The sequence below is a fragment of the Malus domestica genome, chromosome 06, assembly GCF_042453785.1.
Source record: "Malus domestica chromosome 06, GDT2T_hap1".
Lineage (NCBI taxonomy): Eukaryota > Viridiplantae > Streptophyta > Magnoliopsida > Rosales > Rosaceae > Malus > Malus domestica.
Genome location: NC_091666.1, coordinates 105,389 through 175,719, shown reverse-complemented (window position 1 = coordinate 175,719; position 70,331 = coordinate 105,389). Strand labels below are relative to the sequence as shown.

The 70,331-nt window shown below is 38.5% G+C and overlaps 6 protein-coding genes across 19 annotated transcripts; 5 read left to right on the top strand and 1 right to left on the bottom strand.

Moving 5' to 3' along the window:
• The first annotated feature begins 7,744 nt into the window (after positions 1-7,744).
• LOC103442099 (uncharacterized) lies at positions 7,745-12,152 on the top strand. Of its 7 annotated transcripts, none has more exons than XM_029104318.2 (12): positions 7,880-8,099; positions 8,292-8,370; positions 8,489-8,578; positions 8,700-8,748; positions 9,124-9,240; positions 9,440-9,715; positions 9,875-10,254; positions 10,440-10,539; positions 10,851-10,904; positions 10,997-11,083; positions 11,510-11,638; positions 11,722-12,152. In XM_029104318.2, exons 3-12 carry the CDS (start codon positions 8,571-8,573, stop codon positions 12,022-12,024), a joined length of 1,503 nt encoding a protein of 500 aa, XP_028960151.2. In that variant the 5' UTR covers positions 7,880-8,099; positions 8,292-8,370; positions 8,489-8,570; the 3' UTR covers positions 12,025-12,152. The 7 variants fall into 7 exon arrangements, with proteins under 7 accessions (XP_028960149.2, XP_028960153.2, XP_028960154.2 ...); XM_029104319.2 differs by having other exon boundaries at positions 8,025-8,099; positions 8,492-8,578; XM_029104316.2 differs by having other exon boundaries at positions 7,745-8,370.
• A 550-nt stretch (positions 12,153-12,702) lies between these two features.
• Positions 12,703-14,699, top strand: LOC103442100 (AP-1 complex subunit sigma-1-like). 4 transcript variants are annotated; one of them, XM_029104324.2, is made up of 7 exons: positions 12,703-12,822; positions 13,100-13,186; positions 13,369-13,460; positions 13,550-13,658; positions 13,741-13,776; positions 13,905-13,991; positions 14,382-14,699. In XM_029104324.2, exons 3-7 carry the CDS (start codon positions 13,372-13,374, stop codon positions 14,451-14,453), a joined length of 393 nt encoding a protein of 130 aa, XP_028960157.1. In that variant the 5' UTR covers positions 12,703-12,822; positions 13,100-13,186; positions 13,369-13,371; the 3' UTR covers positions 14,454-14,699. The 4 variants fall into 4 exon arrangements, with proteins under 4 accessions (XP_028960157.1, XP_028960156.1, XP_028960155.1 ...); XM_029104323.2 differs by having other exon boundaries at positions 12,800-12,945; positions 13,905-14,014; XM_029104322.2 differs by having other exon boundaries at positions 12,805-12,945.
• Positions 14,700-20,664: 5,965 nt separating this feature from the next.
• Positions 20,665-21,009, top strand: LOC139197164 (uncharacterized). Its single transcript, XM_070823916.1, has one exon. It carries the CDS (start codon positions 20,665-20,667, stop codon positions 21,007-21,009), a length of 345 nt encoding a protein of 114 aa, XP_070680017.1.
• A 16,067-nt stretch (positions 21,010-37,076) lies between these two features.
• Positions 37,077-46,036, top strand: LOC114825579 (tetratricopeptide repeat protein SKI3). 2 transcript variants are annotated; one of them, XM_029104315.2, is made up of 21 exons: positions 37,119-37,423; positions 37,508-37,591; positions 37,764-38,183; positions 38,290-38,340; positions 38,651-38,743; positions 39,152-39,292; positions 39,368-39,448; positions 39,647-39,894; positions 39,972-40,143; positions 40,518-40,633; positions 40,740-40,797; positions 41,085-41,150; positions 41,294-41,506; positions 41,779-41,830; positions 42,091-42,464; positions 42,563-42,657; positions 42,976-43,215; positions 43,578-43,912; positions 44,042-44,221; positions 44,565-44,768; positions 45,504-46,036. In XM_029104315.2, the coding sequence occupies exons 1-21, from the start codon at positions 37,412-37,414 to the stop codon at positions 45,680-45,682; spliced, it is 3,414 nt and encodes a 1,137-aa protein (XP_028960148.2). In that variant the 5' UTR covers positions 37,119-37,411; the 3' UTR covers positions 45,683-46,036. The 2 variants fall into 2 exon arrangements, with proteins under 2 accessions (XP_028960147.2, XP_028960148.2); XM_029104314.2 differs by having other exon boundaries at positions 37,077-37,423; positions 43,578-44,221.
• Positions 46,037-56,281: 10,245 nt separating this feature from the next.
• Positions 56,282-57,749, top strand: LOC114825559 (probable pectate lyase 4). Its single transcript, XM_029104295.2, has 3 exons — positions 56,282-57,197; positions 57,295-57,430; positions 57,516-57,749. The coding sequence occupies exons 1-3, from the start codon at positions 56,365-56,367 to the stop codon at positions 57,747-57,749; spliced, it is 1,203 nt and encodes a 400-aa protein (XP_028960128.2). The 5' UTR covers positions 56,282-56,364.
• Positions 57,750-57,775: 26 nt separating this feature from the next.
• On the bottom strand, positions 57,776-60,848 carry LOC114825578 (uncharacterized). 4 transcript variants are annotated; one of them, XM_029104311.2, is made up of 6 exons: positions 60,498-60,848; positions 60,311-60,381; positions 59,568-59,616; positions 59,251-59,357; positions 58,352-58,434; positions 57,776-58,260 (listed from the first exon to the last, which is right to left on the bottom strand). In XM_029104311.2, the coding sequence occupies exons 1-6, from the start codon at positions 60,544-60,546 to the stop codon at positions 58,002-58,004; spliced, it is 618 nt and encodes a 205-aa protein (XP_028960144.2). In that variant the 5' UTR covers positions 60,547-60,848; the 3' UTR covers positions 57,776-58,001. The 4 variants fall into 4 exon arrangements, with proteins under 4 accessions (XP_028960144.2, XP_028960145.2, XP_070679429.1 ...); XM_029104312.2 differs by having other exon boundaries at positions 59,568-59,655; positions 60,498-60,791; XM_070823328.1 differs by having other exon boundaries at positions 59,251-59,616; positions 60,498-60,800.
• Between the last annotated feature and the right edge of the window lie 9,483 nt (positions 60,849-70,331).

Genomic DNA, 70,331 nt, shown 5'->3' with positions numbered 1-70,331 from the left:
CAAAGTTCTTTTAATAAGATTAAAATGTTTTTGATGTAGCCCAACACTACTCCCTCAACAAAACGAATATTAAGTTGATAAGCGAGAGATGTTTTGAACATCTCTTCGTAGGCCTTCCACCGTGGTGGGCTCCAATCGTTTGTGACTCATGCACCAGCTTCACCCTATCATGGGGAAGTTCAAAGTATGTGCTTACATCCAAGAGGAGTCCATAAACATATGATGAAGTGAGTGTAGGCAACGAGGATGGCCGACATCGTATCATCGTGAGGCTATTCTTGAACCCCTTCACGAACCAAGCATGGTGGGAATAACTTGACTAAGTGCAATGGTGCCGACATCGTATCATCGTGAGGCAACATTCTCTAGAGGCCAAACTAGATGGGTAATTACAAAAGTTGTAAATAAATAAAGCGTTATTTTCTCATCATTATTTTTGCTAACCAACATCGTATCATCGTGAGGTGGGCTTGGTAATGGTGAGTCTCCCATACCCCGCTAAGAGTTCAATATAACTCTCGAATTCCATTGAGGGATGTGGAATTTGCCAAAAATAGTGGGTGGTACTATTTGATTTAAGACCCAATCAAGTAGTTTTGAAACAAACAATCTAATACGATTTCTGTTATGTTATGTAGTTAACGACATGCCTAAAATAATACCCACCATTATACTTGACAAAAGGGGCCTTAGGGGCCAACGTTTCCTTGCTTGGTATCGCCACATTGAGAATGTCTCAAAGGTGAAAGACATATTGTATGTGCTTAAGCAATTCCCTCCTCATGTACCTCATACAAAACTAGCTTCAAAGGAGGAGTGTCAAAATTATGTTAGACACTATGAGGATGACTTACAAGCCAAATGCTTAATCCTCACTTCACTTAGTGAGGAGCTTATGAAGCTACATAAGCACATGGACACTTCTTGTGCCATGGTTGAAAGTTTGCATAAGATGCATGACAATGAGACTAGTAATGTACGATTCTCAAATGTTTGTAATCTAATGAATGCCAAAATGGCAAAGGGGACATCGGTCTATAAACATGGACAAAAGATGGAAAGGATCTTTCAAGATCTTCAAAGTTTAGGAACTTCCATCGATGGGAAAATGGCCCAAGACTTTTTCCTTGAATCTCTCTCGGATGATTTCACCAAGTTTATTGTAAACTTTAAAGCGAATAGATTCGATCATTCTTTAAACGACATGATTGACATGTGCTGTAAATTTGAAAAAGGTTTCAAAAAGGACAGTGGGAGTGAGAATGCAAACACAAGGAAAAGGTTGCATAAGAAGAAGGCAAAGAAATCCAAAGGAACATGCTTTCATTGTGGAAAGGATGAACGTTGGAAGAAGAAATACAGGGTGCGCATTGCGAGCCTTATGACACGAACTTTTGAAGAGACTATTTCTGTCATAGAGAGTTCTTTTACAGTGAGCTCTAGTTTCTGGATATTTGATTCAGGCGTTAGTCAACATATCTGTAATACGATGCAGGGACTAGCGGGGAGCAAGTCACTGCGCAATGAGAAGATGGTTGTGCGAGTTGGGAACGGCACTAAAATCTCTGCAAAAGCAATAGGCACCTACATGCTTAAACTACCCTCTGGGGAAGTCCTGGAACTTAAAAATTGTTTATATTTTCCTTCATGTATAAAGAATTTGATTTCCATCTCTAAGCTTTTACGAGATGGGCACTCAGTATTGTTTGACAAAATGAGTTGCACTTTATACTTAAACGGTCGTATTATCTCTCATGGTAATATGATAGAGGGACTTTTTCACCTAGAGACGAATAGTGGGATGCACTTTATTGAAAGCGGGAATACCTCAAAACCCAAAAGGGCTAGAGAAGAAGTTAACCAAGAAAAGATGTGGCATCTTAAACTTGGACATGTGAACCTTGATAAGATTCACAAGATGTCGAAAGACGGATATTTCTGCCCATTAGGTAATGACCAGATGGGTACTTATGAATGTTGCTTGAAAGGGAAGATGACCAAATCTCCATTTACTGGAAAAGGAGAGCGTGCCACTGAAATTCTAGGGTTAATCCACACTGACGTATGTGGACCTATGTCTACTACGTCGAGAGGAGGCTTCTCCTACTATATCACATTCACCGACGATCACTCTCGGTTTGGCTATGTGTATCTTATGAAGTACAAGTCAGAATCCTTTGAAAGGTTCAAAGAATTCAAGAATGAAGTTGAGAAGCAAACTGGGAAACAGATAAAGATCCTAAGATCGGATCGATGGGGTGAATATATGAGTAATGAGTTCCTAGATTATCTCAAAGAGTGTGGAATAATATCACAGTGGACTCCACCGGGAACTCCACAACTTAATGGAGTTTCTGAAAGGAGAAATTGAACCTTGATGAACATGGTTCGTTCTATGATGAGTTCCACTGATCTACCAATAACATTCTGGGGATACGCTCTATATACATCAGCTTACTTGCTTAATAGAGTACCTTCCAAGTCAGTTTCACAAACGCCCTATGAGATATGGCATGGAAGAAAGCCAAGTCTTAATCACATTAAGATTTGGGGTTGTGAAGCATATGTCAAAAAGCTTGAAGCTACTAAGCTTGAAGTGAGATCAGTAAGATGCTATTTTGTGGGATATCCTAGAGAAACTATGGGATATGAGTTCTACCATCCTGACGACTAGAAAGTCTTTGTCGCCAGAACTGCTAAGTTTCTAGATGACGAATTTGTTCTCAAAGGAACTATAAGCAAAGAGATGGAAATTAATGAGATTAATGATGAACCACAAACAAGCACTCGACAAGTTGACAACCCTGTTCCTGAACCCCTAGCTCCACGTAGATCTGAACGGGTTAGTAAGCCACCTAAGAGGTATGGCTTAAATAATGACTTTGCGGAATTGCACCTTCTAGGTGGCAATGACACAAAGGAGGACCCTAGGGACTACACTGAAGCAATGTCCGACATTGATTCAAAGAGATGGCAAGAGGCCATGAATTCCGAGATGGATTCCATGTATCAAAATCAGGTCTGGACTCTTGTAGACCCTCCAGAAGGTATAGTACCTGTTGGAAACAAATGGGTCTTCAAAAGGAAGATAGGCGTTGATGGGAACGTGAAGACTTATAAGGCTAGACTCGTAGCCAAGGGTTACAGGCAACGAGAAGGGATTGACTATGAAGAAACCTTCTCTCTTGTAGCCATGATTAAGTCCATTCGGATTTTGCTTGCTATAGCTGCGTACCATGATCATGAGATATGGCAAATGGACGTGAAGACGTCCTTTCTGAACGGCTACCTAGAGGAAGAGCTTTATATGACTCAACCCGAAGGTTTCGTGTCCAAGTCTGAAAAGACTAAGGTATGCAAGCTTCAAAGGTCCATTTATGGACTTAAGCAAGCCTCCAGGAGCTGGAACATTCGTTTCGACACTGAAATCAAAACGTTTGGTTTTACTCAAAACGAAGACGACAATTGTGTTTGTCAAAAGGTCGTTGGGGATGCAGTAATATTCCTAGTGTTATATGTAGATGACATATTACTATTCGGGAATGACACTGCAGTACTTTCTTCTGTAAAAGTGTGGTTGTCCAAAACCTTCCACATGAAAGATTTGGGAGATGCATCTTATGTACTTGGGATAAAGCTCTATCGTGATGGATCCAGAAAATTAATCGGATTATCCCAATCTATGTACATAGATAAGGTGCTAAGTAGGTTCCAGATGGAACAATCTAAGAAAGGTTTTCTTCTTGTAAGACATGGAATTCACCTTTCTAAGTCCATGGAACCTAAAACTCCTGAAGAGATGCGGCAAATGAGTGCTATTCCTTATGCTTCCGCTATAGGAAGTCTCATGTATGCCATGATATGCACAAGGCCTGATATCGCATATGCTGTGAGCATTACTAGTCGATATCAATCTAACCCAGGATCAGAACACTGGACAGCTATCAAGACGGTCCTTAAGTACTTAAGAAGAACTAAGGACATGTTCCTCGTTTATGGAGGAGCGACAGAGTTACGAATGGAAGCCTATACAGACGCAGATTTCCAATCTGACGTCGATGATAGAAGTTCCAACTTCGGATATGTATTCACTCTAAATGGTGGGGCTGTCAGTTGGAAAAGCAAGAAACAAAGTGTAATTGCTGATTCCACGACAGAGGCTGAATATGTCGCTGCAGCTGAAGCTGGCAAAGAAGCGTTCTGGATGAAGAAGTTCATTACTGAACTTGGAGTGGTTCCAACCATTACATCACCAGTAACTTTATACTGTGATAATAGTGGGGCGATAGCTCAAGCCAAGGAACCCAGGGCACATCAAAAGAACAAACATTTTGACAGGCGCTTTAATATCATTAGAAGATATGCGGCCGAGGGGAAAGTCAACATCCTCAAAGTTGCCTCAGCCGATAACGTAGCAGATCCACTAACGAAGCCAATGTCTCAAATCCAACTTGACCGCCATATGGAAAAGATGGGTATTAGATACATGGGAGGATGTCTCTGAGTGCAAGTGGGAGATTGTTGGAAGTATGCCCACAAAGCCACTCATTTGATGTAATAGCTTTTGGAATACTTATTGTATTAAACTTTTATATGTTTAATGAAAGGCAAAGCTTATTGTTAATCACTATTTATTGTATCATGTGCTTAAGCAATAAGGGAATCCAAGGGATGTATTTGATCTAAGAGACAAGTGATTTAAGTAAGTTAGATTATCGAGACCTTTCTCTTATGTTCATTCCTAAAACGTTCCTAGCCATAGGATTGCCAATTGGGCATTGACAATCCGCTAAGGTTAGTATGTGTTATGTCAACTCAAGCGTGAGTATGACTAGTCTCAAGTCATTTGGTGTTGGACACTAAGACAAACACATATGTGCTCGAAAGAGTAATCGAGTACACTGAATCACGATCAAAAGAGAGTTCGAACATACATGTCATGTAAGAACTCGATAGTTGCAATATGCAAAGTAGTCCTTTGACCTGAGGCATCATAGATGTCTAATGGTTAGGTCATTGACCTTTGATCATGTCAAAGGCATTCCGTCGGAGTGTCCACGGCATTGTTGGGGTCAAGCTATCTAGTCATGTAGGCATATGAATGCACAACAAGGGATCTCTAACCTTCCATGGTGGAAGGAGAATACTTTAAGATGTGATTCCAGAGTCTTTGGCCAAAGCATATGAATATGACTTAGGAAGTTTGTTCCAAATCTTATTCAAAAGAATCATATGGATATGTATCACATTGGATAGTAGACATGAAACAAACTATCACTTAAACAATGTGATTAAGAGTATTGTATTAGAGAATGACCATATTGCGTTGTAGTTGTAATTGGATAGGTTCTCCAACCAATTCTACTTAGCTTGGGTAACCATGACATGCTGCTAGGTGTCACTCATGGTTTGTGGAAGCCCTGATGATTAGCAAACACTAATTTTAAGGGAGAATTGAAATGTGGTTTCAATTCACAATCGATCGTTAAGAGTAACAATCGCCCACTACCTCGCTAAATGGAACCTAATGGATCGTACACCGAGTAAGGATGAAAGTGAAGAAATTAAATGAAATAAATATGCAATTAAATGGTTTAATTGAAGAATGGTCAAGATTAATTAATTAGTTAATTAATTTTACGAAAGGTTCGTATTGGGCTTTTAAGTTGGTTTTGGGTTTCGGGGCCCAAAAGTGTTTTGGTCCACAAGGCCCATTATGTTTAAGTTGTATGACAACTAAAACAAAATGGGCAATAAGCCCAATCACAACAAATAGGCCGGCCATGGTGAGGAGAGGGTGAAGGTTTGCTTAATTGCAAGTTTGCCACTCACCTAAGAAAAGTGTTATAAAAGCAACTTTATAGCTATTTTTCTCATTAGGGTTTTTCTTGTAGAAAAGAGGTGAAACCTATTCTCTCTTTTTAAACAAGGAGGCCAGCCATTTAGAGGAGATTTATCTAGCAATCTTTTCTTCTCTAAGTCATCCATTTCATCTTCACACCTCACCCTTGGTGTGGAGACTTAGAGACACCAAACCTTTGGTGTTTTGGAGATCCTTTCCTCACATCCTCAAGGACCAAAGGAGCACAAAAGGAGAAGGAAATCACAAGCAAGATCCAAGGAGCTTGGAGGTGACTTGAAGGCCCTCCACTTGGGTGAATCCCTTGTGTAAACAAGGATGAGCTTCAAGGGTAAAGAATCTTTAAATTCTTCATTCTCTTTAATGTTGTTAAAGAGTCTTTTGGTTCACCATTCACTAGGCTTTGAAAGTCATGGGTTTTATGAATTGTTTTTTAATGCATGCCTACTTTAATGTGTTAATAGTTTGCATATGTATTCAAATGTTCTTACTTGTTCTTAGCTAGGACAAATTTTTTCCTTCAGGAGGGCCAGCGTGTGATGTTGTGCGCTTCAGTGAGGGTGGTGAGGAGTGTGAGCGTGAGGGGGATTCTGGTTGGGGGTGTGCTCGGGTGGGGAGAAGGGGTGGGGAAGACGAACGGGGGGTTTTTTTCTTTTTTTTTTAATTAATTAATTTTTAGTTTTTAATTTTTTATTAAGTGTTTAGTTACTAGGCACAAATGTGTCAGTCACGTCATCACTTAACAGTTTACTTAACAGATTTTCTAACGAATGTATAAAATTGAAATAAAATAGTAGTTGAGGTATGAAAGTAAAATATTTAAAGATGTTGTAAAGAATTGAAATCGAGTTCAAATCTGAAGGGATAAAATGTAATTTACCCAATTTTCATTCATTGAATAAGTGCAATTACAAAAATATATTGGGCCGTCTCTGAAATATCAACTTAAAATTAGCCTCCACTTTGACTTGGTCTGAGAGTAGCCCAAGTTAAAACCAGGCCCATACAGCTTTAGCCCGTAAACTCTACTCTAGGTCGCATCGCATACTCCAAACTTTGAGCATTTTCCATTACTGTCCTTCAATATCTCAATCTCTCTATTCAATTGAAGATGGCAATCAACTCTCATGAGGTCTTGCAATTCGAAGTAATCATATTGAGACCTAAAATGGTAGGCTTTGATTTTGAATTCGTGACATAAAGAATTAGGCTTAATAGACCTATCTAGAATTGTGGCTTTACTTTAAAAGGCATCAACAAAATTTTAAGAAAAGCTAACTATCACTTTTGTTATACTTCCTCATAGACAATCATTTACATTTTTCCTCATATATGAGGTTGTATACATTTTTGTATTCTCCTTCATTTTATGAGGTCGTTGTTTTTTTTTTTGAGTATGTGAGAGATTTTGTACAAGATCATTTTTAATTTTGTTATGAAAAAAAATCTTTAATTGGCCAAAAAAGTCATTTTTTTTTCTTCTCCAATAGGGCGACAATTCTATATGATCACAGTTGCTAAGATGAATAATGTTCCTTTAAGAAATGGTAAGAAGGATGTCATCTGATTTATATAATAATTAAGGTGGTTTGACTCGAAATTAGAATGCATTTGATAGAAATAGGATTGGAACAATTGGTGAAGTAATGTGATGAGAAATGATCATGCGAACTGCGAGAGTTTAATAAGAACAACATACGAAGATGAACTGATGCTTCACCTAAATCAATCATCATAACTAGTAATTAATTGTGTCGGTCTTATTTTCACCTTTATTTTCTGTTTTGTTTTGTTAATAGCATAATTAATTAGTGTTAATCATTATCTTTTTAGAGAGTTGATCGTGAATCATGATATTGGTGTGTGAGACCAAGAAAAGGAATCATGATTCATTATTGTCTGCTGTTTTGGAATGCCCTCCTCCTCCGGTCTCTCTCAAATGCCTGCCTGCGTGGGCTGTCCAGGGTCCCACGTCTCATTTCATATTAATTAATTAGTTATTAATGGATTTGTTTACTTGACTGCCTTATGAGTTAGATCCCAACCCCCGCCATCTCTTGTGGTGGATCATCTGCTTTCATTTCATTGCATCATCTATTTCTAATTAATTAATTAATAAGTTAATTGACTCATTATTTTATAATCAATTTTATTCTCACCCCGTGGAGGAGTTGAAGGTTTAGTTGTCTACTCTTCTCCGCTCCTCTCTACGCATCTCATGATTCATCTCTCGTGCAATGTCAGCTTATTGACCCCTTTTTTCGTTTCTTCTTCTTCTTCTTCTTCATCTCTCCTTATTGACCCCCTTTTTCGTTTCTTCTTCTTCTTCTTCTTCTTCTCTCTCTCTCTCTCTCTCTCTCTCTCTCTCTATATATATATATATATATGTACACACACACACATATGAATACATATATTTCTGGAAATACAGGTGCTTGCTTACTTTCTTGAGTTTGAAGTGTCCAGCACTTGGCAGACAGACAAAAGCCGACTAGACTATACTATACTTGGTAAATGAACCATTCTACATTTAATTAATTAATTAATTGTTTCGCTCCTTAATTTGTTGTTTTTTTGTTTGTTTCTCAAATGCTAATTAACCCTCTGATATTGTTACTGTGGTGGTAGTAGGAGGAGGAGGAGAGGAGTGTGATAGTGTATCTGCGTAAGAGAGGGAGACAGAGAACTTGTTCCTCCCCTCCCATATGATATGAAGAGGTAAATTTAATTAAATTTAAATTAATTTAATTTTGCAAGATTGGATTGAGATTAATGAGCAACTCGTTCTTTTCTTTTCTGATATTAATGAATGATGAATGTTGGTCTGGTTAAATTGCAGCGCTACTTCTGACGAGATTGATGGACTCCTCTCCTTGTTTAACCCTGTTGTAAGTCTTACATTACAAATCTTAATTTGTTAATTCCCAATAGTTTTTCTGTCTCATTTTATTTCACCTGATGCATCAGCATTGCTCCTGATTCACCATCCATTATTCATTCATTTGTTCGTTCATTCTAAATTTGTTTCAATTTCGGACAATAAATTTTGAATTTACCACTTTATTTCATGAGTTGAAGCTTTCTCTCTCGATTTCATCGTTGAATTCTATGGATTCAGCATAACATGTTGAGGATATTGAAGAGACTTGAAGATTGTATATATCGCTCAATATACACACTAGCTAACTAGGTATTCATGGTTGATCTCGTCCTCTAGTCTAGACCAATATTCACACATGCTCTGTATCTATCCTTTGACACAGACTGCACAGTTGGATAGGATTTCCCTTGATCGGGCTTCCCTTTGCTGGGATTCTGACAAGGCGCTGGGTTCTAGTTCCGTCAACTCTTTTGCTTCCCTTGCCACTCCAACACCAAAGGTTTGTTTCTTGTATTCTACTATTCACTTTAGTAGTTTCACTGTAGTTATTCTTACCATCCCCCCATTCCCAAAAACTCTTCCACACACCTTTTAGATTTTCTTACATTCGGTAATACTTCACTTTTTTTTTTAATTATTGAAAAAAACATTGCTTAGTTTGTTTCAATTTTTAATTTGGCATTTGGGCTCTATAACAGTCTTGTACAGAGCTGAAGGAGGAGATTGACACACTTGAGCTTGAAATTATGCATTTAGAGCGTCATCTTCTTTCACTGTATCGAACAGCTTTTCAAGGATGCTCTTTGCCAGGTACTCCAGAAAGCCATTTACAATTTAAAACAGGACGTTCCAAATTGGAGCTGCAAATGCACAGAGATGAATTGACCTATCATGATCAAACTTCCCCCGCGTATCTCCAGGCTAGCTCAGATAATCGAAGTAGTGCGACTGGCATAAAAGTACCATCTGAAAAGGTGAATAGCTAAATGAACTTGTTTATTAAAATTAAAATCTCTCTTTGCAGGGCTAAAGGGGTTTTTACAATACTGTGCCGACTTCTATTTTCTGCTCAGTTTCTAGAGAAAGTAATTCGCGCTATGATTTGTCTATAACTACAGTTTATGCATTTGTAGGACCGCAAAATTGCTAATTCTTGTCATCGCAGCCTAGCGGATCATCTTGGTGATTCTCTCAATGATAGTACCCTTAATACTCCGGATAGACTTTCTGAAGATATCGTGAGATGCATCTCTTCTATATACTGCAAACTCGCCAATCCCCAAAACTATGCACGCCTGTCAGCTTCTCCTACTTCATCCTTATCCTCCTCAAGTATATTTTCTTCTAAGAATCCTTGTGATAGTTGGAGTCCACATTGCAATAAGGAAGCTACAATGCATCCACAAGGGTTGAAAGAAAAAAGTGGACCTTGTGCTACAATGACCGAAGTTTCAAAGATATGTTTAGATGAAGACAGCTTCAACTGTGCGGTTATGATGCTGCAAAATTTCAGGTTATGCACATTGAATCTCAATCTGATAAATATAAGTTTAGATTTTATTTTCCCCTCTGGTAAAACTAGATCTGTTAACTACATGATTATATCATGTGTCTTACCCTTTTTCTGGTTGATATTTCAAAAATTCCGTAGATATGTGAGATTTTTTTGAGTTTGACATGCTTGAATGCTCTATATAGGTCATTGGTCCAAAGTCTAGAGAAGGTTGACTTCCTGAAGATGAAACGTGAGCAGAAGCTTGTGTTCTGGATTAACATTCACAATGCCTTGGTGATGCATGTATGGCTTCTAAACCATAATTTTTAATCCTTTACGATCTTTCTTTCTCTTCACAGTAAAACTTTAGGTTCATAGTCAAAACTTCACTCTGAAAGTTACTTGTTCTATATGCTTATGATTATGGAAAAATGGGATGTTCCAGTAACAGTATGATTACTATTCTAAGACATTGATGTATATAATACGTTAAGAAAATCATTTGTATTTTCTTAACTCATTCAGAGAAATTGCAAACGGATGAATATTGCCAGAAGATATTTGCCACAAGAGTAAATGCATGTCTAATGGGGTTTATGACATAATCTTTGCAGGCATACCTGGCATATGGAACTCATAATCGTGCGAAAAGTAGTTCAATTTTAAATGTACGTAAAAGTGCATCCTATAGACTATTGTTTAAATGTTATTTGGGACTCACCCATATGGACACTTATGTCCTTTACAATCCTATTTTCAGGCAGCGTATAATATAGGTGGACATAGCATAAATGCGTATATCATTCAGACCTCCATCTTAGGAATCCAAGCACACCGCTCAGCACCGGTATTTGTACTTTTCTCTGATACCTTACTAAACCTTGTATGGTCTGAGTGTTTTAGGACTCTCTACATATCCTGCAAGCCAACCATGTAATTTTGTGACAAGATTAGGCGTATGAGCTATAGGAATATCAGGCGTTCTTCTGCAATGCCATTGTGAACAACGGCCCAAGAAACTCAGCTGTGCTGCGTATTCTGCATCATTTGACTCTAATTTGATGCCTAGAAACTCAGAATATGTGGACTAACCATCATAGTGTTAATCTAAACCTCAGAGTATGTGAAAAATGGCTCATAGTATGCTGAGCAACCATCATTTGAAGCTAATTTGATGCATATCCAGCGTTCACAATGTTCATTGCATGCCTTTTATAGTAGTATTATATTTTGTGCTCATTGTAATGCCTTTCTTCATACTATGTGAATGCAGTGGCGACAAACATTGTTTCATTCAGGAAAGAAGTTGAAGACGGGGAGCATTAGACATGTGTACGCATTAGAATACCCTGAGCCTCTAGTCCATTTTGCTCTATGTTCAGGGGCATACACTGACCCAGCGGTAACAATTTCTTCTTTCTATAACTATTTTTAGTTTACCTGTTTCTAGCTTTGTCTGAAACGGTGCCACTTTACTGGATGTAGGTTCGAGCATACACGGCGAAGAGCGTATTTCAGGATCTGAAACTTGCTCAAACAGATTTCATTCAAGCTGGTGTCTCGTGCAAGGAGACAAAAGTTTTCCTCCCTAAAATACTTGACTACTATGCAAAAGACATGTCGCTGGGTACGGTAGGCCTCTTGGAGGAAATAAATGATTGTCTTTCGGATATTCAAAAGAAAGCTATCAGAAGCTGCATGCAAGGAAAGCTTGACAATTACATACATTGGCTACCTCAGAGTTCAACCTTTCGGTATGTGATCCATGAGGATGTAACCAATGTATAAATTACTTTGTAATTATTCAACTCGAAGTTGTGTTTGTTTGTCATAGGAGCCAAATAAAGGGCAAGTGTTAATCATCTGTACAGGCAAAGTTGGACTGATGAGATTAAAGTAGAAAATATTCAACTGAATTGCTTTGTTCCAAATGTAAGTTAACCAGGAATGGTTGTTATGTCATGGATAGCTAGCTTTGTGGATTTTGTGCAAAAACCAGGAATGTACCATCTCCAACGCTCGAAAGAATGTCGCCTTCCTCAGATGGCTGTGAACTGGGGAGGAGGGAGGGAGTTGTGGTTCCTCCGGTTGACTTAAAAGAAGTTAATTGGAATGGTGAATTATGCTGTCTCTCTGTTAAAACAAAAACATCAAGGATTTAAATTGAACACAAAAAGAAAATAAGAAAAACTAAACACCAATTTTGTAATACGTGACGCTAAAAATTTGTTTTCCTTTCACTGTATTTACAGGAGGGATTTTTAGGAGTCAAGCGGTTTAGGCTACAATAGTAAGAAATGCACTACAAAACGCATATCGAGCTCAATAGGCGCTTGCCACTGCGAATTTGAAAACCCATGAGTCCGTCCATTTGGAAATTATGATTAACTAGTGTAAATCATTCGCAGGGTTCAAATACAATACCTCTAATCCAGTATTTAAAAAATAAACCAAAAATCCTCTCATCCTTTTCCTTTGGTAGAAAGACAAGTGCCAAGTGGTAGTGTAACAGTGTTCTGTTGAATGGGTTGTCTTTGAACCCAAATTTGTAGCACAACGCCCACTCCTTTTGTTGCGTTATCCCGAGTAAGTCTAAAAATGAAATGACATCTCTCTCGCATGTTTTACTCAAGAATTTAAAATTGTAATAATTAAGAAGATATTCAATCATCCAAAAGCATCAATTGCTCAATTTCATCAGCAATAATGGTAATTTCTATCTTCATTTATGTTAATTGAATCAACATCTTAAAAAATTTCATTGGTACGCTACGCATGATCAGATGTAAGAGCTTTGGGTATTAATAATTGCAATGAAATTAATATTGTTTCTTGGCTCATGATGGCATCCATGCATATGCAGATTCATTTCGTGATTCTTGTTAGCCGACAAGGAAAAGTGAGGCTGACCAAATGGTTTTCAACCTATCCCCAGAAGGAACGATCTAAGGTAATAAGTTTTCAATCCTCCACTTTCGATTATAAATGATATTTTATACTAATCTACATTAATAAAATGAGGAAGAATTTGAACCCAGAATGCAATAAATCGACAAGAAAGATCCTAATTTGTTCATTTTGTGAATGCATGATAAATTTGTAATTAATTTTTTGTCCCATTAAAAAAAAAAGGTAATGCGGGAACTGAGTGGCATAATACTGAATCGGGGTCCCAAGTTGTGCAACTTTGTGGAGTGGAGGGGATTCAAAGTTGTTTACAAAAGGTAAAGGCACAAAAACTGGATACTCACTGTTCATACGTTGAAGATGCAAAACAATTGATGTTTAGTTAGTGGTTTATTATTGTGGTCAGATATGCGAGCCTCTATTTCTGCATGTGTGTTGATGAGGATGACAACGAATTGGAAATTCTTGAAATAATTCACCATTACGTTGAGATACTCGATCGCTATTTCGGCAGCGTAAGTAGTGAGCTTTCATTAATTCTTCAATTTTAATCCCTCTTGCAGTTGTTATATAAGATCTGCTTTCTTGTGTAAATAGGTTTGTGAATTGGACTTGATTTTTAACTTCCACAAGGTATCATTATTTTCTGTGTATTATATTCTTCTCCATTGTACGATAGTAACTAGTAACTAGTATATTCCTTTTAATATTTATGTATTTTTAAAATTTTAATGGAAGTTATGTGGCATGTATATTTGCAGGCCTACTTTATATTGGATGAGCTTCTACTTGCAGGGGAGCTTCAAGAGTCGAGCAAGAGAACAGTCGGACGCATGATAGCTACACATGTATGCTATTTATTATGGAGGAGGTTTTCTTCCATTCTAATCTCTCTCCTCTTTTATTTTATTTTAGTTGAGCAGTTACGATTAAGTCACGTCAATATTTTATATTGATTTTTTTATATAAACAATAAGACAAAAAAAAAAAAAATGTGAGAGAAAGAGAGGGAAGATGATACGAATAAAAGTGAAGAGAATCCTACTTTATTTATTATACTCATAGACATATTACAAAATTGCAGAGACTCTCTAATACAATTGAAATTTGAATCCCATGTATAATACAATAAGAGAGGTGTGTGTTAGTAATGTTATCAAATTTGAGTGTCTATATACTATTACTAGCTTGCATTATGGATTAGAATATCTCTAATGAGGATTTGAATTTCATAACAGGATCGATTTGTGGAGGCTGCTAAAGAGGAGGCCAGTTCCATAGGCACTTTGATCGCACAAGTTCGCATGTAGGAGGGATTCATATGAAATGGTCAAAATGGAACTAATATTGACACTTTAAGAATTTAATTGTGCTTTTCAAACTTTCTATATTTAAAAAAAAAATCTTATAAAGAATGCACAATTAGATTTTCGAAGCAGCAACAACAATTTCCAATATATATATTATACATTAATTGGATATTCAGAAGTACTCTTACCTTACATAATATTCCTTTGCCAAATCAAAAATGTTTGACATATCCAAATGTTTCTTTATATCTTCCACGATCGAGAGCATTTGTATTTGAAGTTCAACTATATGCAATGTTTATATTGAAGCATTCAAAATTTATGATAAATCCCACAATAAAATGCCCCAACTTGGTATGGCCCTAAAGATGCGGCAATTGATTGTAATAATTCCAACCAAAATATTTAGCATTGTAAACTTAAACGTAAAACTTCAGTACGTTAAACTTCAGTTAATAACAAATTCTGCTAACTTACACATTACTCTAACATAATGAGTAATAAAGTAATAATTCAAACAATTGCTTAATCGAATCCCAATTTGATTCTTAAGCATCAAAATGAATTATGGTAAAATTAGATTTTGCTCTTGCATTTCAATTGGTTTCAAATACAAAAAGTGAATAATCACCATATGGGAAGTTTAGTACTGAATTGTCGTGCCCTTGTGCATTAAAGGTGGTCTTGTTAAATTTGTCATATCTATCATGAAAAGAATTTTGTTATTGATGATTTAGCTCATTTTGGTTTGTCATGCAGTTTGGATCTAGTTTTTTTTTAGCAAGCTCGTTTTTCTTGTCATTCATTGCTAGTTGCAGATATAGTCGAAGTCTCGTAGCCTCATGGTATTCTTATGTGATCTTCTTTTTCTTTTGGGCTTATGCCTCGTTGTAAAAATAAAAAAACCTCACCAGAGACAAACCAATTGGCAAAACAAAACCAAAATTGTTTGCTCTCACTCATCCAAAACACTCATTATTAACTAACAATACTCAGTTCCAATCATCTTATTCATCAAACATAATAAATAACATGATCATCCCTCAACCAATTGCTTAAATAAAAATCTTAAAAAAAAAAAATTCATAAGCAACACCATGAAGGATTATATTACAATTTCCCCAACAACCTTATCAAATAAAAAACGATTTTAAACATCATACGAATTATAATTTAAAACTAGCCAACCTACATACTCCGATACTTATTCTCACATTCAAAAACTTGATTCCCGTGTTTCAATTATTTCAGTCGTATAAAGTAAAAAAGAATGAATGGTGTTGCTCTACTTGATTTTTATTTATTTATTATTTTATTTTTGTAACAGCCTATATTGTTTACATTAAGGAGAAGGGGTGAGCTTAATCTCAAAATGAGCTTGTAATAATATGGTTCAAACTTCGCATTTGACAAAAATCGAACCTAAGATATTTTTCTTACAAATAAAGAGAAATATTACTAGACCGTAGTACTAAGGGAATGTTTGATTTATCTCGGCTGACCAAATTTTTTTGGTCCATTTCATAATCAATCTTAATTCAATTCACTAATAAACCAGCACCGCAAATTTATCCAAATTTTTTTTCTTAGCTCCACTCTTTAGGGAGATAATTGTCCAGGCAATTGGGCAATTGGAAATTAGTACCTTGGTGAACATTAATCACCCGATGGCATCTCCAGTTTTAAAAATAAATAGGTTTTTTTAGCTAAAGGTCAAGAGAACCTTTATTAATTAGCCATATATCAATGGTCAAACGTTTTTAGGACATAATTATGGAGCCTAAAATAATCTCAAAAATTATAGAGGCGACACATGAATTTTTATTCAAGAAAGACAAGATTGTCCTCAATAAATGGACAGACTTCTCAGATACTCCCATGCACAGCTCACATCCCTGAAGGTCCAAGCAGCTAAGTACGACTGCCCACAGCTCACCTGCCATTGACAAGGAAAAGTGAAGCATTAAAGATAAAGATTAATTACCCAAATCCTATCTTTAATATATTCCCAATTGAAGATTGACTCTACCCAAGCAAATAATCCCAATTTAAATAAATTAGGGATAATTACACCATTATCTCAAGATATTATTTCATATTTAATATCTTAAAAATATTTTGAGAATATTTCTCCATAAACACCTTGGCCAATATGATGCCGCCATGTGTAGGGTAAAGCCCTAACATTGTGGCCGACCCTATCCCTATAAATACCACATATTCTACCAAATTCTCAGAGCTTTTGCTACCCCTAAAAAGCCCTAAACACTTTACTCTCTTAGGGAAACTGACTTAGGCATCGGAGATCCATTGGCCTAACCTCCCTACCTCATGGGCGTGTGATGCTTAGGTTTTTTTTTATCAAAGATGTTGATTGTTTTGCAGGTGCATTTTCGTCAAGACTGAAGACGGCATAAATTTGCATCTACAAATTGGTGCTTTCATTGAGAGTTGATTCAAAAACTCAAAGAAGCCTCTTGCATTTGTTTCTTGAATTTTATGTTACGTTGAATTTCTCACATGTCATATCAATTAATTTTTCTTAGAAAAGTTTCTTGATCAATCCCTGGAGAAAGGATACATCGGTAGGAAATTTAAAACCTACAACGAACGGAACCTCGTACATGCAATGATTTGGATCGGAGAGTGGAGATGAGGATGTAGCCCCACGACGGCGATCCTCAAGGCTCAACATGGCGGTAAGAGAAGCTGCACCATCACTGCTGCGACCCAGCAGCCTTGTCAAGGCAGCCAGGCCACAATACCACTTCTACCGCTGCTACTCATGCAGCGCCACACCTAACCAAACCCTAGGCAAGAAGCCCACGTCCACTTCCAAGCCCATGGGCAGGAGGCCCAAAACCTGGCAACTGCCAGAGTAGGCTCGAGGCAAGAGGCCCAGCCCACTGCAGCAGCAAGCCCATACCCTAGCCTAGAACGCAGCAGCTGCTACTAGCTAGACAGCTCAACGAGCCTAAGCTACCCAGCCAGTAGACCACGATGTGGCAGCCTAACGACCATACGAGCCCAAGGAAAATAGGCGTCGGCCCAACGTGCCCTGCGACCCACTCCGGCAATCTAGGCCGCAGCCTAATCCAATCTAATGCCACCTTCGGCGATCCAGATTCTGACCACTGGTACCGTGATCGATTTAGGGTTATTTTCACCTCACTTTTCTGCAAGAATGCCTGCTCCAGGCTCAAGTTTTGTACCTAGAGTCCATTACACTTGCATCACACATGGAGATGCCTATTTCCCAGACTTTTCCAATCTAAATGGCGAGCATCACCTGCCCAGTAGGTGGCTAAATTGACGAGCACCTTCGCACAGCAGACCATCTTGGTGAACCAACTCCTCGAGCACATTGAGATACAACGTGCCCCAAACGAGGTGTCCCGAAGCTAAACAAGGGTGAAATAATGTGACTCATTCTAACGACGTCCCAACGAAGAGCCACTCAGCTTGCTACGAACCGTGCATTCAGGTAGTATGCATTCTTGTTTGGGCCATCGGGAAAACGTCTTCTCTCGCCTAGATGCACAAAGAAGCGTTCATTCCCGACTCGACTCACAAGTTAGTGTGCATTCGAGGCTAGGTCCACACTCCGATGAGCACTCAGGACATTCTAGGAAAAGTTCCACACGAGGCTAGGCCCATAAGGAGATCCTTCTGTAAGGCACCGGAGTAGGCAGCCGCATGACAGATAAAGGAAAACACGAGAGCAGTCCAACTCAAGTTCCACTGGCAGCCCCCGCTAAGAGCGACGACGATCAGCATAGAATGAACCACGTGCATTGCAACTGCGGTACAGACGAGCAACAATGTTGTGGACACTCTTAATGGAATTCCTTTGACATGATCAAAGATCAAGAACCTAACTATTAGACATCTATGATGCCTTAAGTCAAATGACTACTTTGCATATTGCAACTTACGAGTTCTTATATGACATGTATGTTTAAACTCTCTTTTGATCGTAGTTCAGTGTTCTTGATTACCTTTTAAGTACCTATGTGTTTGTCTCAGTGTCCAACACTAAATGACTTGAGACTAGTCATACTCATGCTTGATTTAACATAACACATACTAACCTTAGCGGATTATCAATACCCAATTGGCAATCATATGGCTAGGAACGTTTTAGGAATGAACATAAGAGAGGTCTCGTTAATCTAACTTACTTATATCACTTATCTCTTATATTAAATACATTTCTTGTTGGAAATGTGCCCTAAAACCAATCATATGATGATACTTTACGGACATTTCACATGTTAAACTAATGTAGTTTAAATATAAAGGGCAAAGATTATTGTTTTAAGCCGTCTCATATAAATGTTATATGCTTAAACGATAAGTCCAAGGAATATGTAATTAGGAGAATGTAATTTAAAGAAGTTAAATTCATGAGACCATTCTCTTTCGTATACATATCCTAAACATTCCTGATCATAGGATTGTCAATTGGGCATTGACAGTCCGTTAAGATCAGTACGTGCTATGTCTTCTCTTAAGGAGAGTGACTAGTCTCGAGTCATTGGTGTGATTGACACCAAGACAAGTATGTAGGTGCTCAATAGAGAATGAGTCCACTGAACACGATCAACGATGAGTTCTCATACTCATGTCACATGAGAACTCATGGTTGGGATAATGCAAAGTAGTCATTTGACCTGAGGCATCATAATTGTCTTGTGGTTAGGTCCTTGATCTTTGACTATGTCAAAGTCACTCCATCAGAGGGTGTCCATGGCATAGTTGGGGTTAAGCCACTTAGTCATAGAGGCAAGTAAATGCGCAACAAGGGATCTCTAACCTTCAAACCGTTTGAGGGAGAATACTCTATGATATGATTAAGAATCTCTGGCCAGAGTATGAATGAGATTTAGGAAGTCGTTCCAAATCACATTCAAGGTAATCATATAAGTAAGAGAATCACATTGGATAGAAGACATGAATAAACTATCAAACCAAACAATGTGGTCAAGAGTATTGTATTAGAGAAAGACCGTATTGCATTGTAATCCTAAACTGAATAGGTTCTCCACCTCTTCTAATTAGCTTGGGTAACCATGACATACTGTTAGGTGTCACTCATGGTTTGTGGAAGCCCTAAACGTGTATAATCATTAAAGGGAGAATTGAAAGTAAGTTTCAATTCACAATCGATTTGAAAGAGTTCTAATCGCCCACTGCCTCGCTAAAAGGAACCTAATGGATCGTACACCGTGTAAGGTAGAGATTGAAGAAATAACGGAGATGAGTAAGGATAATTAAATGGTTTAATTATTTATGGCAATGATTAATTAATATGTTAATTAATCAAACGAATAAAGTTCGTTAAAGACCTCGGGTTAGTTTTGGGCTGCAAGGCCCAATGGGATTTGAATGTCAAGCCCATTAACTCAAGTTGTATGACAACTTGAATAAACAAAGGGCTTGAAAGCCCAATAAACCCTTAAGGCCGGCCAAATAGAGGAGGGTAGTGAACTTGCTTTAATTGCAAGTTTGCCACTCCATTGTGAGGTGGTATAAAGGCAACTTTATAGTCATTTCATCTTTAGGGTTTTCTTTTAGGAAAGGATGAGAACACAATGCTCTCATTTTCTCTCTAAGAGGCCGGCCCCCTTGGAGGAGATTAGCTAGCAATCTCTCATCCTCCAAGGTCACTCATCTCTTCTTTAAGTCCCTCCTTGGTGTGGAAAATTAGAGGTTCTCTATTTTGAGAACTTGGAGATTCATATCTACCATCCATCTCCAAGAAATCGATGGAACTAAGAAGCAAGGAATGAAGGCCCTCTCCTTGGGTGATTAGCCTTTGCTTATGCAAAGAGGAATCTTCAAAGGTATAAAGTTTCTCAACTTACTTTGTTTTGAGTTGAGTCTTGGTTCACCTTTCTACTAGGCTTTGAATTTCATGGGCAATGTTTTGTTTTGAGTGCATACAAGCATGATTCCGCCTTTAAATGTTAATTGCATGCTTTTCACAAAATTTCCTTCATTTCTTGGATTCCCTTATTGCTTAAACACATAATACAATAAATAGTGATTAATAATAAACTTTGCCCTTCATTAAACATATAATAGTTTAACACAATAAGTATTTCAAAAGCTATTACATCAAATGAATGGCTTTGTGGGCATACTTCTAACACACAGTTCGTGGGCAAAGACTTAGTAAAGTTTTGAAAAATATGGCATCAAGCAGCACATGTCCACTCCCCGGTATCCGCAGGGCAATAGGCAGGCCGAGGCGTCCAACAAGACCATCATCGATTGCTTGGAGAAGACCTTTTCAGACAAGAAGGGCAAGTGGCTAGATAAGCTTCTTGATGTTCTATGGGCATACAACACCACCAAAAGTCAAGCAACTGATGAAACTCCATTCTCTCTGGTGTATGGTTCTAAGGCAATCATTCCTCCCAACATCGTGGTGCCAAACATCAGCATTATAATGCCGAATTTCGAGCAGGACGAAAAAAAGATGGCCACAAACTTAGACCTGGCAGAGGAAGAGCACGATAAGGTTATTATTCGCATTGCAGCCTATCAATAACAGCTCATCTCTAGCTACAACAAAGGGGCGAAAATATGGCAATTCCAGCTAGGAGATTTAGTCCTTAGAAAGGCCTTCATCACTGCTCAACAGGAAGGCTAAAAAAAATGCTCTCGTCTCGGAAGGTTCATACAAAATCAGCCAGGTAGGCGAAATGGGCAACTACACCCTCACCACCATGAGCGACAAAGAAATCAACAAGTAGTGGAATGCCTACAACCTGAGAAAGTACTGCGTGTGATCTCCCACCATCCCTTGGACCCCGTTCAAGATAAAAAAGTTTGAAGAATCAAGCAGCTCGACGAACAAGACCTCGCATGCCGAAGATTATCAGTTGTTATGCCATTACTACCTACGAGGAAAGTTAATAAATCTCTCGATTCTCAATGAAGATTGAAGGAGTTATTCATAAGCCTGGGCCGAATGCATAAACTAACTGACTATCCCTATGACAAGCAGAATATGCCCTCTACCCTATAAACATGGTGTGTGCTCCCTAATAAGGAAAGGGTAAACTAATCTGGAATATCTAGACGTGGATGGGTTGCACAACTGCTCAGGTCCCCCCGAATGCAGTGACTACCTGAGCTAAACGACTCATAGAATTGGCCAAGATAATCCTTCCCCTGGAATAGACATAGTTGACTTAAGGATTCAATTTCGCAGGATCCCGGGTCTTTAACCAGAAGAAACGCTATGTGTAGGACACCTGTCCATGAAAGAGTTCGCGTGACAAGATGGTCCATCCTTGATGTGCAAGTCTTTATGAACATAGCTTGGTTTTAAAGTGTTGCAATAGTAGTTAAGTGGCCTGTGGAATCAAGTTACAACTCAGAAGGATGAAGCTTCTGAGGTGTTATTCTGCCTACACCTTACGTCAAACACGCATCCGAGAGCTAGGGACGACACTTGAAGTGGTCATACGGGTTGTCTGCTTCTATAAACAAGAGGCTCGACTGACCACCTAACGGCTGCCAGCCCAAGGTAAACCGTAAGCTGAAACTTACACCTGATATGACTACGCAGACTCGTCTACTTACTTAAAAACAGCATTTTCGGTCGATGGCCTGTGGTTTAAGTTTTGCTGGGACAAAGATGAGGTACGACTATAGCAGCTATGCCGACCTCTTCTGTTTTCTATAAGAAGCATGAGTCCGGCCAATCACTTTATAAGTTAAAAACCTCGCAACACGCCCCGAGATGGCTATAGCTTAAGAAGCCACCATAGCTCAAGAAACCATCTTAGCTCAAGAAGCCACCGTATCTCAAGAAGCCACTTAAAGCCGAAATACAACCATAGTGGCTACACAAACTCATTAGCTTTCTACGAGAAGAATGTGTTTGGCCGTTGGCCTTATAGGTTAAAAATTTCACAATACGCCCTGGAAGGGCAAAGGCTTATGAAGCCATCCAAAGCCGAGATTCATAACTATAGTAACTATGTGAACTCGCCTGCTTCTTTCGGAGGCAACGAGTTCGGCCGCCGGCTCTATAAGTTAGAAATCTCGCACTTTTCCTCTTGCATGTAAAGCTTTAGAAGCCTTGAAGATAAAGTTAAAACCTAAGTGACGACGTGGGATCGGCTGCTTCATTGAGGCTGTTCACCTAGCAAACCGTCCTAGGATAGAGTTTTGCAAAAAACATGGCGAAACAGAAGGATGAAGCAAAACAAGGATAAATGTTTATTAAATTTCTAGCAAAGTGGTAAATCGGCTTGAAGGTTAACAAAGTTCAAATAAAGCAGAACAGAAAGGAAAAGAAGAAAATTCCTAAGTCTAAGTAAAAAGACCTTCATCAACTGTACCACTCTTAGCAGCCAAAACTTCCATTAGCTCACCCTCTGCTGCCCCTACTTGGATTGCTGGACCCTTAGCTGCTCTACCAAAGACAACCTCAAATGAGAAATCAAGCAGATAAACTGGGGAAATAGAGAAAGTCTCGAAGTCATTCTCGGGAAACTCATAATCCGATGACATGCCTTGAATATGGTCTAGAAATCGACCTGACAAGAAGCAAGCGCCACTTCATGACTAGCTTTCTCATTCTTCAGCTGTAAATTTTCTTCAACAAGCCCAGTATGAGCACCCTGTAGCTCATCCAGTTCCTTTTTCAGGTTATCGCTAGCAGACAGCGCACCTTGCAGATCCACTTCCTTAGACTCAAGCTTATTGGCAACCTTCTTGAGCATGACACTTCAGCATGCATAAAGATAAGCTCATCGTCCTTGACAAAACAAGTAGATCATAGCTCTGAATTGACACACTCAAGGTTCTCGACCACCGGAGAAACATGATTGACTTCCTTCTCTGCAGTTTCCAACATCGTCTGAGTCGCACTAAGCTTAGCATTCAAATGGGCGACCTCCTGATGATCGATCTCTTGCTGCAAAGAAGTGGAGGCAAAGATATTAGACCCCTTCAAAACGACAAGTTCAGATTCGAGCTTCTCATTCTTTTCAGCAGTTGAGTGAAGCGGAGCCACTAACACCATTTTAGCCTCTTTAACACACTTGACAACATTATGATCAATGTGCATAGACTCAGCTGCTAGGATCAAAGTTTTATGCATAGTGGCAATTAGGGAAGACCTCATCGAATAGGTAGGACGCTTTGTAAAAAAGTCTGAGCGGATGATAACTTTCCCAACATTGTCAATAAACTTGGCATATGCATTGACGTCCTTAGGCAGGTCAGCTTTCAACAGTGCATAAACTTCGGGAAACTCTCCAGCCTCAGACTCGGTGGATCTCTCACAACTGCCCTTGCGAGCATATTTCCCCTTCTCAGCAAACGAGTCAGGCTCGGCAGAAGGAGAAATAGGCCCATACGCCACCTTAGCAGCATAATCCACCTTAGCCTTTCAGAAGTCGAACCAGAATTATCTCTCGATAGACGTTTCGATACAAAATGAACACTAGAAGCGCCATAGAACCCTTCCTCTGGGTAAGTCTTTCAGCAATGGATATGGTCACTTTTGGAGTAGTAAGTTTTACAAGCTCAAGCTCGATGGACTTTTTCGTCCATTTTGGAGAAGTTAAGTCAATAACGAGCTTCTCAACAGCAGACGAGCCCTTACGAGCAGTAGAAGAAGTCATCGACTTCTTCTCAACAGAAATGCTCGTAAGCAGGTGAGGAAGATCTCTTCTTGCCACCCTCATTGGCAGCAAGCCCTACAACAGCAATTAGATGAACAAGTGCCTAATCCTTTATCTGCTTTATCTCTTCCTTTGTAGGCAGCCCGCCTTTCTCATGATGAAGAGAACTAAGCAACCAGTGTGACTTGTGGTACTTAGCATGAATGAACAAGGTAATGTGCACTTTCTTCATATCTGCCGAAGTCCTTAGAGTTGAGCCATTCTCCGAATCTACACAAAGTGAAAAGAACAATCAATAAATTGAAGTCTTGGAGTAGCTCAACAAAAATTCAAGTAGGACAAGAATAAAACAATTTACTTACCACTAATAAAGGTACTCGGGACATGTAGCTTAAGAGAAGATTCAGACTCCCACTCCCCACTCACCTCCAAAGTGTCTCTTGCACATTCATGATCACCTTTGCAAGAAGTATCAAGCAGCCTATGGCGAGATCTCAGCTGCCCCACACCTTCCTTATGGCGAATCTCGAAGAAGTACGAGAACTCATTTATGATCAAGCCAAGATTAAAGAACATGCTCAAGTTCAAGAATCCCACCATTGCACAAACTGCATTTGGGGAGCATTGAGCAGACGCATATTTCATAGAGCAGATCACCTCCTTGAAAAGACACGACATGGGAAAAGTAAATCCCAACACAAAGTAATACAAGTGGAATTTAATGGCCCTATTCCTAGTAGTGGCGCCCTCGCCGCATGGTTCATGGTCGTGGTCTTCTTTCACTTACTTCACGCGAACCCCTGACGCTTGTATGCCTCAAGAAAATCTCGAAATAGCTCTTCGAAATTGATCTTGACATGTGCAACCTTGAAATAGCACACCTTGTCGGAAGAACCACCTTAACGGTATAAGGGTAGAGGATATTCGTCACTTTTGCGATCGAATGAAAACATCTCAAAATCTCTGCAAAAAATGCGAGAAAAAATGTTTAGAAGCAGCTCGTGAAAAATATATATGTATAAGGACCACGAGCCCAGCTCCCCAACGCTAGGCCCCACGGTCCTTACTTCTTTTCTTGACCCAAGTCCCTGCCGTTAGGGCCCAGTGGCAAGCCAGGCCCCACGACCCAGGACCCGACTTTCTTTCTCTCTTGCAAGCAGCTAGGCCCACGCTTCCTCTCCCCTTTTCCTTTGCGCCCAGTGCGCATCACAGAAGGCTCGAAGGTTTTTGGTATATCCCACTAGCCAAATTTCTCTCTCATTCGCTATTCACCTGCACGGGCCTCTGCTCAGTAACCTTGAAGGTTCGACCCAAGCCAACCTCTTTGCGCCCTAGCACCCAGCCACCTCGGCCCAAGTAGGGTCGTCTGCCTGGTCCGCGCCATACTATCGACATCATCGTGGCATCCTTGCCACGTGTTTTTCATTTCCTCGGCCTCGCCAAGCCAATTTTTCAAGTCCTAAGACTCCCAAAAAAATTCAAGAAGGGGAAAATTCAAATTTTTCTTACCTTGGTGCGGCACAGAGAAGAAGAACAACAACGAGAAACGACTCATTGCAAGGGCAAGAGAAAAAGAAAGCTAGGGGAGGAGGAAGAAAAATTTCCTCTGGCTTATCTTCTTTGTTGTAATAATGATTGCTCTTCAAATTTATTTAATCCCCTGCTTAAGGCAAAATTAAATAGGTATTGGGGGCAATTGGTTTTCTTTTCCTAGAAGAAGTCTACCTTCAAAACAAGAAAGGAGATCAAATTCAAATTGGGAAATAACTCTAGAAGCCCAAACAACTTGAGATTTCTACACCTACTATCATTTCTTGCGTGCAGCTCAATAGGTGTGGGGGCATTTGTGGAGCCTAAAATAATCCCAAAAATTCTAGAGGCGACATGTGGATTTTTATTCAAGAAATACAAGATTGCCCTCAATAAATGGTTAGGCTTCTCAGATATTCCCACGCACAGCTCACATCCTTGAAGGTCCAAGCAGCTGAGTACGACTGCCCACAGCTCACCTGCCTTTTGAAAGGAAAAGTCAAAGCATTAAAGATAAGGATTAATTACCCAAATCCTATCTTTAATACATTCCCAATTGAAGATTGACTCCAATCAAGTAAGTAATCCCAATTTAAATAAATTAGGGATAATTACATCATTATCTCAAGATATTATTTCCTATTTAATATCTTGAGAATATTTTGAGAATATTTCTCCATAAACACCTTGTCCAATATGATGTCGCCACGTGTAGGGTAAAGCCTTAACATTTTGGCTGACCTTATCCCTATAAATACCCCATATTCTACCAAATTCTAAGAGCTTTTGCTACCCCTAAAAAGTCCTAAACACTTTACTCTCTTAGAGAAACTAACTTAGGCATTAGAGATCCATTGACCTAACCCCCCCCACCTCATGGGCGCGTGAGGCTTAGGTTTTTTATCAAAGGTGTTGATTATTTTAAAGGTGTATTTTCATCAAGGCTGAAGATGGTGGAAATTTGCATCGACAATAATCAATGAAATATTTAAAATAATTATGAATAGGTCAGTGAAGCACGTTTCATAGGTTTAAGGTAGTTACAAAATAATTATTATACTATTCTCTTTTTACTTTATTCATTTCTTTAACTCCTCACCTTTCTTATCCTTATCTAGTCCATTCAAGGGGTGTGCTATCCATACACCCCCTTTTACTTTTCACACATTCCTTGTTGATTTATGTCCCTTAATCTTCTTTAATTTATTTGATCCGGTGGTCGAAAATCAAAAAGGTGTGTGAGAAGTAAAAAAAGGTGTGTGAATTTCACACCCCCTATTCTAACTTGGCTTTTCCTCCACTCTCTCTCTCCACTCTCTCCCGTCCTTCTCTTTTCTCTTCTTTCCATATTTCTCTCTAATTCTACCTCCAACATATTATTCACTCTCTTCATGCAACCTAAATCTTCATAGATTTAATTAGGCAATTAGCAACATCACTAGTAGTTGTTATTTTCTCTGTTTCATCTGCAAATCTTGGAGTCGTGGGAATTGTTGCTTCTAAGATTCCAATGCCATTGCTTCAAACTTAATGAACCTTTATGTATGTAGATTTAAACGGTTTAGCAGATACAATATCCAAGCGAACATATTTTTGATATCTGTAATTTTGCATTCCTCATTGCACGTCTTTTTTTTCAGTTAGCAAGGTTCAGTTGTGGTCGGACATATTCAAAATTTTGTTCTCTTAGCCTAGCTCCTTCCCAGTTAATCAGCTAATTGAATATACATATATAGAGACAACAAAAGGTCCTAGGTGGCTCATACCTCGCCAACGGCTTAGCCAATCAACAACTATGACATCATGGTTGACACGATTCCTTCCAGAACCATCAATGAACTCCACGAGATTATAAAGCGGATGGTAGAGATGGGGTTTGGGAAGGTGTGGTTGTAAGTGTACATAAGCTTCCAGAGAATTAAGAAACGAACACTGTGTCTAAATCCAAATGATAAAAACAAGAGTCATGCAAGGTGTGAAGCGTAGGAGGTGTGTGAATGATGGAAAAAACCATGGAACGAACAATGCAACGCAATGTCTAAATCCAAATGTAAAAACAGAACCAAGAAATGAAAATTTCATTGTAGTATATGGGTCCAAATGTAAAAACTAAATAAGGAAAAGGGCACTGCGTTGCAATGTCTGAATCCAAATGTTAAAAAAAAAAAAAAAAGTCATGCGAGGTGTGAAGCGTATGAGGCGTGTGAGGGATGGAAAAATGAACCAGAAAATGGGCATTACAACACAGAGTCTAAATCCATAAGTAAAGAGCAGAACCAAGAAACAGACACTGTATTGAAGTGTCTGAATTCAAATAAAAACCAAAGATTCGTGCGATGTGTGAAGCGTAGGGGATGTGTAAGTGATGGAAAATATATATCTAGGAAGAAGTATTTGTTAGTTTGCCCCCCAAACTTGTATAGAGCTGCCAATTTCCCTCTTGAACTTTAATTTTAGCCAATTATCCTCATAAACTTTTATAATTAGCCAATTTCCCTCTGAACTTTAAATTTAGCCTATTACACCCTAAAATTTTATAAATAGCCAATTTCCCTCTAACGTTAGGTTTTTAAATTTGTCATCCAATTTTCATCCATCTAATTTTCCATTCTTTTTGCCCCCATACATTTGTCATGCGTTGTCCGCATTATCAAAATGGATGGTAATTGGATGAAAATTTTCAAAATCTAGAGTCAGCATGTGTAATACCCCGTATTTAAAAAAAAAAAGGTTATATATATGCATGTATGTGGGTAATTATTTTTACGTAATGATTTTATTAGATTTCTTTTATGCAAGAACCTACTTTCAATATGGAAAGTTGTCTCAACATAAAATCCTTTTTGCTACAAGATTACTTCAATAACTAACTAGTATTATTTCATGTTCATATGTAATTAGAGATATTTTTAGTTTGAATTGGAGAAAGGGATTATGATGAGTTTGGCTTTATTTTTCTCACAAAAGCTAAGTAGCGTTTGCCAACCATTAGAAAATAAAGAGGAGGGGTTAGTCACTACTCTAGATAGGTTGAGGTGGATTCTATATCTTATAGAGTATGGATGTGGCCTTTGGGTATTTGTCCACTTTGCATGATAATTTTTGTTTATGACTAACTTAAAACATGTTGCCTTGTCATATGAACACATCCTATTGTCAATGATTAACTTCACATTTGGTGTGTTTCTATTGGAACACATATCATGGTTAATAATTGGTGATGATTCATCCCCCAAATTTGGAGAGGTGGGATTCCATATCCCTTAGACTTTGGACGTGGCCTTTGATGCAAGGAATATCTTGCATGATATTCATTAGTTCATGATTAATCTAACACTTGTTTTTTCCATTGGAATACATCATTCTTAATGATTAGGACAACACTTGTTGCCTTGTTATTGGAACACATTTCATGGTAATGATTAGCACAATACTTGGTTTCTTTCTATTGGTACACTTGGAAGCTTTCTCCTCAAACTAGATGGGAATGAAGATGTCATGCAATCTTTATAAAGGAAGGAGCAAGAACCAACAGAAGACATGGAAAAAAGAGAGAGGAAGAAGATGAAAAAAAGAAGAAGAAAGAACCACTCCAAAAAGAAAGCCATTCTCCCTTTCATATTACCTTCTTACATTTCTTTTTCATGTTCTTAGGGCTTTAGGCTATCTTTCGTTGTATTTGTAAGTCCCTCATATATAGTGAAATACAATGAAAGTAAACCCCAGTGGATGTAGTCAATTTGGCGAACCATTTAAATCTTGTGTTGTTTATGCATTTACATTTGGAGATCATTGCCATGATAAGCACTTCCACCAAACCATCGAAAATCTCCATTTATTTCCCTTGAGAATGATGTACAAAAAGTGTGAGACAAATCTCAGAAAAATACATGAGACCTTACCTAACAAATCTCTCCACCAAACTCACCGTCATTTTCATCTATCAAAAGAAAGATATCAAAAAACTAGAAATTCGTCCCACCTATTTAACAGACCAAAACACCGAAATCCATAGATTATATCATAGTACTTTCTTCATGAGAGTTGTTCGTCTATCTCTCTACCATGATATGTCCAAATTTCAAGAAAATCCAACGGTGCGATCGTCCAATATATTTGAAATAGCAACTCGGTCTCTAATCCTGCAGAAAACTAGACAACCATGTTATGAGTACCAAAACCCCATATTTCGTAGCTCAAATTGAAACACTTCCTTCAAAAAAGTTGTTCTTTATCATCTCCTATATAACATATCACGATAATCCCATCCATGTGCTGACTTGTACCCCAATTCAAACAGCTGATGTTCGGTTGAGCTAGCCTTCTCTGCCAACCACTTTGCATGGTCAACTTCTCTAGTTTCTTTCGCTCACCTTCATGGAAGTTTTTCAGCAATCCGACTCCTATTACATATGTAGAATTTCAACTATATTAAAAAAGAGAAATGAGAAGTGGCGAAGGAAGAAAGAGAACAAGAGGGAGGAAATGAAATTGAAACAATAAAAAGATGAGGAAATGGTAATGTATTGTTTATCATTTATGTTGATTTAAAGATTATTACTTTGTTGTTAATATTATGATTATATTACTATTGTTAATAACTAATTTGATTTATGTTGAAACTTACAAGCTTGTTAAAGAAAATGTGATTATTGATATCTATGTGAACATGACACATACATATGCATTGCATTGCAAAGTAAGAAAAAGAGTTAAATCGTGTTTGAGTTGTGAGGATAATCAAGGGCTGAAGTTTGCCTTGAATATAAAATAATGAACCTTGTATACATCAGGCGTCGGGGGAAGGGCTTGAGTATACAATTGGTTGGTTATAAAATAATGAAATCTTGTATATATTAGGTGTCGGGGGAAGGGCTTGAATATACAATTGGGTGTCAGGAGAAGTGCATGCAAAATAAAGTGGAAACTGAGAATTTAATTACAAAAAATTGGGTTTAAGTGATGAACGGGAGTTAACTCATTCTAAGGTATTCGGTGCCAAGTGTTATAAGCATGGTATGGGATGTGCAGGCTTGGGTGCCTTAGGTATGTGTTAGCAAGATTAGAAGGGAGTGAGTACATTCATCCATCTCATTTGCATATATTTCATGCATTCGAAAGAATTGTTACAATTTAATTATTATTTTGTTGGTACTTTTTATTGTGAATTAATTTGTGCACTATAGTTATTCCACTGCATATTCAATAAATTTGAGTAATTTTATTTTAATTTTTCCACCATATCTTGGTTGTAGAATTTATTTCTATAGCTAAGATATGGCTCACTAGTTTGTGTCGTTTTCCTCTACCGGGTTGTGAAACCTTTGAACCAAGGGGTCTGCCACGCTTCAGGATAGGAGTAGGTGATTGGCTAGCCGCCAGTGTACCTGCTGTGTGAGAGGTGTTACCGCCTCACCCTTAGGGATGGTCCAACCTTCCAAGGCGGTGTTACGTCATACGTTAAGTACGTTCATCCTTGCAGATGCGTTTGCAGCGGGTATATGTGATCTCGTCACATTTGCTTGATCAAGAAAAACATTCGACATGCTTTGAGCAATGCTCTGAAGATCTAGAATACGTCGCACTTCAGTTTCAGATTGAGGGGTGCGGGGATCTAAATGAGACATAGTGGGAGTAATCCACAATAATTCGTGGCGTTCTACAGGAACATTAATGATCTTATCTTCCCATAACGATGGAAAGATTGTCTCATAAAAGTGACAATCCGCAAAATGTGTGGTAAAGAAATCTCCTGTCAAGGGATCTAAGTAGTGAATAATTGATGGCGAATCATAATCGACATAGATTCTCATTTTTCTCTGAGGACCCATTTTGGTACGCAATGGTGGCGTTATTGATACATAGACTGCGCACCTAAACACATGTAAATGTGAGACGTCAGGCTCGTATCCAATAACCAACTATAATGATGAATGAGGTTGGGTAGCGGTGGGCCTTAGGCAGACCAACATAGCTGCGTGCAATATTGCATGGCCCCAGGCATATACTAGCAAATTGGTTCGCATAACCAAAGTCCGAGCTATCGTTTAAAGACGCTTTATGAAAGTTTATGCCAAGCCGTTTTGGGTGTGAACATAGGGTACATGATGTTCAACTTCAATCCCAATAGACATGCAATAATCGTCAAAAGTCTGTGAAGTAAACTCTCTAGCATTATCTAGTCAAATCGACTTGATTGGATAATCAGGGTGGTGAGCCCTAAGCTTAATAATTTATGCTAGGAGTTTCGCAAATGCAGCATTGCGTGTGGACAATAAGCAGACATGTGACCATCGCATCGATGCATCAACCAATGACATGAAATATCTAAATGGTCCGTATATTGGTTGGATAGGTCCACAAATATCCCTTTGAATCCTTTAAAGAAACTTATGGGGTTCTTGAATAATCTTTGTAAGTGAGGGTTGAATGTTCAACTTCCCTAGGGGGCATGCTTTGCAAAGCAAATGGTCGGGATAAGATTTTAAGTGATGCCCATGTGATGCTTTGAGGATACGGCGCATCATATCTCGTACGGGGTGTCCTATTCAATCATGCCAAAATAGCAAAGTGGTTTGGAACTCGGCCATAGGGCTGGCCACGTGATGGGTCTCCACGGATCGAATGGTTGTTATGTACAATCCACTCGGGAGACGTTCTAGCTTCTCGTGAATATGCTTCTAGCCATATTCGTCTGAAGTGATACAAAGAAATTCAAAACCATTCTCTTCAGTGGTTTCAACATGATATTGATTATCTCGAATATCTCTAAAAATCAATAACGTTCTTTTGGAACGTGGAGAATAGAATGTCTTTTTAATGGTTAATTCAGTTCCATTGGACAACATAATAGGGCCTTTCTATATCCTTCAATCAGGTTGGATGAGCCTGAAATGGCTGTCAGAAGTGCATTTTTAGGTACGAAGTTAGTAAAATAGTGTTTCTCACGCAATATGATGTGCGTGGTGGCACTATTAGCCAGAAAACTAACTTCCCCACTACTCATACATAAAAATAAATTAATTGAATCGGTCACATGCATAAATATAATTCCATTCATTCAATTAATTAATTCGAGAAATAATATCCATAAAATAATTATCCATAATTCAAAACAAACCAAAATCAAACAATTAATTCCAAAGTCTTAGAAAAATTGTACAAAAATTAAACCATAAACCCAAAAATTTAGGGAAGGGTTCGACCACTAGGGGTGTAAAAACACCCTAACATGTCTTTAGAAAAATAAAACTTTATTCTTCCTTGGGAGCGGATGCCTCCTGAAAATCTAAAACCTCTAGAGTTGTAGTAGTATCTTCGGGAAGTTCTACAAGCTCAAAGTTAGACTCACGATGGGAATGATACTTGGTAATAGCCTCGGGGGTAGCTTGGCATATGCATGACCAATGATCATTTGATCCACAATGATAGCACATGTCTAGTTCAGTGGAAGCCGATTGAACTATAGATTTTCCCTTGTTCTTGAAGATTGGGTCCTTAGGGGCAAGGGGTTGGCATTTATAGGTCAATTTTCCTCCCTTAGGTGGGTCTCTGTTTTGTTGACCTTGGGCCCGTGGTGGGGCTTGCCGCCCTTTGCCACGACCATGATGGGGTTTCTGTTGGTTTTAACTGCTAGAATTGGTCACTTTTGCTTCAGGCGCGGTGTTCGAGCCAGTGGGTCGAGCTTGATGATTTCTCATCAAAAGCTGGTTCTACTTTTCAGCGATGAGTAAAATAGATATCAAATCCGAAAATTTGGTGAACTTTTGTGCCCTATATTGTTATTGCAAGAAAATATTGGTGGCATTGAAGGTCAAATAGGTATTCTCTAGGAGATCCTGTTCGGTTAAGTCCTCATTACAGAACTCAAGTAGTGATCGGATTCTACAAACTTCAGAGTTGTATTCATTCACAGACTTAAAGTCTTGGAAGGGTAAATGTTGCCAGTTGTGTCTTGCTTCAGGCAAGTAAATGTCTTTCTGGTGATCGAAGTGATCGACCAGAGTGAACCAGAGGGTACGTGGATCTTCCTTTGTGAGGTACTTGGTTTGCAGTGCATCATGGATGTGTTTGCGGATGAAGATCATAACAGTAGCTTTCTGAGCTTCGTCGATGGGTTAAAAACCCTAATTGCTTCTAAATTAATTTCGATGCTTTGACTCACAACTTCCACATAGCATAATTGCGTATTGCATGAACAAGTATATATATTGACAAAATATATGAATATATATGTATGTATATATATATATATATATAATATATTTGAAAGAAAAATATAAATATAGGGGGTTCTTGCATCATAGGGAATGTTTTCATGCTTTAAGGTTTTTTCAAATATCTTAATTTATTTTAGAAGAACCTGATTGGTAGAAAATAATTGAAGGCCTTTGATTTTGTAGAAGAAAGCCTCATCCATGATTCTTCAGTTCCTTAGCTTTTAGCAAGAGTGTGTTGATAACATGTTGTAGGCCTATTTGATTGAACTGTATAAAGGACAAAGAGGGAGAATGGCCGGCAGCAACAAAGGGACAAGAAAGAGATGTAATTCTGAGATGTGTGTTGTATCACCTCATTGTGCCTTTATTTATAGTAGTAGGGAAGGTTAAATCCTTACCTTATTAGGATTACAACTCTAAATTAAACTACTAAAGTGAATATACAAGGTACTCCTAGATACACAAGGATTTACACAATCACATTCCTAATCCAACAGGACTACAATAATTATAATATTATTATATAATCTTTTTTTTTAAAGTAATCCCCTTTCTAGAAACCTCTCATTTCCCACTCTCTTCCCATTTCTATCTCATCATCATCTTCGCCCATCATTTTCTCCCCCACCTCTGTTTTCCCACACCAAACCAACCACAAAAATTTTAATCACCCAATTCATCCATGGGACGTCTTGCATCCCCATCTACGACTTGTCGAAGAATAAAGAGTTTGCTCAAGATCATATTTTTGAGCACGAGGAATTGTGTAGCAGCTTGTCTGTAAGATCCCACATCGATCGGGGGAGAGGAGGTGATGAGCTTTATATGTACATGCCTTTCTGCCTATAGTAAGACGCATTTTGAGTGTGAGCCTAAGAACAAATCCGTGAGGGCATGGCCTAAAGCGGACAATATCTTACTATACGGGCTGAGATATGACAATTTGGTATCAGAGCCAATCTCTAATTGTCACATCCCGGCTCAGGCCTCTACCACATCCCAGGCTCGACTCCGCCGTAGCACGATATTGTCCACTTTGGGCCTCGACCACGCCTTTACGATTTTGTTTATGGGAACTCACACAAGAACTTCCCAGTGGGTCACCCATCCTGGGATTGCTTTTGCGTAAACTCGCTTAATTCGGAGTTCCGATGAAACCCGAAGCCAATGAGTTCCCAAAAGGCCTCGTGCTAAGTAGAGATGGGAATACATATAAGGCTTACATGATCCACTCCCTTGGGCGATGTAGGATGTTACAATCCACCCCCTTATGGGCTCAACATCCTCATCGGCACACTTCCAGCCATGGATTGGCTTTGATAACAAATTGTCACATCTTAGGCTTGACTCCACCATAGGACGATATTGTCCCCTTTAGGCCCTAACCATACTTCACGGTTTTGTTTTTGGGAACTCACACGAGAACTTCGCAGTGGGTCACCTCCTAACCACGCCCTTACGGTTTTGTTTTTGGGAACTCACATGAGAACTTCCTAGTGGGTCACCCATCCTGGGATTGCTCTCAGGCAAGCTCGTTTAACTTCGGAGTTCTAATGGAACCCAAAGCCAGTGAGCTCCCAAAAGGCCTCGTGCTAGGTAGAGATGAGAATATACATATAAGGTTTACATGATCCACTCACCTAGGCGATGTGGGATGTCACAATCCACCCCCCTTAGGGGCCTGACGTCCTCGTCGGCACACATTCGACCAGGGATTGGCTTTGATACCAAATTGTCACATCCCGTCCCGGTTTAGCACCACATCTCTCGCTAGACTCCACTGTAGCATGATATTGTCTGGTTTGGGCCCCGACCACGCCCTCACGATTTTGTTTCTGGGAACTCACTCGAGAACTTCCTAGTGGGTCACCCATCTTGTGAATGCTTTCGGCCAAACTTGCTTAACTACGAAGTTTCGATAGAACCTGAAGCCAGTGAGCTCTCAAAAGGCCTCGTGCCAGGTAGAGATGGGAATATACATATAAGGCTTACATGATCCACTCCTCTAGGCAATGTGGGATGTTACAATCCACCCCTCTTAGGGGCCCGAAGTCCTCGTCAGCACACATCCGGCCAGGGATTGGCTCTGATACCAAATTGTCACATCCCGGCCTAGGCCTCTACCACATCTCGGGCTTGACTTCGCCGTAGCACGATATTGTTCGCTTTGGGCCCTGACCACGCCCTGATGGTTTTGTTTCTGGGAACTCACACGAGAACTTCCTAATGGGTCACCCATCATGGGATTACTCTTGCGCGAACTCGCTTAACTTCGGAGTTCCGATGGAACCCGAAGCCAGTGAGCTCCCAAAAGGCATTGTGCTAGGTAAAGATGGGAATATACATATAAGGCTTACAAGATCCACTCATCTGGGTGATGTGGGATGTTACATCGTCGTCTTCAGTTGGAAAGAATAGCGACTCGTCTGATGGGTCGTTGGAAGGGGATGAATCTGTTGTCGTATTTGAGTTTCTAGAACTTTGGTCGTCTTCAGTTGGAAGGAAGGTTGTTGGAAAAGGAGAAATTCGGTGTGAAAAAAATATTTAACGTGTTACGTTAGTCTGATGTCAAATTCACCAAGGCACTGAGGCGGGCGAGAATGGGCTAAGCGCTCAGTCCGTGGTTGTTGGCACCACCACATGATAGCTCGACTAATATGTATGGCTAGAGGAATGAGGATCCTCTTCGAATCCTCTGTAAGAATTCCTGAAATCCTCCAATCATATTCGTTCATCATATATCGCGCGGTCATAAATTATTGCAAATTTTTTTATTTAAAATTAAATGTAAATAATATTTGATGAAAACTAACTGCACAATATACGATGAACATATGTGATTGGAGTATTCCTGGAATTCTCACAAAGAGGATCCGGAGCATTCAGGCTAGAGCTCATTTTGTTGGTTTTGGTGGACAGAATCACCCAAATTTCCCTTTCAATTGGATGGAGTGGAAATGCTCTTAGAACATGTTTAATTCATATTAAAGAAAAGAATAAGATGTTATTTAATACATTCTTTTTCATTTATGTTTGAACTTCGAGAATAATGAATTTGTAACAAATTTATTTCTATTGTATAAAAAATAAAAGAGTCTGATTCCTTAATTTTATATGCGTTTTAATAAAATTTTGCAATTCTCCAATTTGTTTATATGTAATTAACACGTGAGAAAATTAAAAGCTTACTCATCATATTCAGTAAATACAACAAAAATAAAAATAAATCTCAAGTATTAACATGCCCTTAGTTAAAGAATCCAAACGAAAGGGTTTGAGAAGACACCAGCGACCGGGTGGGTACGACTCTGTAGGTGCAATTGAGAGAGAAAAACAAAGTACTTGAACCGAAAATCAGCACAGTAGTAGAAGGAAGCGAAGTCTCAAGTAAAAGAATCCACAGTAGTGAGTCGTGACTAGTTCGTTCGGACTGATTCTGTCCAGTTCCAGTTTCACTTTTAGTCCTGTCGCCGGAGCCGACGCGAGTGACTGACTGTGTAGGGTTAAAAGATCATCGACGGACGAAATTCCTTCCAAGATTTTCCTAAATCTAAATGCAATGCAACACACGGTCTCTCTCTCTCTTTGTTTGCAAATTTAAATTTATTTACTGAAAAAGGAAAAGGAAAATTGAGGGAAATTGGTTGTTGTCCAGGACCCAGAAAAGGAAGGGAAGCTCCGACGGTTGCAGGAGAGCGTAGAGGCCCATCCAGATGACCCCTCCCTTCGCTTCCAACTGGTTCGTAATCATCCCTCCAATTCACTAATTAATTTCCTCTTTATTTTCGAAAATTGGCTGATGAGATTTCTCTCCTCTTCTATTTATTATTTAATTCTAAAATGTAAATCACTAGATATGAATTTGGCGTTTTCGATTGATACTTGAATAATGAATAATGGAAACATGTTAGGGAGTGTTGTTGTGGAAAGAGTGGGATGACAAGGAAAAAGCGGCAGAGCAGTTCCTAGTCGCCGCGAAATTGAAGCCTGAGATTGAAAAGGGAGGGGCATTCACATATCTAGGGCTTTATTACGCGGGTCTTGACTCCGAGTCCCACACCCAGAGAGCTCTCAAGTGTTTCCAAAAAGCTATCTCTCTCAATCCTGATGACTCCCTTTCTGGGGAAGCCTTGTGTGATTTGTTGGACCAACAAGGAAAGGAAAGCTTGGAGGTGGCTGTGTGCCGGGAGGCTTCCCAAAACTCACCCAGGGCCTTTTGGGCTTTTCAGAGACTGGGTTACTTGCAGCTCCATCAAAACAAATGCTCTGAAGCTGTCCACAGTCTTCAACATGCCATTCGTGGCTATCCTACCTCCGCACATCTCTGGGAGGTACTTATTCATGCACATTTTGTTGTCATTGTTTATATTTCTTTTGCTTCTGCTTCTAATATACTCAATACTCAGTTATCTCACCCTTCCCGAATTTTATTTGTAGGCACTTGGCCTTGCCTACCAGCGACTAGGCAGGTTCACTGCTGCTCTAAAGGTGCTTTTCCCTCTATCTTTCCCTTTTCTTTGACTTCTTAGGACTTGGGATCACGGATGTCTTTCTGGTGATGTTCTCTTCTTATGAGTTAGGACTTATTCTTGTTGTGTTAACTGATGTTTGAATAGACATCTACATTTGCAGCTCTTCTTTCATTATATCTATATTCACAAGAACAAAGAACCTTTTGACATTCTTCTTGGGCAAAACATTATATGATGCTGTCTTCCAAATTTCAAATTGAAACTTTTCAAGCAATACTTCTCTTTTGAATATAATATTTATGATTGATATCATGACCATCTAACAGTCCTATGGAAGAGCCATCGAATTGGAGGGTACAAGAATATTTGCATTGCTTGAAAGCGGAAACACCTTTTTGATGCTTGGTTCCTATAAAAAGGTCAGGTTCTGTTATGTCTATGTCACTGCGTTGATTCTCCAACCAATTTTTCCTCATTCGTTTATAATTTCATCAATGACAATGGTGTAACCTACATCTTTGCATTTAAGTTAGTTATTTAATACAGGTATAGTTGTTTTTGAGCTCTTACATCCTATTTTTTTTCTTTCTATCAAGAGCTGTTACTTTTTTTGGGTCGACTTCTCCTCTCGGTAGTTTTATATATAATGGATTAAGTTTTTAGTAGAGTTGTCCAGGAGAAATTAGTTAGACTTGCAAGTGTAGTTATGCAATTCCAACATATTATTTGCATCAAATAATATTATACTGGGTTCCACCCTTTACGTTCAAAGTGCTATTTCTACGGAGATGAAAATAATTTCCATTTGGTGGTGTTTCTCTTCAAAGGGAGTTGAGACATTTCAGCAAGCTTTAGAGATCTCCCCCAAAAGTGTCTCTGCACACTATGGGCTTGCTGCTGGGATGCTTGGTTTGGCCAAGGAATGTAATAATTTGGGAGCATATAGATGGGGAGCTACAGTGCTAGAGGTAAACTGTCTTGAAGTTTATAAATATTACTATTTGTTGAAACGTTAAAAGATGAACTGTATGATTTGATTTCAGGAGGCATCTAAAGTTGCCTGGATGAGCACTCAATTAGCTGGAAATATGTCATCTATTTGGAAACTGCATGGTGACATACAGGTATGATCACCGTCCCTGAAAAAAGTCTCATAGCAGATTGACTTATTGTCAATCTTTCATGTTACCTCAACTTCTACTTAAGTTTCTAGTGCTTGGAAATCTTGTTTCTAATTCATTGCATGTCCACCTTTCTGTTTAAAACACCATAATTTGACCCAAACCAAAACTAATTTGAGATATGCTTTTCATCTTTTCTAGCTTACTTATGCAAAGTGTTATCCATGGATGGAGGAGGGAAACGGTTTAGAATTTGATATGGAATCTTTTGATAATTCCATCCTTTCATGGAAACGTACCTGCTGTTTGGCTGCGAAAACTGCCAGGTGCTCTTATCAACGAGCTTTGCACTTGGCCCCATGGCAAGCTAATATGTATACTGACATTGCAGTAACTTCAGATCTCATAGACTCTTTAGACAACAGTTCTGGACATGACTTAAGTGCTTGGTATGATGTAGTATAATCTTTTAATCATCTTATTTAGCTGTTTATGGCTCTCTTAGTTTACCTTCTTTTTTTACCAGGCAGCAATCAGAGAAGATGGCTTTGGGAGCCTTGTTACTTGAGGGTGACAATTCTGAGTTTTGGGTAGCCTTGGGATGTTTATCTGATCATAAAGCACTGAAACAACATGCTCTAATCAGGGGATTGCAATTGAATGTATCTTTAGCTATTGCTTGGGCATACCTAGGGAAGGTACTGTCCATTTGTATTACTCAATTTTTTTTCCTTGTCCTATTTGTATTTTCTTGGACTTTTGTATGGTTTCTCTTTTAATATTAATTTCTTAAGGGGAAATTAGAAAACATAAGAATACTGAGAGTTTTCCATGCTCACTCATGGGGAATTCTGGATCTTTAATGTGGTTGCATTTGGTATCTTTGCTGTCTGAGTTACTTGAATTAGACTAATCCTTACCTATCGACGTTGTATTTATGAAGTTCATTATCATGCCACTGGCTTGATCCATTATATAATTTGAAACATCCAGGAGGTAATAACGATGCTTGTTGGAAAATTATAGCTTGCAGAATTTGCCTGTGGTGTCTGAGTTTTTGTTCTTTTTGCAGCTTTATAGAAAACAAGGTGAGAAACAATTTGCTAGACAATCATTTGATTGTGCCAGAAGTATAGATCCTTCACTTGCTTTACCATGGGCAGGCATGTCAGCTGATTTTCATGCTGGGTAAATTTTTTTTTTGGGATTTGTAACTTTGGACCTTGCCCATAAAATATGGGATGTACGTGAAGTCATCTGTCAGCATTATTAACAGTGAGTTGTACTTTTACAGAGAGTCTGCAGTTGGAGAAGCTTACGAGAGCTGCTTACGAGCTGCGCAGATATTGCCTGTAATTTTCTATCTCTTTCCCCTTACATTATTTCATTGTGGTTTATATGGGAAAAAATGTTTAATGCATTTATTTTTACTTTCCATTCCAACTTATGGTCTGTTCTAATTTAATATTGTTAGATTTTATGACCTCCTTTAGAACAAGATCTGACTTCTTATTCTTTTCTTTCCAATTATTGATCTTTGCTTTCTTGTTTTTAACTTTGGAGCCTGTGCTCTTAATTTCATAAAGACTTGATCTATTATTCTCTATTTTTAATTTAATGTTTCTAACTTTCTATGCAGCTTGCCGAATTCCAACTTGGTCTTGCAAAGCTTGCTCTTGCTTCAGGGAATCTCTCATCTTCACAGGTTTGGTCATGCCTATGTGATGGTTGAGCAATCAGAGATTAGTATTACATGTTTTCTTTCGTCTCTTCTGTAAAAGGGCAAGGAAGAGACATCGAAGTGTCATTTAAGTTTTCTCATGGTAGTGCTGCTTATCACTGCCACAGGTCTTTGGAGCCATCAGGCAGGCCATGCAGCGTGCACCTCACTATCCTGAATGCCATAATTTGAACGGGCTAGTTTCTGAGGCACAATGCAATTATCAGTCTGCTGCCGTTTCTTATAGACTAGCACGCTGTGCAATCACCAATTTGTCAGGCAGTGACAGAAAGTCTCATATGACGGATATATCTGTCAATTTGGCCCGATCCCTTAGTAAGGTAACATATATGATGTCTTTTTAAGACCTGTTTCTGATCTGTAAGGGTATAATCTTACATTTAATGTGTATACACTATACAATATACATGTAGGGAGCTGTTATTGGCACTACTAAAAAGTAATGTGCACTCCTTTATAAAAAGTTTAAAACATAGGGACAAAATTGCATTGGAGGCATGCAGGATGACTTTTTTCTTTTTGAATACATAAGTGTGTGTGTACGTGTGTGTATATATATATCTTATCTAAAAAATGCTCGTCTGTGATGCAGGCAGGGAATGCTCTAGATGCTTTGCACGAATGTGAAGATTTGAAGAACGAAGGTTTGTGTGAATATAATGTATTAGTAGCTTGCTTTTATATCAAACAAACATTTTCTTACAATAGGAGATGCTTAACATTTTCTTTCAATTACTTGTTCCTTTTCTCCAAAGATATCTATAATTAACCGCTCAACAATTTAGAATTTGTACAAGCTGCCTTAAAAGAAGAGAGGGGGGGGGGGTGTTTGCGATTATATACTGGAACCTTTGATATATTCTTCACTTTGCTGATTTTTTCCTTGACATCTTTCATATTTAAGGGTTGCTCGATGCGGAAGGTTTGCAAATATATGCTTTCTCCTTGTGGCAACTTGGTGAGACTAACCTGGCTCTTTCTGTGGTAAGAAGTCTGGCTGTGAGCGTTTGTACAATGGAACAAAAATCTGCAGCTGCCACTGTTGTTTTTATCTGTAGACTCCTTTATTATATTTCTGGACTGGATTCAGCCATCAATAGCATTCTGAAGATGCCAAAGCAACTATTTCGGAGTTCAAAGATCAGTTTCATATTATCTGCTATTCATGCTCTAGATCAAAATAATCGTCTTCAGTCTATTGTGTCAAGCACCCGTGACTATCTTAAGTCTCATGAAGAGATAACTGGAATGCACTTTTTGATAGCACTTGGTAAACTAGTAAGTTTACTAGTCCAGTAACCTTTCATGTTTGATTGGGGTTTGTTTATTTATGGGGTTCATATGAAAAATGATATTGTTGTGGTTTGGGTATGCAGGTAAAACATGGATCAGAATGCCGTCTTGGATATCAAAGCGGAGTTAATCACCTTAGGAAAGCTCTTCATATGTATCCTAACAGTAGCTTATTAAGGTAACTCCAATGATCAAGGCCTCATGGACAAAACCTGATTTGTGGATAACTTCTGATGGTGCCAGTAGGAACAGCTGAAAGGGATTAACCAATAGAATTAGAATGACAGTGAAACTGCAACTTGATGGACTGACGAAGAGATTTCATAGGTCAAAATAAAACCTTTTGTATTTTGACCCATGAAATCTCTTGTTATGGTTATCACAGACCTGCCATTTAGTTTCTAGAATGTTTTGGTTTTAACTTATGCTTCGTAGTGCATTGGTGCTAGTGATTTTTAACCTTAAAACATTCTTCTGATGCACTTTTTTGGAACAGGAATTTTCTTGGTTATCTTTTGTTGTCCACTGAAGAATGGAATGATACCCACATTGCAACTAGGTGTTGCAACGTCGATACTACCAATCCAATTGAAGCTGGTTTAAAATCAGCATATGAAATTCTTGGTGCTGGAGCAGTCGCTTGCTATGCTGTTGGCACTTGCAATCCGAAGTTCTCTTACCCAACATGCACATACCAGTGCCTGAATGAACCTGGAACCATCCAGCAACTACAGAAGTATTGTAACTGATGCCTCTCTCTGAATTTGAACTCATTAGCCCAACCTAAAACTGTCATGGTTTATATAACTTCTAAGTAAAACCTATGTGCTTTTTGGATTTTAAAGATCAGTTTCTCCTCCAACTAAAAAGAGAAAAGAATTATAATTATTCTTTATCCCATTTAAGTGTTTTTGTTGGTTTATCCTTTCATAGTTTCCTTTGTGCTTGTTACTATTGGCTGCATAAGAAGATGATAAACTAGACAATTTGGTTTTCCTTCAAAAGAGTTTTGTTTCATTTTTTGATGGAAAATATGGAATTGCTTGTTCTGAACTCTATACATAGGGCTTACAGCTTATACATGTTTTAAATCTGCAGATGTTTACGCCGAGAACCATGGAACCAGAACATAAGGTATTTGCTTGTTCTCAATTTACTGCAGAAGGCACGTGAAGAGAGATTTCCTTGCCATCTTTGTATTATACTTGAGCGGCTAATAACTGTAGCTCTTTCTGATGAACTTTATCATAATGATGACTCATCTTATGAATATAAGAAATTCCAGTTTCAACTTTGTGCTTCTGAGATCTGTTTGCAAGGTGGTAATCTGACTGGCTGTATCAACCATGCCAAAAATGCTTCATCGATCATGCTCCCTGATGGCTATCTTTTCTTTGCACACTTGCTACTACTCCGTGCCTATGCCTCAGAAAGTAATATAGTAAACCTTCAAAAAGAGTATATAAGATGCTTGCAGCTCAAGACAGATCTTCATATTGGTTGGATATGTCTAAAACTCATGGAGTCTCGTTCTGAAGTGCAAACTGACTTGGATATGTTAGAACTGAGCTTCAGAGAATGCCCAACAGAGTTAATGAATTCACGGAATCTGTGGGGGGCTATATTCAGTCTGGTGAAAGGCTTGATTTGTATATGGAACCAGGACATTGTTTCTGCAGAAGAGTTTCTTGCACAAGCTTGTTCATTGGCGGGCGCTGAGTGCAGCCTCCTGCTTTGTCATGGTATGTGTCCATTAGTAGATGGGATTTTTGGAGTTCTTTCTTTTCTTTTTCCTCTTGTAGGTCCTACTGATCATTAAATGTAAGATTTCAAGCTTTAGTTTAAACTTGACATGACATGCTCCCACTGAATTAGATGACGTAAAATTGAATAGACTTGTTTTCCATTAACTAATAAATTTGTGAGGGTTTGTACTTCATATCACACATATTCTCTAAGCAGGTGCTATGCGGACTTGATTCCTGATCATTCTCTATGTATGCCTGATTTTTTTCAATAGCAAGATTGATAAATGTTTTGTGTGTGTGTATTTTCATTCAACAATTAAATCTTCGATGGGTCCAGGTGCCACCTGTATGGAGCTTTCCCGCCGGGGGTGTGCTTCACAGTTCTTATCACTTGCGATAAGGAGTCTTGTTAAAGCTCAAGAAGCTTCTCTCATTCCCCTACCAATTGTCTCAGCATTATTAGCGCAAGCAGTAGCGAGTCTTGGCTCAAAAGAGAAGTGGGAGAAGAACCTCCGTCTTGAATGGCCCACTTGGCCGCCAGGTATGAAATTATGTGTGACTTATCGATGTTCATGTGTCCTGAGGAATTATTGTTTTGTTTTTTTCAATCCATCTAGAAATAGACGACCAATTTAGCAACTTCCAGACTTGCAAATCAGTTGTCATGTTGAGTGTAATTCGGATTTGTTTGTCTTTTTCTTTAAATGTCTAGGTGGTACGATTATGAGAAACCACTAAGGTCATCTCTAACCGAAGGGGCTAAACATAATTCTGTCCAGAATTATAGCGTTGCAAAAAATTATTTTTAAATGAATAGTGTGAGGCTGTATTCATATACCATCTCCAACCGAAGGGGCTAAATGTAGCCCCCTCAATAATTTATTAGTTTTAAGTTTATACTTTAAATTTATTGGTTAATTTAGTTAAACTACTGTTGAATGTTTTCAAATATAGTCGTTGAATTTGAATTAATTATTGCAACTGAAGAGCTGGAGGGCTAAGAGGGGGCTACATTTGGCCAGCCTGATGCCTTTTGGCCAAATAATTGTTTGGTGGGCTCCATAAAATTATAGCCTAGGCATGGGTTGGAGATGAGTTTTTGGGCTAATCATGTCATTTTCTGGCTTTTGGACCTTTATCCCTCTCCATTGGAGATGGCCTAAGATTTTCTTAATGGCGTACCTGTTTCCCTCTGATTGGCTGCCTGCCTTTGTTTGTGATATGTATTATTTGATGTATACTCCATGATGTGTCGATGTTTTTAAATCTTGTACAGAAATGAGGCCTGCTGAGCTGTTCTTCCAGATGCATTTGCTTGCAAAACAGTCAAAAGCTAGTCCACAATCTTCCAGTGTGGAGTTTTGTCAGAGTCCGCAAAGATGGGTTCTTCGAGCAATTCATACAAACCCTTCTTGTATGAGATATTGGAAGGTTTTGCAGAAGTTTGTGGAATGAGTTGCAAAGGGCCGAGACAAGATATGCTTTTCGTATCCCGGACCATATATAGTACGCCTCCTAATGCAGTGTAACATTGATATAAAATTTTAGTCAGCTAATCTATTCTCGGTTGCGTACCATATCGAGAGCCACCTGCATCCTGAGAGCTCTCTGGTTTTCTAACTTGGTAGATTATGCCACCATGCTTATATGTAAATTATGGAAATTTTTGGTAGCTTGTCGCTACAAATTTAGATTGATTCAGTCATACAGGAATATAATACTGTTTCATAACATCTAATTAGATATAGAATTGTACGGACCTTAGATCATAATCTGGCTCTTTTAATTTTATGGAATTCCGTTTGTGTTTGTTGTTTCTGCATCTTTATAGTTTATTTTCCTTGCACGATATGCAATTTCTGAAAACTTTGATTGGCGTTGCAATTGCTCGCTTATTGATTTCTTCGTGTTCCAATCTAATAAGCAAACATGTTGAAATCCTACTTTTGGTTCTGGCTAATAGATTCTATATTTGTTCTAAAAATATAAGCGGGTCAATACCTCAAGGTTAAGCAGCTCATGAGAGTTGGTACCCCTCTGTTGTGTTGACAATGACATAGATAATAGAGCAATGCCGTTTGCATGAACACTACTATGCGGAGTGCAATACAATAACAAAAATCAGTAGGTGCTCGGAATTTTAGTGTTTTTTTTTTGTTTTTTATTTTTTTTTTTGCCACGAAACTTAGATGCTGGTGGAGTTGGAGTTGATCATAATCAGATGGATCCCAGTCGAGCATAGACAAAAGAATCTTGGAGAGAGTGAGGTGGCTTCAGCCATGGTTGGGGGAGAGTTGATATGAGGAGCAACGCAGCATTGAGCCAACTGGGCCATGGAAAATGCGAGGTCCAAGGGGTACTCACTCTAGAGGGAAGGATGCATGAAGCCTTGAAGTCTCTCTCTCACATGGTCTCCTTCCAACACCTCATTTATGGATACAGATAGCAATACCTCTTCATTGTTCTTCTCAATGTCATCGGCAGCAGCAGCGGCCGCGGCTTCTTCCAGATAATAGGTCCAACAATACAACCCCGACAGCAAAGGCATCTAGTTTGGGAGTATTGACTCCGTTCTGGATGGACTCTGGGGCCATATAGCCATGAGTGCCCACCACATGTCCGGTGAGCTGGAGTCCTTGTTCTTGCTGCGAGTCTTGATCAATGCGGTGATTGTCCAAGTCGACAGCTCTTGCCGAGGTAAAATTGGAAACCTTGGCCCTCAAGTTGGCATCCAAGAGGATGTTGCTGGTCTTCAAGTTGTTGTGGATGCAGGGAGGCTGGGAGAAGTTGTGGAGATAGTTGACAGCATCCGCCACATTGTGGGCAATCTGAACCCTCTGCTTCCATGACAAGGACATACTCGTAGACAAGATAAGATCATGCATAGGCATTTTCTTAAGATTTCATCAACGCTAGCTTTTAACTTGAAGGAGAACGGGAGTGAGGCAATTAATAAACCAAAAATTCTGTTTCCGTTGCATCCTTGTTTGGCTCTCTAATAAACCAAAGTTTTTGAACTTTTGGTGTGTTATAGCTTATGGAATATTGTAAAATTTTTCCTTGTGTTAATGCTGCTTCAGGGTACTGTGAGCATCGTGACTATCCTACAGCACGGGAAGTTGTGGTTTCCCTTAAATTAATGGAATATGAGATGCCAAGATTTGGATTTCTTCCATTCAAGTCTGCAAATTAAGTCGTATTTGTTATACTTCCGGTTTGTTAATGTCGTAGCTGTTTCCGCATCGCCCCTGGCTGAGCGAATATCTGGTACCTTGTTACCTGTTTGGGAATCATGTTTATCAGCTGAGTTACTTATTAGCTAGTCCAATACCAAGCAGCTACTTTACCTAATATCTTGTAAGAAGTTACTTACATCTTTAGTTTTGTGCAGATTTGATTGACCTAAACCCCAGAGCATATTTGAGTAGCGTTTAAAGATGAGGATACTCTCATTTTTTTTTTAAAGAATTAAAATTGGCACTACAATAAATATGGTCACTGTGCACCATAAATTATTTGTGGCCTATGAGACCAAAAAGCACCAACATATGTGCTCATATAACAATAGCAACAGTGCAGCAACCATAATTCCATGTGTGCTCTCTATGGACATGTTTTTTTTTGCTGATAGCGCATAATAGGGTGTTTTGTGCTTAAAAAGGTAAGTACAAATACAACCCTTTTTTGTGTATCACTTCCGACAAAGACGGTTGACTGTGGGCATGTGTACAGTGAAAGATGAGCACAATTGACATTTTGATGGCTGATTTCTTACGAATTGCTTTATGGGTGTAAAAGCAAGGTCAACACAACTTTAAAAATTGTGGCGCTGTCTATTATATTTTAGTATAAATAAATTGAATCAAGCTTAAACTCAATTGCAAAAATGCGGCCACCTTTATTTTTAAATATAGAAGTCATTTTCGATCACAGCTGGCTCACAAGCTCACATACTATAATACAACTAATTTCGACCTAATTCCTGAAAATTAATTTTCAAATAATCTATTAAATCAACATTAGCTTCATTAACATTAGCACTAAGATAGTGTAGTTAATGTATTACATAATCCATGTTCTTGGCTAAGTACGATTCATGCAACCTAACGATACAACGGTTACAACCCCTCTAAATGTTGAACAAAAAAATACATGTTATCCCATGCTGGACTTACCATGAGATTCTCTTAATATACAACAACATATAACACATTCAAGTTTGCATCTCCAGTTCAAACCACTAATGGTTAAACCAACAATATATTAGACAAAAGACACATGTGGAAGGGTTGTTTGATGACAACTAACCAGTATTCTTACTTTGACAGTCCTCATATGTCATAGCACTTGGAGGTCCATATTGCACATATCTGTCATTTGCCCCATCCAAACTAGAGATGGCAATTTAACCTGTCAAACCGGATCACCATAGGTAACCGATCTGAATGGTTCGGTTTTGGGATTAATTTTTGGGTATTTTACAATTATGGGTAACCGTAGGGTATATCTTTCAATTTTAGATTCGGTTATGATTATTGGTGTATCCACCCCAAACCTATACCCAGAACTGAACCGATTTAATTTTGTAACAAAAAATACAAATATTTATTATATAGAGAAACAATTTACCAAACTTATCATTAATCATGCATTATTAAATATGTTACCAATAATTAAACATTATTATACATGAAAATATGTGCTAGTAATTATAGGCATTATATGATTAAGAGTATAAATAGTTAATAGTTAATATCTAGAATTAAGTACACAGCAGCATGCATGCATCATGGAAAGTGGATTTAGATCCTCTTTGGATCCCCTAGAGATCAATGCATAGTAATCATTCATCAAAAATCGTGTAGTCATAATTGAATGCTTTTTATATTTTTAAAAGTAAGCAGTCTCGTTTTAGGTGAAAAAAATTAAAAAAAAAAAAGAAAAAATTGTGGTCGCACAATCTTTGATGAACGGTTACTATGCATTGATCCCCAGGATCCCTAGTGAAGGGATCCGGAGAGGATCTAAATCCATGGAAAGTGCATTAGCATTCAATAGTTTATAGTTAATATCTAGAATTAAGTAATGGAAGAGGATCCTCTCCGGATTCACTTTGTGTGGATCTTAGGGATCCCCACATTCTAGCCGTTCATCGTATATTGTGCAGTCAGTTTTTGTCAGATACTATTTGTGTTTAATTTTAAATAAAAAAGTCAAATAATTTCTAACCGCACGATACACGATGAATAGCTAAGATGTGAGGATCCCTAGGATCCCTACAAAATGGATCCGGATGGGATCCAATTCCTTAATTAATAATATGCATGCATCATGGAAAGTGCATTAGCGTTCAATATTCACAACTAAATGGAGTGGCATTTATTTGAAACACAAAGCCCCTCACTCGCTGGGGTTAATGTGTTGTCCACAACTAGAAGGGTAAGTAAATTTAGTAGGTGATGGATGATTATACATACTTCAGATAATAGGGAAAACCGTTACCCAATGATAAATTTGTTATCTGATGGGTTCGGTTATAGGAAAAATCTGTTTGGGGATTCTTCGGTTTTGTGTTTGGAGAAAATAAACGAGTTCGGGTTTTGGGATGGCACATTTGAAACCGATCCGCCCCATTGCCATCCTTAATCCAAACGCTTCTGAGCATGTGAGCTTCCACACCCTTGTTGCTGAGTTGAAGTACATTGAGAAGCACCCAACCAAATGCATCAATGTTGATGCCCACACGTGCCGACATGGCCTTGAATTGCTCAGTCATTTGCACCTTTGCCAACCTCAAATTCTCCTTTTGTTTGGCCTTAAGTCTTTCTATGTGACAACCCGTCCCTAATTTTATGATTCTATTAATTTTTTTTAAATAAGTGAAATTACGAATATGCCCTTTAGGCAGATGAGTTGATTTTTATTGGAGCATCATCTTGTGCCATGTGTGTGGCTAAGGTGGAAAGAAGATGAGAGAAATGAGGGATTGGGGGTTGCCTAATCAAAAATAAAAGGAGCAGCCAATTAGGGGAGGAGAGAGGAAGCTCTCAGCCTTCCCTTCAACCGTACACCCACACATCAACCCAACCAAATTTCGACGGATTCTGCCATTTTTTTCCATCGATTCACTACCATCCAACACCTACAACATCTTCCACAACTTCCCATCTACCATCTCCACCCAAATTCGAAGGGTTTTAGGTCCAAAATCGTGTAGAACCTCACAGAAGAACTCGGTGGTTCTTGACGGCGATTCCACTGTTTCGGCAAGTTTCACAACCCACTACCACCCCTAATCAACTCCCCTTGGACCCAAGAACAAGACCTAACTAGTTGTAAGGGCATTGGAACACTGAGGAAGTTGAATCGAAAAACACCCACCTTAGGGTTTCCGACGGGTTTGAGTGGAATTGGAGCTTTTCTCGATCAAATTGGACTTGGCCATAGGTATGAAAATTGCTCCCCACATTGAGATCTTCATTTTTGTGAAATTTGGTAATTTTTGGAAATAGTTAAATTTTCTGACAATTCAGGCCGGCCGACCGCCACCTGCGGTGGCGCGTGGGCAAAGACACCATTTGACCTCCCTAGACTAAAATGGGTGCCCCAATTTCATATTAGACATCTAATTGATGGAATTCCATTGTTTGGGTATAATTTCATTAAGGTCCGCTACTTGAAATTATAACAATCGACAATCCGATTGTTGGATCGTCACCAAACTTTAATACGTAATAGTACATAATATTTAAGGATATTATGAACTAACGGATTGGGAATCTAACTGATGGATCTTCCCGGATGGGTTTTCTAAGTTTGTAAATCTAAACGTCGACCTCTACTTAATTTTAGCGATTGGCTGAGATCCGACTGTTGGATCGTTCCGAAATTTTAAGATGTTGTTCTAGAAGCTCATTGAAACTCTTGGAAAGTCACGGATTGGAAATCCGAGGTGCGGATCTTCTGGATCGAGTTACATAGGGTTGTGGACCTTACCGTCGACCTTCGACCGACGATTGACTTTTGGTCAATGGGTTTCAAATCATTCTAGAACGTCCTTGGAGATGTGTTTTATGTAAGTTATGTGTTCTATTGATAAAAATTATAAGATGTGATTTGATATTTGTTTTAGGCGACGATCGTTCATGATGCCTCGATATTTGTACTAGGGAGTTATAGTGCAAACTTCAGGTGAGTGGGTCTTTTCCTTTTTATAGTGTGTGTGTGTGTGTGTGTGTGATTGATAGTTTCCATTTATGCATTAAAAAAATAATTTCTTACGTACGCCTGGATTAGACTAAGGTTTATAAGAATTAGCGAAATGACGGAATTTATGAAATATGCTACATCCTACGGGATGCACATGTATGCTTATAATCTTTGATGCTATGATTACACCTACGACTATGAATGTTAGTATGTTGATTAGAACTATCGAATCACTGTGGCATGCTTATATTTATGTAGTTTGCTCATCATTGCTGCACACCGGTGTTAGTGCTCGCTGGTAGAAAAATCCCAGATTTTGATACGATCAAGCTAAGTGACTCACGAACGTCCTCCAATTGGAATTACTCCAAAATTTGTCCATTTGGTCATGTTTTGCTCCAGAAGAAGTCGAAAGTCCTATATTAGAAATGCAATTCAAAGTATCAAAATTCTTCCAAAATATTGACCAAAATATACTAAGATTAGGGTAAAATATATAATATAAAATCTACTCATCACTCGCCCAGGCCCAAGGCCAGTCTTTCATGTATATGTTCACCTCTACACCACATGCTGGCCTTGGATCCAAGTAGGTGCCAGTCCTATCGTACATGTTTCATTAGGCAACTCCGACTCGTAGGTGATTACGAATAGTGCCAGTCTTCACATGATTGTAGTACTAGAGCGTATATTATTATTACACCCAGTCTTGTTGTACATGTCGCATTAGGCGACTCCAACTCGTGTGCTAGTAAATATTGATGAACACCTGATTTTACTTATATTACTGTTAAGATTTTGTGATTTTGGATGTCCTGCCCTTAGTTACGAGATATTGTGCCGTAATGAATTCTTGAGATTTTGCAAGCTATGGTAAGTATTTTTATACTATACGTAGTAAGTATATTTTGGAAACTATACTTGTTTTACGGCGAGAGGTTATAATGTTTTAAAAAATGTTTCTTATAAAACTTTATTTTTTGGCCCACTCACCCTTGTTTTTTATTGCCCCTCCAGGATTTTAATGGCAGAGTGTTCGTGGCGACGAGGATAGTGGCAAAAGCTATTATGAAGGAGACTTCTCCTTTCGGTATAAATGTTCTCACTCCTATTTACTGCAATTTATCTATGCTCTGATATCACATGTGAAATGGGTTCATTCCCACTCATAGCACACTTTTATATTTAGTCACTTTTAGGTTTAAATTTATTCACATTTTTCACAACACTACACCTTATGGCTTCGTCACTTTCCAAGTGTTGGCCAACATATCGCGATTCGGGTGTCCAGGTGGACATTCTAGGTCGGGGTGTGTCATTCTATGCTTTTTTCTTGCTATTTTTTTTTCAACTTTTCCGCTTTCTCATTTGCCTCATGCATCATACAAGTCATTTTTTATTCTGTAGTAGTAATAACTTGTTTTTAAGCTTCATAAGCTTCCTGGAGAGCTTTACTTTTCGAAGAATGCTTCGTTGCTCAGTAATAATTCCTGGTTCATCCGCAAAGCAACCCCAAGCACTTGGTTTCCCTTTTCTGGACACTTTTGTGTAAATTCTGTTGCGAACCTCTATTATTACCTCTTCAGCCCACTCACGACGTCACCAGCCCTTGTTCTCAATTATGCAGAACTTGATCAAATTAAAAAGAAACTCAAGTGTATGGAGCAACCTTGTTTGAAATCTTCTATAGAAAAATTAGTTAAAGAGTGTTGACGTTTTATAATAAAATAAAGGCACAAATATGTAATTGTGCCTACATATTATTTTGCTGTCTTGGGAAGTGGAATAATTTATTATTTTAATATTAGTGCCAAAAAATGAAATTTATAATGGGTAAATTACATTTTACCACCTCTGGTTTGAAGTTTGTTGCAACCTCATACAACATCTTTAAAGAAAATTCATTTTCATACCTCACGTACTATTTTATTTCAATATAATACATCAGTTACATTTTCCATCCATTGGTCCGTTAAGAGTTGACGTGGCTACCACATTTGTGCCACGTGACTGCCAAATTTGTGCCACGTGGCAAAAAAAAATTTATGCATTAAAAATATTATCATAATTTACCCTATTTGAAAAAAAAAAACTTAGACCCATCTTCCCAACTGACCCACCTTTTCCCTCTCCTCCAATCTCTTCACCTCCCATCCCATCCAAAAAACCCACCCCATCGCACCCCACCCGCACCTCCCCCGCAACCCCCCCACCCCACCCTTACCTCGGTTTCTTCTAAAGGGTCGGCTCGCTTCTACGACATTTGGGAACCAATCGGCTCTGGCAGCGGGTCCGGAACTATCCGGAAGAGGATAAAGCACAAGTTCGATGGTTTCGATAGGAGGAAGGGGACCGATCGATACAACAAAGATGGCAGAGGGTACGATCGTAATTTGATGCACCGGTCCGAGAGCTTATCCGCGTCGAGGAGGTCACCAACAGAGTTTTCGAAAAGGTTTTGATCGGAGCGGGATAGGTCCAAGCGCGAAGGCAGTGGGAGCGGAATGTTGTCGTGGCAGAGGTTCGGGAATGAGTTCGAGAGAAGAGGAAGAGGGAAGGGGTCAAGGGACGTGAGGTCGCCGACGTGGTCGAATTCGAGGGATTCGGGGAGCAAGCAGTCTAGGGTTAGGTCTCTAGGGAGGTGGGGGTGTGGTAGGATGGGGTGGGTTGATGGATGGGAAGGGAGGTAAAGACTGTGGAGGATAGGGAGGTGGGTTGGGGGAGAATGGGTTTCCAGGTTTCGGGTCTTTTTATTTTATTTTATTTTATTTTTTTAATAGTGTAAATTATTATAATATTTTTAACGCATAAAAAAATTATTTTTTTGCCACATGGCACAAGTTTGGCAACCACGTCAGCTTTTAACAGACCAATGGATGGAAAATGTAATAGATGTATTATATTGAAATAAAATAGTATGTGAGGTACGAAAGTGAAATTTTTTGAAGATGTTGTATGAGGTTGCAATAGACCTCAAACCTAAGGTGGTAAAGTGTAATTTACCCTTTATAAAGAGTTAGTATTCAATGGGGACTTCTTTCCAAATTATGTTATTTGCCTATCTTAAGTCACACCACACCTTTGTACAGTTGATTAGACAAAGGATCTTATGGACAAATGTTTTTGTTACGTATCACTGCGTGAAGGACTTTTAATACAGTAGAAAAAAAATACACTCTTACAATAAAGAAAAAAAAAATCATATATAACCAAGCATAAAAAACCAGCCTGCAAGAGGATAAGAATCTAAAAGCAATTGAAAAAGGCTAAGAATCTATCTAAAAAACTTTCATGGAAGATGGAAATGATCCATCGTAAATCTAAAATATTGAACTGTAAATAAACAGTTTCTTACCATTATTTACCACAACTTTGTAGATTTAATTTGTAATTTAATTTTTTTGTGTGCTAGATGTAAAGAAAAACGAAAAAGACACATATAGTTGTGCTTATAAATCCACTTTATAGACACAAAAAGTTTTTCGTGTCTATGTTTAGTCAAAAAGTTGTCTAGTCAATCCCACTTCTCACGGTTCTTGTGTCCATTAGTGTTTTGTGTTCTTTTTTTTTACTTTGGGCAAAATATGTGGTGCCCTGTGTGGAATGCACACTGTTTCACACTTAAGAGACACAAAATCCTCATTTGTGGCCATTTTGTACTATGATTTAGTGATAATTCTCTTCATTTGTAAGTGAGAGGTCTTAGGTTCTATTCTCGCCAAAGGCGAAGTCAAACCACATTATTATGGCAAACCCATTGTAAGGTTTAGCCCACTCCCCCATCCATTACTATAGAAACTATCGTTTGTTCAAAAAAAAAAAAAATCCTCATATGAGTCCTTAATTTTGTACCCAAAGCCCATTTTTCTTGTAATGTGAATAATCTTGTTGATTAACTAGAAATAAGTCGTTCAAAATTAAAAAAAAAATACCATCATAAGCAACTTTCCAACAATAAGGCTATAAATTAGGGAGATAAATGTTGTGGAACCAAAAATAATTTCAAAAATCCTGGAAGTGACACGTGAACTTTTAGTCAAGAAAGACAAGATTACCCTCATTAAATGGGCAAGACTCTCAAGCGTCCATACATACAGCTCAACATCCTTGGAAGTTCAAGTAGTTGACTATTACTGCTCAAAGCTTTCCTGCTCGTGGCATGGAAAATTCAAGGGTATTAAAGATAGAGATTAAATACCAAATCCTATCTTTAATACATTTCCAATTAAAGACAAACTCTTTCAAGTAAGTAATCCCAATCATATTTATTCTAGAATTCTTCACAATTATTCCAAGATATCATTTACGCAATATCGTGGAAATACTCTCACCAAATTCTACCCTAAAGGCCAGCCACTCTCCTTATAAATACCCCATTTCTCCACAAGAAATGGGTAAGCTTTTCTATACACATAAAACCTTAAATACTCACTCTTTTCAGAGAAACTACACGCACCAGCGATGAATGGGGAATTCATCGCTGGTGCGTGAGGTTTTTGGTTTTTGATCAAAGGTATTTGATTGTTTTGTAGGTACATTTTCATATGATACAGGACTTCCATCACTCACCAATGAACGTGCACAACTAGTTATCCTTGTTTTCAGAAGCTAGGTAGTACACCCCCAAACACACAAAAATAACTGCAAAACTTGAGTTGGAGAGTCTAATCTAACGCTGCGGAAGCTTCTCTTTTCCGTTGATAGGCTCAAGGCTTTCCTTTCCTTGGCGCCCAACCGAGCACACCACAGGTACCGTACATTAAAACCAAACCAACTAACTTTTCCATCAACAGCGATCGATCAGTCACTCAGGCCGCCTATAAACATCTCTCTCTCGGCCTCCATTCATTAATTCTAGCTAGTTCAAATTTTCCTCTCTTGTTTCTGTGCATGATCCATCATTGATCAAACTTGGCCACAAACTTACAATGGTTTTTCTTTATCATGACTCCAAACGCTACCCTAATTATGCCAATTCCTGGTGCTTTGTTTCGTTAGCTTTTGTCACCCTCTTGAGTACTACTCCACACCCAAGTTTTGCAGAGAAATCCTCAAAATCCGCCGCCAACATGATCGACAGTTGCTGGAGATGGAACTCAAATTGGGCAAGTAACCGGCAGGAACTTGCGTTGTGCTCTGTCGGATTTGCTGGGAAAATGACCAACAACGTAGGAAGCCATGTCACATTCTATCAAGTCACCGATCCGAGTGACAATGCATTACACCCAAATCCAGGAACTTTGAGATATGGAGCTACCATGATCAAGGGGAAAAAATGGATCACTTTCCAGAGGGACATGCGAATTAAACTTGACAAACCACTGCTCATTAGTAGCTTCACTGCCATTGATGGAAGAGGCGCTAATATTCACATTGCCGGGAATGCATGCTTGACGGTCTTTAAGGCAAGCAACATAATCATCCACGGCCTTCGAATCCACCACTGTCGATCCCAACCACCAAGCTCGGTTATGGGTCCTGATGGAAAGCCATTTCCAGTAGGCCAAGTTGATGGAGATGCAGTCAGGTTAATTACTGCATCCAAGGTTTGGATAGACCACAATACTTTTTATGAGTGCGAGGACGGTCTTCTTGACGTTACTCGTGGATCGACCGATATCACCATCTCCAACAATTGGTTCAGAGACCAGGACAAGGTTATGCTCCTTGGCCACGATGATGGGTACGTTCGGGACAAGAACATGAGAGTCACACTCGTGTACAATCATTTTGGACCCAACTGCAACCAAAGAATGCCAAGGTAATAAACTAACAACCCAACCTTTATTTACTATGAGCCTATGACAACCACACTCCAGGGAAGTCAAAAATTTCTAATAAACGTGATACGGTCACAGGATTCGATACGGATATGCACATGTGGTGAACAATTTGTACAGAAAATGGTCACAGTATGCAATCGGAGGAAGCATGAATCCTAGCGTTAAGAGTGAAGCCAACCTCTTCATTGCTCCAAAACGAGGAAACAAGGAGGTATGTAGTGATATCCTAATCCTATCAAAAATGACGCAAAATAAATAAATGCTAATTCTGTGCACTATTTGTTCCCACACCACAGGTCACTTGGAGGAAGGTCAGTAACAGCATTGGAAGCAAAAGCTCGTGGAAATTTCGTTCTGTAGGAGATATTTTTGAAAATGAGGCTTCTTTCCTCCAAACAAGCCTGCCTGTGGCTGGAGTAATGCCACAATATAAAAGGATACAAAGTTTCCTGGTGGCTCATGCCAAAGCCGTCCGGTCATTGACAAGGTCATCGGGTGCACTAAAATGCACAAAAACATCCAGATGCTAAGTTTTAAGGATTATGAAGATGATCCATGGCAGCAACCACCTCATACTCAAAGTACTCAAGATACATATTACACTCTCTTTCCACACTCTGTAACAAAAGTACCTACTATTTTTACTTCCACAAACATTGCATTCCTAAAAGAGTGGCGTTGCAAAAATGTGCTTGTAATAGAAAACATGCATACGATATTACTAAAAAGTAATTAAGAAAGTTAACCAAAAATTTGCTGTCCAGAGCAAGCCATTTTCTTCTTCAATCTTCTTCATTGTCAGAACTCTCATAAGCTAAGCCTAGCAAGCTTTTGGCTCTAGTTTCCACCCTAGGCTCGCCTTCTGTTATGTTTGATGATGACAGGGCATCCACTTTGTCCTTCCCCGACTCATTTTCAGGCTTAAGAATTATTGAAGATCTACCACTCAAATTTGCGTGCGACTGATTACAGTTAGATGAACTTGAAACTTTCTGCCGCTTGGGTTTGATCTCAACCACCTTCTTCAGTAAATCCTGTTGTCTACATTTCCATAAATAAAATACATATATGTGATTGAGAACGAAATGGTAGGATGCTAAATTTATGTTTTGGTTTCAAGAAATATGTCTACCTGATCCCACTTCTTTGTTTGGGCTCGACACGGAGCGACAAGGGAACCGATGCCGGGGAGGAGTCTGCAAGACTTGCAGCTTTGTGTACATTGGTCAAGTAAAACATGAGAGAAACAGGGGGAGGACAGCACCAAGGATATGAGAATATTTTAGAGTCTCGTAAATGTTTGAATAAATTATGTCTGAAGTGATTATAAACATACAACTAAGGCCTTCTTTGGAAGTTCTTTTAGAAGGGCTAGAAGTCCTTCTGACAACTATTTTTGTAGGGAACTTTTATAGTGCATTCTAGAAAAGCACTCACTTAGGAAACACTTCCAAGTGCTTTGAAGTCTTACAAAAGCACTTACGAATATATGTTATTCTGTGGAAGCACTACCAAACAAGACCCAAGTGCTCCAACATGAAACGACTTCTGAAGAACATGCATCAATGTGGTAAGAAATTTAGGAATTTAACACATAAACATAAACAGGGGTTTACAAATACTACAGAATACAAATAAAGATAAGTAAACAGTAAATCGAAAAACAAGATAAAAATGAGTGTAATAATATAGAAAAAATATTTTTTGGAGTTTGGAATGAAAATGGGGACAGAATAGGGAGTTACATAGGCAACAAATCATCTATTCCTCTAGGAGTCAACCATCACAATCTGTAATAATAACAGAATCGGGCTGCCAGAAACCAAACGATAACATTTTCTAGGGACAGAAGAAAACTCAAACATATAGCATTATAGTCTGGCCCACCAACTACTCACATGGGCAAGAAAATAGAGTATAACAAAAACGATAAAATTCACATTGCGACATGCAGTAAAATGCTTGTACCCAGAACACTTATGTGCAAATTGTGCATGTGAAGACACTAGAAGCAATTTAATAAAAGGATATCTTAAATGCAGCAAATGCTCGTTTCTCGGTTCGACGAAGGAGGCGTTCTGCATCCTCCTCAGCTTCCATCTGCTCCTTGAGATATAGCAGGTCATCACTGTCCAAGGCTGTACATGCAAACTTACAACAGATTGCAATAAAGTAAAGAGCTAAACATATACAGAGATTCAAAATGGGCTGTCGTGTGCCTGAATCCACTTGTGGGTTCAAGGCTTCAAGCACACATGTAGAGAAATAGAAACAGAGATGCTTAATGTAGTTGTTGTGTGTGCCCTGAATGCACATGAGAGGGGGAGAGAGGGGGGGAGAGAGAGTACCGCCTCGGCCATGAAGGTATCCTCCGCGTTCTCCTGCAACCTCTTGCATCTGCTTGCATTAACCACCCAATAGAAAAAGCCAAGATCCCTGCCAGGGCATGTTATCAGAAAACTCTTCTCAAAGTTTGAAGAAAGTGCATATTCATAGATGCAAGTGAGGTAGAAACTAAAGCGTACCATAAATTTACATAGAATACTCCTAAATCACCCATAATTCCAGAATAAAAATCAATCATCAATAATGAATTAATTCTAGTTAACTTTACCAATAAAAGGCATGAGAGAACACAAACATACTAATAGCTCTCATATATGAGATCTAACCACTGCAATCCTTTATCCCATACAAACCAGAGAGAAACAAATTCAAAACTGATAATGTTTTACATTTTAATTGTATAACTAAGCTGTACCTGTATGCCCTTTTATTTCTGATCGTTTCAAATTGACATGGTTATAACTGACAAACATCAACATTATAAATTTATCACAAATAGTCTTTTGGAGACTGGTAATAGAAATTTGATGTTAACAGTTGTGCAGAGTAGAATCTGAAAATACAAATATGATACTTGAAAATAAAATTAGAGACGAAACAGAGTTTGCAGTAATCATGTAGATTATCGAAATACTGGAAAGTTTCAGTGTCTTTAAATCCATCCAACCGACGATGGACCCAAGTGAAAATAGTAAAAGAAAAAAAAAAGGAAGAAAAAGAAATGGAGGTAAAAGAAAGCCCTAACCTTGGCGACCATGCGTTGGAATGTGATGTCTTCGTCGTCGATCTTATCCTTCCCTTTCCCCCACTTCTTATCTGCCAATGATGGCCACAAACAATCATCAATTCATCAATTCAAGATTCATCAAAACCGAACAACAACGAAAGACAAAAAGAAAGAAGCAATTAATTGCGGGAAAAAGAAGAAATACCTTTTGGGTCGGTGAGATTGGTGTACTCTCGAACTTCTCTGCCTGCCATTGCGCTGCACTCGTCGTTTTATCTGGAGGATGAAGTGCAGTACCAGATAATTAATTGAAATTCCCAATTCTTTTCTAATTAGGGTTCAGAGGCCAAATGATGAGACTCTTCCAGTTTCGGAGTCAGCGCCTGCTTTGTTAATCTGGACAACACAAGATATAAACTGCGATCGAATGAAGTAAACAAACAACAAATTTTATGGAAGGAAAGTCGGACGAAATTTAAGATTATTAAAAGAGTTTTTTTTTTTTTTTTTCGAGAAAGTATTAAAGTATTAAAAGAGTTTATAAAAAAAGAAAATTAATCAAAAGAACTTGAAAACTTTGAATTTTAACGATAAGAATAAAATAGAGGGTAAAGTGAATAGTACCATGATTGACTTTTTTGTGTGAAAATATGGTTTTTCGTTAAAATGAACAGTACATGGAGTTTTTCGTTAAAGTTCTCTTTTTAAAATGATGAAAGTTTATTTTTTAAAATTTACGAATTTTTTTGTTTGGTTGACTTAAATGAAAAATGAAATTTGAATACAAAATTTGTTATTTTTAAACTCTCGCTTATAAAAATTTGGAATTGACACACATTTATTTACATGGAATTTAAACTTGACAATCGAAAGTCTCCAATTCTAGGCTTTTTTATTTTCATGCGAAAATTCTAAATTTCTATGTTTATAAATCTAAACAAGGGAATTGATACATGTTAATTTATAAATTCTGATTTTTGTTAATTCCAAGTTTATTTCCTTTATCCAAACATAGTGCAAGTTTATTCTCCTCTACATATGATATGGGTCAACTTTAGTAAATCTCAACCTTTGGTTTTTATGACGTGAAACTTGCGGCTTTGATGAGTTTTGGAATGACTTATAATGAATCCAGATACTTGTTGGGTCTTCTTTGTGACGATTCGAGAATCCGTCAATCGTATATGTTCATCGTACATCATGCAGTCAGAAATTATTTTAAATTTTTATTTAAAATTAAACACAAATAGTATCTGACAAAAACTGACCACACGATGTACAATGAACGAACACAATTCACGGATCCCCAGGATCCTCACAAATAGGATCCGGAGAGGATCCTGTTGAAATTATAATATATTATGGGTGTTTTTTTCTTTTTTCTTTTTTAGCGATACAAACGATATATTTATATTTGGTTGCCCATTGTGTGGCTTAGCCGTTCTTCTCCCCTTAATGTAAAAATATATTGATGTACTAAAAAAAACCGATATATTTACATTTGATAGTGGAGAAATAAATTGGTACTAAAAATGTTGTTCACAAGATCTGAACTTAAAAAGCCTCTCACTTCAAATGAAAAACAATATTACTAAATCGCAGTACTAAGTGAAAAAATATATGTTTTTTGTACCCCCAAATTGTGTCTCTAGATGTCCTTGATTCTCTGAACACCTAATTTACTTGGCACATTTTTTTCTGACACCCAAAATAATTTATTAAACTTCCAAGAATACTTTGTTTTACTTTTTTATAAATACAATTTTCTTTTGACACCCATACAATCGCGTTGAACATGTCGTCTCGTCGCCTTCGCAAATGACACCTACCTTTTTGTCATCTTGTACTCCAACCACAGCAGCGAGTCTGTGTGCTCCAACGCCGTTCAGATCTTGTCCGAGTCCCGCTTCGAAAACCCGACAGTCCTGAAAACCTTGTTCAGGTGGTCCAGGTTTAGCTTCGCGATCGTGAGGTGGAGGTTGAAGCCTAGTATTGGTTGGTAATTAGGGAGCAGCAATACGAGAGGGTCAAGAACGAGGAGATCGTGGAGGATGGCGTGGCGATCGAGTTTCTAGTTAGCATTGGAGTCCATGCTTGAGAATGCTGTTAGTATCCTAGTAATTTGGGTCAACCTTGACCTGTGCTAAAGGAAGAATGGTGAGAATGGAAGAAGGAGAAAGATGAATCCAATAGAATAGTATTTTTCTGATTAAATTCAATATGACCGTTGCCACCACAAATGTGGGGAATTTAATAACCTTCATGCTAGCTCACTGAGTGTGTGAGCTCCAACTCATCACTAAAAGACAAAACCTATTCAAATGACCCCTTATACTAACTACTATTAGAGATCCCTTACAATTTCATCCTGACACTTGTGATAAAAGCCATCAGAATTACAAGGAACATAACAATACTTCTCCCTTCAAGAACCTTGTCCATAAGGTTTACAAAGAAAATTCTGGAAACTTGGCTTGGAAATCATCAAAATCTTCCCAAGTAGCATCAGCTTCTTCTTGATCAATCCAGTGAACCATCAATCGAACACCCACTGAGTTGGCCTTCTTATACATCATTCGAGCTAGAATCTTCTTTGGAGATGGTTGAGATAGTCCATCCTCTCAAACCTAAGGGAGTGTGGATTGTACAACAGTATTGGAACCTATCTGCCTCTTAAGATTGCTCACATGAAATACTGGATGTATTTTGCTTTCCACAGGGAGTCTTAATCGGTATGCAACTAAGCCAATCTTCTCTATCACCTCATATGGCCCATAATATCTCGGCTGTAACTTGTGATAACTATGTGGTGCCAGTGATTGTAGCTGATATGGTATCAGTTTCAAATATACTGAATCTCCCACAAAAAATTGGCTCTCACTCATCTTCTTATATGCTTGCACCCTCATTCTGTTTTAAGCCTTTACCAAGTTGGAATGAAGCATAGATAACACCTTATCTCTCTCTAAAATGCCTTGTTCAATTGCATCCACATTGGTTGTACCTGGTTCATTGACAGTGATATGTGGTGGTGGATAACCATACACAAGTTCAAAGGGATTAAACCGAGAAGAGGTGTGGTAAGATGTATTAAACCACCATTCGGCCTAAGCAAGCCATTTGACCCAATTCCAAGGTTGTTCCCCCACAAAGCATCTGAGATAAGTTTCGAGGCATCGATTCATAACCTCAGTTTGTCCATCACTTTGAGGATAATAACCCGAACTCATACAGAGTTTAAACATCTGGAGCTTAAAAAATTCCTTCTAAAATGCACTGATAAAGATGGGGTCTCAATCACTAACGATGGAGTTAGGCATCCCATGCAATTTAAAGACATGATCAATGAACACTTGGGCAACAATGGAGGCAGTGTAGGGGTGAGATAAGACTATGAAGTGGGAATATTTATATAGCCTATCTACCACCACCATTATCACAAATTTTCCCTTGCATAGTGGAAGGCCAACTATGAAATCTATACTGATATTGGTCTATACCTTAGTTGGTATAGGCAAGGGTTGCAGCAATCCTGGAGGAGAAATCATCTTATATTTGTTTTGTTGACAAGTGTGACAGGCAACAATGAACTGCCTAATGTGTTTCTTCATACCTTGCTAATAAAACTATTTTTTTTCAATTTGTGATAGGTTTTAACGACTCCTTGGTGTCCAGCAGCTGGGGTAGAATGATACTCCTTAATGAGTTTGCATATCCATTTTGAATCAGAGCTTAGCACAATCTGTTTCTTATAGCACAAGAAACCATTCTCAACGAAAAATTTACCATGGGCAGAACTATCTACACCAGTATGGGCACTGTCCCTAACTTTCTTTATCTTCTGCAAGATCCATTCATCACCCCCATTAAACTTCCTTTAGTCATCCAACCAGCCACTATAAGAATAGGAAATGTGAGCACATTTAGTAGACTCGGTGGCATTAAGGTCTTGGGGGTGTGAAAACACCTTGAACCCTTGATAATGCATATGCAACCACATAGGCCTGCCCTACTTTATACTGGATCTTGTAATCAAACACCAATAGTTTAGAGACCCATTTCTGTTGGAAGGCCGTATTAGCCCTTTGATTCAAAAAGTACTTCAAACTATGTGGTCGATCTTGATAATAAAATGCCTCCCTTGAAGGTAGTTTTTCCATTTCCTTATTGCATAGACTATAACAATGAGTTCCTTCTCATAGGTGGACAAAGATTGGTTCCTTGGCTTAAGTGATTGGCTAGCAAAGGCAATTGGTCTTCGACCTTGTTGTAGAATTGCACCAATTCTCAACCCTGAAGCATCACACTCAATTTCAAAAGGCATAGAAAAATCAGGAAGGGCAAGGACCTGTGGGGATAACATTACTTCCTTCAACTTAGCAAATGTAAGTGCAGCACCCTCAGACCACTGGAAGGCATCTTTTTTGGTTAATTCATACAAGGGTTGACAGATTCCCCCATAACTTGGAATGAATTTCCTATAACAACTTGTTAAACCAAGAAAGACTCTCAACTGTTTAACAGTGGTTGGGGTAGGCTAGTCTCGGATTGTCTGCAACTTGGATGGGTTAGCCTCAACCCCATCTTTGGATACAATATGCCCCAAATATTCCACCCTCTGCTGACCTAGGGAACATTTAGACATTTTAAGATACAACTGGTGTTGTTGTAGTACCTCAAAAACAATCTTCAAATGTGCCAAGTGCTCAGACCAATTTTTGCTATGAATTAAGAGGTCATCAAAGAAAACCAATACAAATTTCCTAAGGTGTGGTTTGAACAGGTCATTCATTAAGTTTTGAAAGGTGACTGGGGCATTAGTAAGCCCGAATGGCATCAACAAGAACTCATAATGTCCTTCATGAGTTTTAAAAACAGTATTTTCAATGTCTCCAGGGTGCATTAGAATCTGATGATATCCAGATTGGAGGTCTAACTTAAAGAAGTAGACATCACCAAAAAGCTCATCTAGGAGATCATCGATTAAGGGAATATGGTACTTATCCTTAATAGTAAGAGCATTAAGTTCCTGGTAGTCAATACACATCTTCCAAGTGCCTCCCTTCTTCTTCACCAAGAGGATAGGGAAAGAGAAGAGCTGCAACTAGGTCGAATGAACCTTGCAGCAAATAATTCCTCCACAACCTTTTCAATTTCTGTTTTCTGGAGTGGACCATAATGATAAGGTCGAATGTTAGGGGGTTGTGCTCCAGGTACTAAGGGAATGGGATGATCATAAACTTAGGAATGAGGCAGCTTTGAAGGGACCTCAAAGATGCCTGCAAAAGCTTCGAGGAGATGTTAGAGATCTTGTTGTTGAAATGTGGAAAGATCAGAGGCCTTATTCTTCTTGCCCTCTATGGAATACAGGAACAATCCCAAATTTGAGTTGTGAAGTTCATTTTCTAATTGTTGAAGGGAAGCCTTTCAAATTAAGGGGGGCAGTGAGAGGCATGTGGAATAACTTTTATGTATGATTGTTGCGAGTGATCTCCATGGTGAGGATATGGAAATCCCTCAAGATCGGACAAACCGTAGATAGCCAACGAACCCTTAAGACCACATCACAGCCACCAAGAGGGAGAGAATACAAATCTACCAAGCAATTATAACCCCCAAGTGAGAGAGTAGAAGCTTTGCAGCAACCTGAGCTTTTAACCTTGCCACCATCAGCAATCATGACCCAAAAAAACTTGGTGGACTGTACTAGATGTCCCCAATGTTTAAGCAATTTGGAGTCAATGAAATTATGTGTGCTTCCCGAGTTGAGTAAGATTTTGATAGAGTGGCCATTGATAGGAGCATATTTATGCGACTGAGTTAGCTTGTTCTCATGCATTTATGTTGTTATTTCTTAGTTAATTATGTATTTTAAGTATTTTCGTGTGTTTGTATGTCCATAGGCATTATAAAGCAATAAGATGCATTTTGGTGCATTTTGGAACAATTTTGGGCTTGGAATGGATATCACATGCATGGAGCAAGGTGGATGGACGAAATTGAAGACTAAAGAGGCTAGGTATGTGTTAAAGAGAAAGAAGAATTAGTGTAAAAAGGATAAAGAGCTCAGCCACAAAGAGGTGTCACTCTACCATTCACCTTTCCATCATTGCCGTGCACCACCATTGCACTTCCTTTGAATTCGTATGCCATGCATCATCATCCATGTTCCCTCCATTGACTCATTTGTTGCATCATTCCACTTCTTTTCCTTTGTCTACCATGTGCACAATATCTTTTCACCTCATTGCACTCATTGATTCATTACTTACTCACCTTTCCACCCATGCCATGCATCATCACCCTTGTCCCCCTCATTATTTCAGATTTCATGCATCATTACATTGAATCATTGCACTCAATTGCTACACCATTCCTTGTTCCTTCCATCATTTCAGATTTCATGCATCATTACATTGAACCATTGCACTCAATTGCTACACCATTCCTTGTTCCCTCCATCATTTCAGATTTCATGCATCATTGCACTCAATTGCTACACCACTCCATGTTCCCCTCCATTGCCATGCACTTCCTCTATAAAAGGAAGTGTGTGTAACATAAATTGAGTTCATACTTGGTTAGATCATTCACTCCCATTTCAACACAACCTTTATCCAAACACATCCATTCATCTTCACATCCATTCCTCCATACAAACAAACCTTCAAACACTCACCAACACCTTGTGCTGTAGCAAAGGAAGGGAAGGAAAGTGCTTCGACGTGCTTGCTGTCCAACTTGGATCGTTGGAGCATTTAAGTGTTTTCTTTCTTTTGTTTCTAATGTTTAAATTCATTTCCTTTCGTTTTCTTATAAATATGAGTGGCTAAACCCTTCTTGGCTAGGGATGATTTCAAAGCCATGATTATGTGTGCAATATAATTTGATAAATTCCAGTTATGAACTCTTGAATCGTGAATGCAATTGGCTTAACTATTTGATTGATAACTTATTTGTATTTGTTAATTAAGGGTCGACACTTAATTGGCATGCATAAATCCGTTGCTAGAATATAAGGAAGTTTCACATAATCGTTACAAACTTATATTCACATGTAGTGAAGGTCGCTTATAAACGATCGTGTTAAGTTCAATTCCTAGCATAAGTGACATGATGTCATAGTTGCAAGTGCTTTGTCAATGCTTATGATTTTCATTAAACGTAATGATCTTTGATTGTATCTCTATTATGATGTCATGTAGGGAACTTTAGAAGAATGTTTTGGGTTGTCGAATGATGTCATCCAATCCAATAAAACAAGGAAAATCAGAGAGTTAACTAGTGATGTCACGGTTAATTTGGAGCATTGTCATAATTCAATGAAGTAGTAACTGGAAATCAAGTTATTTGCATACATGTCATGTGTGGAGAAAAAGCCCCTAGCTATCCCATCCATCATCTTATTTCTCAAATTTGTTTTACAATCTGTCTAGTTTTCATACTTGTTTGTTTGTTTCAACTTTAGAGTGTCTAATTAGTTAGAATCTGTTTTAATTTGTGTTTTTAAATGTTTTGATTCAAGTAAAAGTCAATTTTCGTCCAAAGTCATTCCTAGTGTCTAGTTTAAGTTTATTTAGTTGTTTTAAGCTGTTTTGAGTATTTTAAGTTTGCTTTGAGTTTTGTGAGTCTTGTTAAGTGAGTTTAGTTTTATGTTTTTGAGTCAGTTTAGAGGTTATTAGCAAGCCCTCCTAATCCCTGGTCCAGAACGATCCCTACTTATACTTATACTATTGTTGTCAAAAGAAGGTTAAATTTGTGTGTTAAGTTAATTTTCGCATCAAGTTTTTGGCGCTGTTGCCGGGGATTAGCAGCTTTGCTAATCCCTTGTTATTTCTTTTTGTTTATTTTCGTGTCTTTTGTTTTTAGTTACTGACTTTGTTTCTGTTTGTGTTTTTTTTTGTTTTACTTTTGATATTTGATTTAGTTTTGTTTCCTTGATTTCAGGTACTAGAGAAGTAAGACATGGATTTTGCTACCATTCAAGCTTAATTGGTGGAACTTACTTCTCAATTGTCACAATATGCCGAAAGGACCACAATGCAAAGTGTCCCTACATGTGGTGTGTCCTATAGGCAAGGATATCCAACTCAGCAATATTCTCAATTCGCTGCGAATGAAGATGCTTGGGGTTATCAATGCCATAGCCAATCATGGGACAACATGTTTTCCAACGCTTATAATTCGGATTGGAGAGATTATTCAGATTACATAGAACCTCAACAATTCCAACAAGATGGATATTGGCAGCAAGAAAAGGAGTTCTATTCAAGACCTATGCAGCCATCACAACCTCATATACAATATGCTCAATCAAACTCAGGTTCGTCAATAGATTATGATCGAATTTTTGATGAAATAAATTCTTTGGTGCATGGCTCACAAAATCAAGCCAAGGAGGCTCAGCAAGATGGATATTAGCAGCAATCTGAGGAGTTTTATTTAACACCTATGCAGCCACCACAGCTTCCCCTACAACAATTCCAATCAAATTCAAGTATGCCAACGGATAATGATCAAAATTTTCAATTACTAACCTCTTTGGTGCAGGGGCAGCAAAATCAAAATGAAACAATGCTCAATCAAGCTAAGGAGATGAGTGAATTGAAAAATTAACTTGGAGAGATTATGGAGTTCACGGCACAAATTCAAGAGCAAAGTGAACTCTCCAACTCAACTATTGAAAATTTGAAGGAAGGTTTTGAAATCCATGATGCTATCACTTTAGGAAGTGCTATGGAGGTTGGAGGTGAACTCAAAACGTCCAAACCAAGCCAAAACATGGATGAACAGCTGTTGCTCAAAGAAGAGGAGAATAACAAGGCCATGACAAGGGAAGAACCACCCTTGCCGCAGCCCCATATGCCCTTTATGCCGTCCACTACAACCAAGGTAAGCCTAAATTCAATTCGTCTTGACCCAGTTTCACCAATTGTTCTTATTCCTTGCAAGATCATGCAATCCAAGGAAGAAGAGGGTGAGAGAGGCATATTCGAAACCTTTCCAAAGAATCAAGAGCAAGAAGTAGATGGGGAATGTCTAGAATTCATCAAAGAAGATACACTTGAGACGAAAATTCCCAAAGAAGTTGGATTTTATGACACAGGACAAGTCATAACTCTCAAAACACCAAATCTAGCCAAGTCCCATATCCCTGCAACCTTCAAAGATGTGGTGTTCATAATTAAGTTTGTGTCGGAGCAAGCAAGTAAGCCATCTTTTCCAACTTCGATTTTATTTTATACTAACTTGTTGATTTTGATGATTCAGGCACCTACACTAGAATTTAAACCATTGCTTGATGACGTCAAGTATCACCTTCCATTCAAGGATCAATTCCATGCTATGGGCCCTATCCAAGCTTAGAAGGAAGTTTCGTCCGGCTGCAAGACGTTAAAGCAAGCGCTTCTTGGGAGGCATCCCATGTATTCAAATGAGGAAGATTTTTGAATCGCTCCACAATCAGTTTTGCGTTTCTAAAAACCTTCCTTTTTCTGCATTTTATTTCGCCATGATTGTCATTTTTATTTGTTGCTTATTTAATTATTTTTGGGTGTGGGTTTATTTTTGAGACATTGATAGTTATGCAATGTATTTTTACATTTATTTTCATGAAAAAAAAGGAACATTAAGCAGAAAATACAAGAGGAAGTCTTCACAAAGGCTGCTTAGGAGAAGTTTCAGTAGTCGGCGGAGCCTCAGCAGTTGGCGGAGCCACAGAAGGAGGAGGTATCAGAGGTTGATCATTTGGAGCTTCACTATGCGGTACAGCCCCAGAAGACGAAGGCAAATGCTATTGGAACAAACCTACAAATCTCTGATGATCAAGTAAAATCTGACCATCAGATTCCTGCATTTGGTCAATCTTCATGTTTGTAGCATAGTTGTGTGCAAGCCTATGCAATTGTTTATTCTCATGCTTGAGCCTTCTAATCTCTTGTTTGAGACTCATCACTTTAGCCGCCAATGATTCAACTTGACGGGTTCGAGCAAATAGACGTTAGGCCATATTAGACATAAAACCTGCACACTGCACACT

Bases quoted from the DNA above. Each gene is read 5' to 3' on its own strand.
- LOC114825579 (XM_029104314.2), top strand. The intron at 39,895-39,971 runs GTATGATGTAGT...TTTTTTTACCAG, and splicing joins GGACATGACTTAAGTGCTTG to GCAGCAATCAGAGAAGATGG. The intron at 42,658-42,975 runs GTAACTCCAATG...TTTTTGGAACAG, and splicing joins CCTAACAGTAGCTTATTAAG to GAATTTTCTTGGTTATCTTT.
- LOC103442100 (XM_029104322.2), top strand. The intron at 13,187-13,368 runs GTAATAAGTTTT...TAAAAAAAAAAG, and splicing joins CCCAGAAGGAACGATCTAAG to GTAATGCGGGAACTGAGTGG. The intron at 13,659-13,740 runs GTAAGTAGTGAG...TTGTGTAAATAG, and splicing joins TCGATCGCTATTTCGGCAGC to GTTTGTGAATTGGACTTGAT.
- LOC139197164 (XM_070823916.1), top strand. From the start codon at position 20,665: ATGTCCACTCCCCGGTATCCGCAGGGCAATAGGCAGGCCGAGGCGTCC.
- LOC114825578 (XM_070823328.1), bottom strand. From the start codon at position 60,546: ATGGCAGGCAGAGAAGTTCGAGAGTACACCAATCTCACCGACCCAAAA. The intron at 59,617-60,310 runs GTTAGGGCTTTC...TAATGCAAGCAG, and splicing joins TCCAACGCATGGTCGCCAAG to ATGCAAGAGGTTGCAGGAGA. The intron at 58,261-58,351 runs GTAGACATATTT...ATGGAAATGTAG, and splicing joins AAACAAAGAAGTGGGATCAG to ACAACAGGATTTACTGAAGA.
- LOC103442099 (XM_029104316.2), top strand. The intron at 9,241-9,439 runs GTTTGTTTCTTG...GCTCTATAACAG, and splicing joins TTGCCACTCCAACACCAAAG to TCTTGTACAGAGCTGAAGGA. The intron at 10,905-10,996 runs GTACGTAAAAGT...TCCTATTTTCAG, and splicing joins AAAGTAGTTCAATTTTAAAT to GCAGCGTATAATATAGGTGG.
- LOC114825559 (XM_029104295.2), top strand. From the start codon at position 56,365: ATGGTTTTTCTTTATCATGACTCCAAACGCTACCCTAATTATGCCAAT. The intron at 57,198-57,294 runs GTAATAAACTAA...ATACGGTCACAG, and splicing joins TGCAACCAAAGAATGCCAAG to GATTCGATACGGATATGCAC. The intron at 57,431-57,515 runs GTATGTAGTGAT...CCCACACCACAG, and splicing joins CAAAACGAGGAAACAAGGAG to GTCACTTGGAGGAAGGTCAG.